Source organism: Schistocerca serialis, chromosome 6 (assembly GCF_023864345.2).
Source record: "Schistocerca serialis cubense isolate TAMUIC-IGC-003099 chromosome 6, iqSchSeri2.2, whole genome shotgun sequence".
Lineage (NCBI taxonomy): Eukaryota > Metazoa > Arthropoda > Insecta > Orthoptera > Acrididae > Schistocerca > Schistocerca serialis.
Window position 1 is genome coordinate 39,661,524 of NC_064643.1, and position 70,845 is coordinate 39,732,368.

Sequence of the window (70,845 nt, forward strand, 5' to 3'; positions counted from 1 at the left end):
AATACTTGAACATGGGACATTTTTTAGACGAACCAGTCGCAACGCGTGATATACTCCGAGCGTTGAAGGCCAAATTGCCTTTCAACATTAAGGAAAAACTTCTACATATCCCGGATGACGATTCAGATTATTTTTTAACAGCTTTAGATTCGGTTGACATGTTACTTGAAGATCAGCGCTTCGCGCGGCAAAACAGCAGCCACAATGTTTACACTAGTGGTATGCAAAACATGCAGGCTTGCCAACACAATTCTGGCGCGCCCACAGTTGGATACGCGGTACAGCAAAAACAGCAAACTCACATGCCGTCTCAATACGGAAATCAAAATCAACACGCGTATTCCAATACAAACAACAATTACAACAGTAATAACACTTCATGCGGCAATCCATACAAAAGGCGCCGCGGTAATAACAACAACGGTAACAACGGATACAAATGTAACAACAAAAACACAAACAGAAATAGAAATAATAATAACTACGAGCCAAGACAGCATCAAGGCTGGACTCGTAGCGATCAATACTTTCATTCAAACACTGTTTTACCACAGCAGCCACCAGGACAAAATTGGAGCATACCTTACGACCGACAGGTAAGTTATAATGCGCAACAGCAACAACAACCGCAAAAGTTTGGAGATCATAATAGGCAATATCCGAATGTGAATATAATAGAAATGACACCTGATGCACAACCCCAATCTGTGTCAGTACCTAGTACAAATGATAATCCAACAAACTAGAAACAGTCACTACTTTGCCCCAGGTCGTGGCTGAAGAATTCTTGGGGGGCGACTTCAATGTTAATCAGTTATTTGACACCACAATTGAACAACAAAATATTGATGTGCCTAATAATTCTAAACAAAAGCTACCTGTTTTATTTATAAGATACAACCACAATGACAATATATCAGATGAACTTTTACAAGACAGTACACAATATCGTTTAAACACAAATGAAATTGTTTCAGCATCTACTACTGGTGTAGTAGGTGGGATTCCAACTACTATTATCTTAGATACAGGTGCAGCTGTGAGCGTTTTGTCTTTTAATTTCTATAAAAAGATGTGTGAATTGGAACCTGTGCCTGAGTTTCCTGCCCAAAACTGTAAAGTAACTACCGCTCTAGGTAATAAGTCATGTAGGGTTACAAAGCAAGTTTTTGTAAACGTTAAAATAGGTAATGGAACCGTACAATGGCCATTCCTGGTTGTACAAAACCTTGTGACAAATTGCATATTAGGAATAGATATTATGAGCGAGAAGGACTGCATTATAGACTTCTCCAAAGGTAAATGTATTTTAAATGATAAAAGCAGGGTAATTATTATTGATTTGGACAGGAGAACTCTAAAGCATGACAAACACTGTACAGGGTACAAGGTTCAGTTAGTACTTGACATTCAAGACATGCAAACACACTCATCTGACACAGAGCTAATGGACTTGAAAACATTGCTTGATCATAAGATAAGTGAAGCTACAGCTCTCAGTGTACATGAACGTATAAAACTACAGGAAGTGTTATCCAAATATTTACAAGTTTTTACCAAACGATTAGGTGTTATCAACATGTATGTGTACAAGATTGAAGTTAAGCCTCACAAGATCTTCTACCATAAGACATATAACGTACCGTTATCTCAACGACCTGCTGTGTGGCAAGAACTAAAACAAATTACAACATAGATTATAAGTAGTATAGAAATTTTCATTTCAGCGGTTCCAGTGACGCAGTTGAAGACAGAAGAACTTTTCTTTCAACGCCACGGCTCCACTGAGAAGACTGAATATTAAAGTAAAATTTATGATTACGTAGCAGTGAATGATATATAAATTTTTCACGGAACATTTGTGACTGTAGGTACCACTGACTTGGTATGACACCTGACGAACCGACAGACGTCATCTGTGAAGCGATCTTTTACTTCGAGAAATAGATTAGACGCACATCTCTCAGCAAGAAAAGCATCTATCAGTAGTCAAGGCCACACAGACACTCTACACACACGCACAAAACGCGAGGAATCGAACATTTTCTCTCTCTTACTATTTTGAATATTTATTGAGTAGTGAAAACGCCTGGTCTTGCCTACTGATGTAATGAATGTTGTGTCTAACCTATCTTAATTTCAGATGACATCACAAAAAACATCGATAATATCCCAGCAAAACCGCTAAAGAGGATGTAAATATCTGCAATTCATGTAATCAAATGTGACACAATGTAATAACCTATAGCGATGTAAGGATGATGTAAACATGTTTATGTGCAACTGTATTATGTTTATGCTAAGAAAATATGTGACGTGTGTATGTATAATTACTTATTTTCTTTTTAACTGATGTATCATGTAAAAATTTGAACAAAACGAGTGCCAAAAAGACATTGCATAGTGAACCTCTGTTCACGGACATTAACGAACATTACTAACTCTGCAACTACGCAGAAACCTATGTGAAGGAAACGGTTAATGCCATTCATTATGCATCGTACCTATGTAAACGCGATGAACGATTTCCTTGATTAATAACTACGAATATTTAGGTGAGCTATATTCAGCAAAAAACTGAAAATGTGAAGTGAATAATTCGTGCATCGTCTAGTGACATTACTACAGTACCCAACTTCAAGATGTTAACTGGATTAAATGGACACAAAGTGCCTGTCCAGAAAACAACACGACGGGTGGAAGAATTCTGGTTGGAACTTCAGGGAATGAAATGTTCTCGAAATGTGACGGACACTCTTACCTGGACTGTCCAAGGATCGACGCCAGCTATGTGCCGTCCGAGGTTCTGCAACCAAGCTTCCACGGAATATCGAAAACGAACTGCATATGGACTAATTACTCGACGGGTCACGTCTGATCTGTAATAAACAATGCTTTTTGTCACAACGAACTGCATCACAACGACTATAATGGAAATAGGAAATGGACATGCTTATGTGTCAATCACGTTGTTATACAGCGATGTTACTGTGATCAAAAAACTTTACCACGACGACACTAACCTGTGAAACAGTACTGTGCAGTAGATGAATATAAACTGTAATAACGACACGATGTGTATAGGTCAACGCACCTGAAACAACAGAACATTTTTCGTTGAAGCATTTCATTGCAATGCTATGTAACTAAGAACATTCAACAATCTAAAGTTGTATTGTATTATAACAAATATTGTAATTTTAAAACTAAGTTACCTGTCATAGAATGTAGTCTTCATATGTAATCTTGGTGGAATATTTTCTTTGTGCAACGACTAAGAAATGCGCGCGCACACGAACAATATGAACTGCAATACTGTGCCGCGTGATCTAAATTTACGAAATAACGGCAGTGCCGCAGTTACACAGACGCTTCTGCGCATGCGCGCACTCTATCTGCCAACATAAGAACTTTTACAGCGCACCCGCGTCATTCAAATTTTGTATATAATGCGTATAATGTGTAATGTAAGTCATGTAAATAGTTGTAGATAACTTAGATTTTCTTGTGCCTTTAGGTGAATTGCTCGCCTGCAGGTGTGTCCTTTCGCCTCGCAATTCAGGGGGCAATATAAAGGCACATTTGCATGCCGTGCGTGAGTTTCCTCGGAAACGCGAGATATTAATTAAATAAATAATCAGTGACAAATAAATAAAGCCTATGGCACACAACTGCAGCGCTGTGTCGCTGATAAAACAAAAGCAGAATTACGTTACTTGTATGTTTGATTTAGGTGTGGTCTTGGATAAGTGGTGCGGGAAGCACGTATATTTTATTGTCTGGCACACCGCCATATTTCATGTTATAGAAAATTACTGCGAGTTGCAATCATACTAGGCACTCGATTCTGAAAAGAATTTATATTTATAAAAGTAAGTAGGATTATGAACTGTAGGCTTATTCATTGAATATATCTGATTTAACTAACTGTGTAATTTTTATGTTTAGTAGACAGTCACCTCTGTACGACGTATTGACATGGCTGGCAAATTATTCTAATATTGAGATTTAGATTTGAGTCCGCACCTACCGCAGCAGTCTTTGGAAACGATGTAAATACGAAGTCCGATTATTTGAGTCTTATTTCACGGTCAACTACGAATAACATTACATTTACGAAAAAGCCATTGTCAAGCGTCTGATACCGAATAATTAAACGTCACGCAAATATTAAGTACAACCAATCACTATCATACAATAATACATACTTAATATTTTATTTTATTTTATTAATTTTATACAAGATGGATTGGTTTCCAGTAGGATTGATTTTTTAATTCTTTTTCCCATTCCTTAATGACTTTATCCAGGACTATATTAAACAGAAGTGGAGATAGCCCGTCACCTTGACGTACTCCAGTTTTTATGAGAAAAGGTTCAGAGATTTCTCCCCTGAATTTAACTTTAGATACAGTGTCTGTCAGTGATTCTTTGATAAGCCTTAGTGTTTTGGAGTCAAGTCCAAGTTCCTCTAAAATGTTAAACAAAGATTGCCGGTCAATTGAGTCATAGGCTTTCTTAAAATCTACAAATGTACAAATTATGGGGGCATTTCTAATTGCTTTGTGTTTTAATATTGTCTTTAAATTAAATATTTGTCTATGCATGAGCGACCGGGGCGGAAGCCTGCTTGATAATCACCAATTTGGCGTTCCAGCTGCTCTTGTGTTCTTTTCAGCAGACATGTTGAGAGAATTTTGTAGGTGACTTGTAAAAGTGAGATTCCCCTGTAGTTATTGACATTTGTTCTGTCTCCTTTTTTATGTAACGGGTGAATAAGGGCACATTTCCAATCCTCTGGTAATTTTTCTGTTTCCCATATTTTTGTTATTATTTTTGTGAGCTCTTGCAACGTCTTTGGTCCTAGGTTTTTTAATAGCTCTGCAACAATGCCATCTTCGCCAGATGTTCTATTATTTTTTAAGTTTTTAATGTGACATTTGATTTCTTCCTGTGTTGGTGGTAATGAATCCGGTTGAGCGTTGGCACTGATTTCTTTGGGAAACCTTAAACAAGGTTCTGGGCAATTTAGTAGGTTAGAAAAATATTGAGCCAATACTTGACAGTTTTCCTGGTTTGTTAGGGCTAATTTACCATCTGGTTTTCTGAAACATAAATTTTGAGGGATATATCCTCGTATTTTATCTGCGAAAGTTCTATAGAAGTCTCTTGTATTATAGTTTTGGAAAGTTTCTTCTGTGGCATCCAGTTGTGCCTTTGTGTACTTCCTTTTTGCTTGCCTAATAGATTTTGAAACCTGTTTTCTAACCTCGTTAAATAAATGTAGACTTTCTCGTGATTTTTTACTGTTATATTCTTGAAATGCCTTTTTTCTCCTTTCCAATGCATTTTCACAGTCTGAATCCCACCAAGGGTGTTTGAATATCTTTTTCAAGGGAATAGTTTCCTTAGCTATTCGCGTGATTTTAGAATGAAATTCTTCCCATGTGTTTGCCTTTTCCTTCTCCCATTCTTCTTTTACTTTAGATTCTTTAATCTTCTTGGTGTCATATTTCTGTATTTCTGTTTTCTTCTGATGACTTCTTCGTGCTGTAAACTTGATTTTAATTCTAGTTAGGTAATGGTCTGAATCAATGTTTGCTCCTCTGCGTACTTGGACGTCGTAAATTTCTTTTTGTACTGGGTATGAAATCGCCACACGATCTATTTGAAACTCGCCAATTTGTTGTATAGGAGATCTCCATGTCTTTTGTTTTCTTGGACATTTTCTTAGAGATGTTGACATTATCTTCAGGTTATTCTGCTTACATAGTTCGACGAGCCTTGTACCATTTTTATTGGTAAATTTATGTGCAGGATATGTGCCTACGGTTTTTTGGTGGATTTTCTCTCTACCAATTTGGGCATTAAAATCGCCGAGTAGAACTTTTGTATCATCTTTTGGAATCTTGGCCATTATATTCTCCAAATTTTCCCAGAACTTTTCTGTTTCTATGGGGTTTTTCTTGTTGTCTCCGTTTGTGGGAGCATGAACATTAACCATTGTGTATGTTTTGTTGGCACATTGTAAGCGCATCGTCATTATCCTATTATTTACGGGAGTAACTTCCTTGATGGAGCTGAGCACGCTCTTGTGTATGATAAACGCCATCCCGAGATGGGGGGCTCCTCTTCCGATTCGTTTATCCGTCTTGCTCTTAAAGATGCGATAGTTGCCATAATCTGATGTTTCTTCATCTGTAAAACGTGTCTCCTGTAAAGCTAGTATTACTATCTTTTGCTTTTCAAGTTCTGTTGTAAGGTTTAGAAGTTTTCCTGACTGGAAAATGTATTTATGTTAAAGGTTCCAATGTATGTAGGTGTTTTAAGTGGAAGTTTGCCAGAGAGCTCCGACTTTCTCTGATGTAATCGTGTAAGTCCAGGTTCCCCAGAATCCCAATTCCTGGTTGCCATCTGTTGATGGGTGGATTGGTTACCACCTGGGGTAATGTTGTTATTACTTGCACGAGTCATACTTGCTTGTAATCAAGTTGGTCCAGTGTTTCCACTGGGTGTTTAGAACCAGGGATTGTTAGTTCCTGGCGCATTATGACCAGCCGCACATTGTGTGAACAGACGCTGACCAGGATGCCAATGGTTCCCACTTCAGACGCGTCCTGGATTTGGGTGTTGACAGTGCTTATTGTAATGGCGGCACTTACTCGCCATGACACAGCAACGTCTTCGGGTTCTGTGGTTTTTGAATGAGTGTGACCCTTGCCAAAAGTCACCCTCCCACACCCTCGTGATGCTGCCGCCTCGGTCCGGGACTGCTTATTTGGGTTTCCCCTTATTCGCAGCTGTCCACCATATCTGATGGATCGTTCGCTATCCGCCACCTGCGACCCGCCCTGTACCTGAGGCTCGGCTAGGGGTTCATATATATATATATATATATATATATATATATATAACAAAGATGCTGTAACTTACCAAACGAGGAAGTGCTGGTATGTTGAATAAAATGTTCTCGGGTTTCCAACCGCGTCAATTGGTTAAAACTACCCGAGCTTTTGGCCAAGCACTCCTTGGCCATCGTCAAGTGTTATGACTGCCAGTGGGCTGTTGGTGCGCCCTTATATACGCTAGCTGCCGGCTATGACGTCACTGGTGCCCGTGACATTGCCATATATGGGCATGTTTTGAGTCGGCGTTCGATGTGCCCTCTTCAACCGCGCGATCGCTGGATCCTACGCAGTGCTGAGATGCAAGTCACCGTCTCTATTCAGGGTGTTTGTGGTAATTTTTATTTCAATAGCTTCCTGTATTAAACTGTCCCAGAAGCCGTTAGTGCGAGCCACGACAGAGGTATCGTCAAATTTTATGTGGTGACCGTTTTCTAACGCATGCTCAGCTAACGCAGATTCCTCTGGATAGCGTAGGCGATAATACCTCTCATGTTCTTTCCTGCGTTGTTCCACAGTGCGCACTGTTTGTCCGATGTACTTCTGACCACACTCACAAGGTATTTCGTAAACTCCAGGTGTTCTGAGACCTACAGCGTCTTTAACTGGTCTCAGTAATTGACGGATTTTCGTTGGAGGCCTGAAGATCGATTTGATCTTGTGTCTTTTCAACAAGCAGCTTATCTTGCCCGACACAGAGCCACAGAATGGCAGCAAAGCAAGTTTCTTTTCCTGCTCTTCGTCGCTGGTCTTATTCTGATATTTCCCAGAAATCACTTCTTTGACTTGACGGGCGCTGTAGCCGTTATTCCTGAAAACCTTGTGTAGGTGGCTCAGTTCGTGGGGCAGGTTGTCGTCGTCTGATATTACTCTTGCACGGTGCACCAATGTTTGCAATACTGTGCGCTTCTGTGCTGGATGATGATGGCTGGTGGCGTGCAGGTAAAGGTCTGTGTGGGTGGGTTTTCTGTAGACGCTGTGGGCAAGGCACCCATTTCGTTTACGGTGGACAAGGACGTCGAGGAAGTTCAATGCATTATCTTTTTCCACCTCCATGGTGAACTGGATATTACTGTTGATGCCATTGAGGTGTTCCAAAAACTCGTCTAATTTCTCGCGTCCGTGTAGCCAAATGACGAGCGTGTCGTCAACGTATCGAAAGAAACACTTAGGCATCAATGGCGCAGTATCTATGGCAATATCCTCACAATTCTCCATGAAGAGGTTTGCAACAGCTGCAGCCAACGGGCTGCCCATTGCTACGCCGTCTGTCTGATCGTAGTACAGGCCGTTGTGTGGCCAAGGAGTGCTTGGCCGAAAGCTGGTATAGTTTTAACCAATTGATGCGGTTGGAAACCCGAGAACATTTTATTCAATGTTATCGCCGCGAGACTCTGCTGGTATGTTGATAGACAAAATAAAACATACAATGTATGAATGCACACACACACACACACACACACACACACACACACAAATATTCAAGCTTTCGCAACCCAAGGTTGCTTCATCAGGAAAGAGGGAAAGAGAGGGAAAGAGGAAAGGATGTGGGTTTTAAGGGAGAGGCAGGCAGACATATGTAAATGCATATGTTCCCCTTAAGGTAAGTCTTTCTGCGCCCGGGATTGAAATGACTCCTTACGCTCTCCCTTAAAACGCACATCCTTTCGTCTTTCCCTCTCCTTCCCTCTTTCCTGATGAAGCAACCTTGGGTTGCGAAAGCTTGAATATTTGTGTGTGTTTGTGTGTTTTTTATTGTGTCTATTAACATACCAGCACTTTCTCATTTGGAAAGTTACAGCATCTTTGTTTTGTATAAATATTTTTCCCACGTTGAATGTTTCCCTCTATTATTTATACATATTGTTACTGCTAACATTGTCCGTGGCTCGTGGTCTTGCAGTAGCATTCTCGCTTCCCATGCACGGGGTCCCGGGTCCGATTCCCGGGCGGGTCAGGGGTTTTCTCTGCCTCGGGATGACTGAGGATGAAATGATGATGAGAGACACAACACCCATTCACTCGCAAGTCGCCGTAGTGGCGTTAAAGAATTTGTGCAGCGGCGGCCGAACCACCCCGTGAGGGGTCTTTCAGCCACCAATGCCATACGCTCATTATTACACTCCTGGAAATGGAAAAAAGAACACATTGACACCGGTGTGTCAGACCCACCATACTTGCTCCGGACACTGCGAGAGGGCTGTACAAGCAATGATCACACGCACGGCACAGCAGACACACCAGGAACCGCGGTGTTGGCCGTCGAATGGCGCTAGCTGCGCAGCATTTGTGCACCGCCGCCGTCAGTGTCAGCCAGTTTGCCGTGGCATACGGAGCTCCATCGCAGTCTTTAACACTGGTAGCATGCCGCGACAGCGTGGACGTGAACCGTATGTGTAGTTGACGGACTTTGAACGAGGGCGTATAGTGGGCATGCGGGAGGCCAGGTGGACGTACCGCCGAATTGCTCAACACGTGGGGCGTGAGGTCTCCACAGTACATCGATGTTGTCGCCAGTGGCCGGCGGAAGGTGCACGTGCCCGTCGACCTGGGACCGGACCGCAGCGACGCACGGATGCACGCCAAGACCGTAGGATCCTACGCAGTGCCGTAGGGGACCGCACCGCCACTTCCCAGCAAATTAGGGACACTGTTGCTCCTGGGGCATCGGCGAGGACCATTCGCAACCGTCTCCATGAAGCTGGGCTACGGTCCCGCACACCGTTAGGCCGTCTTCCGCTCACGCCCCAACATCGTGCAGCCCGCCTCCAGTGGTGTCGCGACAGGCGTGAATGGAGGGACGAATGGAGACGTGTCGTCTTCAGCGATGAGAGTCGTTTCTGCCTTGGTGCCAATGATGGTCGTATGCGTGTTTGGCGCCGTGCAGGTGAGCGCCACAATCAGGACTGCATACGACCGAGGCACACAGGGCCAACACCCGGCATCATGGTGTGGGGAGCGATCTCCTACACTGGCCGTACACCACAGGTGATCGTCGAGGGGACACTGAATAGTGCACGGTACATCCAAACCGTCATCGAACCCATCGTTCTACCATTCCTAGGCCCGCAAGGGAACTTGCTGTTCCAACAGGACAATGCACGTCCGCATGTATCCCGTGCCACCCAACGTGCTCTAGAAGATGTAAGTCAACTACCCTGGCCAGCAAGATCTCCGGGTCTGTCCCCCATTGAGCACGTTTGGGACTGGATGAAGCGTCGTCTCACGCGGTCTGCACGTCCAGCACGAACGCTGGTCCAACTGAGGCGCCAGGTGGAAATGGCATGGCAAGCCGTTCCACAGGACTACATCCAGCATCTCTACGATCGTCTCCATGGGAGAATAGCAGCCTGCATTGCTGCGAAAGGTGGATATACACTGTACTAGTGCCGACATTGTGCATGCTCTGTTGCCTGTGTCTATGTGCCTGTGGTTCTGTCAGTGTGATCATGTGATGTATCTGACCCCAGGAATGTGTCAATAAAGTTTCCCCTTCCTGGGACAATGAATTCACGGTGTTCTTATTTCAATTTCCAGGAGTGTATTATTGCTAACACTGAAAATTGCTGCACCACACAATGGTAGGCTGGAAAAATGTTCTTCTGTGTGCTGCAAAGAATGTCAGATGGATTTTCAGCAATTAAAGGATGCATCGTTAAGTTGTCAATGTTTGATTCATTTTGACCCAGCAAAGTCCATTGTGTTAGCTGTTGATGCATCTTCTTATGGACTGGAGTTCTGCTCTCCCGTAAAATTGGTTCTTCTGGTAGACGTATTGATTTTGCCTCGAAAACTGTTAACAGAGTGCAGTGTAACTACAGTCGGCTAGAAAAAGAGGCACTTGCCATTATCTACGGTGTTATAAAATACCACCGATATTTGTACAATCAGAAGTTCTATTTGCTGACAGATCGTCATTGTTCGATGGCCTCGTTCGACAGTGCCACGCTCGTCCCACCCCGGACAGCGCAGAAACTGCTGAGTTGGGCTCTGAGATTGTGTAATTATCAGCATGAGTTGTTGTACAGGCCAACTGTTCGATAAATGAGACAAGAAGTCAGCATTTGAGTGTCGGTCAGCTCTTCAGGTTGTTTCGCAATATGTGCACCATTTGTGATCATGTAGCTTGAAAGAAATTCCCCACCCAGTGGCGTATCCTACTTTTCAAGTCGTCACATAGTATCTGTGCTACTGGATGTTCTGCTGTCACCTACAGAGAATGACAAAGTGTGTGCGACGATTCCTCACTCCCTTCGGCAGGAAATTTTGTCTGTATAGCATCGAGGTCATTGGGGTGTAGTTCACAGAAAGAAACTATCCAGACTTCATTGTACTCACCAGAGAACAGGTGAAAAGGTTGCGCAAATGACAGCTCGTTGCGAGTCTTATGCAGAGCATCAGTCAGCTCCACCACGACACCTTTCTGGCAGTGCATTTGTATTGATCTCGTGGGCCTGTTCTGGAGCAAGCAATGGTTATTAGTGGTAGATACTTAGAGTAAGTTTCCTTTTGTTATCATAGTACATCCACCACTACTGAAAGCATTGTATCGGTTTTGTCTTCCAGTTTTTGTCTTAAAGGTCTTCCAGAGGTCATTACCTCGGAAAAGGACCACAATTCACATCAGCTGATTTCTGAAAATTTTGTGCTGCCAATACGACTACTACTACTACTACTACTACTACTACTACGTGATCAGGCCCAGTGGACCACATGCATCTACAAGTTTCCTCTTCCACTGTATTCTGTCCATTGCTGCTATTCGCAATCCGTTCACATCTATTGACACTTGGTTTAAATCTTCATGGAGGCCATCCCTCCAGCGCTTCTCGGGTCTCCCTGGTGGTGTCTTTCCTGTAGGTGTGAAATCCAGGAGCTTCCGAGGCCATCTGTGATCCTCCATCTGGGACACATGGCCGGCCCACTGCATTCGTTTGGCTTTGACAGTTCCTGCTATGTTGGGCTGCCGGTATAGTTCCTCGAGCTCTCGGTTGCATGTGATCCTCCATTCCACTGTATCTGCATCCAGAACCGGACCGAAGATCTTCCGAAGCACTTTTCTCTCAAAAACGAGGAGCTTATGGAAGTCCTGTTTTCGGATAGTCCATATCTCACAGCCATATAGAACAACAGGCTGGATCAGGATTTTGTACAGTCGAATCTTGAACTATCTGGAGAGATATTTGGACCGAAGCAGTTGTGCTAGGCTGTGGTACGATCGGTTTCCTGCTTGTATTCTGGCATTGATCTCTGCTTCCCATGACGAGTTCTCAGTGAAAAGTGCGACTAGGTATTTGAATTCTTGCACTCTCTTGTAGGAGTGGTCCCCAACCTGCAGTGATTGTAGATGATGAGCAGTCTGACAATGACCACGCGTCATAACGAGGTACTCTGTCTTGGCTTCCTTTATGTTTAGCCCAAATTTGCTGGCAGCCTCCTTTAGTGCTTTGGCCATTTGCTCCAATTCCTCTTCCGACCTAGAGAGTAAACAGATGTCATCTGCAGAGGCTAAGTATGCCAGTCTCTTTCCTTCGATTTCAATCCCTTCGTTCTCTCGGAAAGTCCTGCGTACAATCTCCTCGAGGGCAAAGTTGAACAGGATAGGTGACATATGCTATGTGACAACTGCACCTTTTAACCCTCAGTCTAACAGTGAGCAGAGCGGTTTGTTTAAACATTTAAAAGCTACACAAAGAAGCTGCATTCCTCTCGCACATGGGAGCAAGCTTCACGGGTTTTTTTGTCTTTCTAGCATTCCTTGCCACAAGATGGGACTTCACTGACAGAATTGTTATACGGTCATAGACCACTATTGCATCTAGCGTGGCGAATTTGTTTCACCAACAACAACAACAATTTCTTCCACCAAGCAAGACAAAGTTTCAGCCACAAGATGAACTCTTCTACAGAGTTTCTGTAAGGAAACAGCTCCGGGAGCATGGAGCCATTACAAAAGCTGTCAACATTTTTCTTAAATCGTCCGAGGTTCTGACGGCCTGTAGCAGCAAAGCCAACAAAATAAGCTCTGTTGTGCATACGAGTGAGTCAGTGATTCTGCTGCAGAATGCTTGAAGGTCTCTCGGGCATGCAGCCGGGTTGACTGGTCGTTGTAGAACGAATTTTCGACGGCGTAACGTGCCATCATCATCAGGTTACTCCTGTTGACAAACGTCCTAGGCCGGTGGGTGGTGTGGTATACAGGGTGTTACAAAAAGGTACATGGAAAGTAAGCGTTTCCGGACACATGCCACATAACATATTTTTTTTCTTTGTGTGTGAGGAATGTTTCCTGAAAGTTTGGCCGTACCCTTTTGTAACACCCTGTATATACCTGTCGTCTCTCCCCTCCACTGACTCCTCGTACGGACCGAGTGATGTGCAGGCCGTGGTGGTGGGGGTAGCTCGCATTGACGAGATGACTGATGGGCGCCAGTACGCATGCCGCCTTCGGCGGGTGTGGTGCCCCGTTTCCGCTGCTCCTGCAGAACTTTTATTGCTGGATTCCACGCTTGGCTGAGTTGAAACCTGTTGTCCTTGTTAATAAGGTTCTCGTGCAGCCGGATTTCAATTGCTTTCTTCTATACACAGTCCCAAAAGCGGGATGTGTTGTACTTTTGTGTTCTCGTATTTCGTACAATGATTTGTCTCGGCGCAATGTTCTGCGATTCCAGATTTTGTAGGCTGTCGGAGATCGGTGTGCCGTTTGTGTTCAGTACACCTTTCCTCGATGGTTTGCTCCACATATGCTTTCCCACACTCGCATGGTATGAAGTAAACTCCAGATTTCTGTAGTCCTAAATCGTCCTTCACTGTCCCTACAAGGGACTCGATCTTTGGCGGTGGGCGGTAGACGCTTTTGATGTTATGACTTCCTACAATCCTGCCTATTTTTCCAGATACGTTGCCCGCGTACACTATGTAGGCTGTCGCTTTCAGTGGATCATCATCAGGTGTCGGCTGTGGTGTGGTCTTCTGCTTGAAGGCGCGTCGAATTTGGCAGTCACTGTAGCCGTTCTTGTGGAACACATCCTCGAGGTGGTCTAGTTCCGGTTTTAAGCTTTCTTCGTCGGAGATCACGCGAGCTCTGTGAATCAATGTGTTTAGTACTCCTTCCCTTTGTGACGGGTGATGACAGGTGGAGGTGTAAAGGTACAGATCCGTTTGGGTTGTCTTCCGGTAGATGCTGTATCGCAGTGTTCCATCGGGCTTTTTCAGTATCAGAACATCTGAGAACGGTAGCTGCCCGTTTTTCTCCACCTCCGCGGTGTACTGAATTTGGGGGTGGATAGAGTACAGATGTTGTAAGAACAGCTGGAGCTTCTCTTCCCCATGAGGCCAAATGACGAATGCTCAACCCATTCCCAAGTGACGGGAGAGAGCAGGGGCGCCAATCCTAGATGTAGGGTAAAAAATTGCGACCTATGGAGTCGAGCTGGCAGCGTGTGTGTCTGATACGTTCACGCATTAGGGCCAGGCTAGCTCTTCTGGTAATTCGGTTCGCCGCAGGTGTTTGGATATGACGTACGAATGTTCATTCACTGATGCAGCGTACTGCTTCAGTCCACACAGCTGTCTCTCTCTGCCCATTGCAGCCAACGCCACACACTGTGGCACACACGGATGTCGACGCCCCACCACTGCCGCAATCACCACCTCCGATGTCATCTCTGTCGGCGCCTTTCCGGTATCCCGAACCGATGTCCGTAGATGTCCTGCACCCGGAAGGTCGTCACACCACTCCAGAAGATCACTTTGCCGCTCAACTGACCACAGTGTTTTCAGCTCCGGACGCAGTTGTGCACGGTGTGACTGTGGGTGACTGCGAACACTGGCCGAAAAACCAAAGTGGATACGGGGGTGCAGGCAGGGATCTGTCATCGGCCGCCGTTCCACTCCCCGTCTCCACATTCGGTCCTCGCGAGCCCTCACCTGCCCCCCAGTTGTCACGTCCCACCGCCCTACATGGCGACGGTGTGGATGTTTGGGGGGGAAGGAATGTGATCTCACCTGAAGCACGGGGTGTCGGAACGCGTTTGGCAGCTCACTACGAAACCACAGAAAACGACAGTCACTGCGTGCCAGACTAACGAACAGGACGCGCCGGTGCAGCCACGTGTTGCACAGCTCCGCCACGCCACTGCGTTCACTGGTCTACTTGTGTCCGAGCAGAGAAACACTCGGCTGTGTCCGCAGTCACCACTCAGAGGGACAGCATTATCTGAGTTAGGATGCCAGTGTATGAAATGTCTTACAAGGGGAGGCCACGACGTTTGACACGCGGATTTACCGCAAACTTCGTACACTCGTAGGACAACAAAATGTGTAAGCAGTACCGCGTACTTCTCAAGCGTTATTGAGAAAATCGCAAGATAATTTCGGTCGTCGAATAATATATTATATCTGTGCGTGGCCATTTTATCCATGAAGAGGCTGCAGCCAAGTGGTGACGGCACGGTAGCTCAGCGTGTTCGGTCACAGCGTGAGCTCCCTCTGTAATAAAAAAACTCAGTTAATCGATCAACGACGAACTTAAACGGATGTCTTACGACGTCCGCCCCGAGCAGATGCAACGAACCAAATCGAACAAAATGAGTACGAAAAAAAAAGAAAAAAAATTGTGTTCGGTCAGAGCGTTAGCTACCCTTTACAATAAAAAAAAAAAACTGAGCGAACGGATCATCGACAAACTGAATAGGTGACATCGGACGTCCGCCCTGAACAAATTCAACGAACAAATTGTAAAAAAAAGAAAGTGTTTGGCTTTCAAGCCTCTGGATCGAGTTCCGTTCGTCAGTTTTTTTTTATTTTTAACACAGTCATTTTCTTTATTATTTATATTACAATTGATATAATGGGGAAAATACGTGTAATCGGATGAACTTTTATTAAATTTACAATGTTATTTGGCAGTCTACTAATTTTTGTTATCACAAATAATGTAATATTCATGACTATCCACTAGTAGACGACCAAACGCATAAAGTGATACTAACAATGTACGGTTGTCCGTGATTTGAGAAATCCCTTATACCTAGAAGGAGCCGGAAACGACTTTGTTACCTCTGAGTTTTGACCGGCACAGACGGCTTTCGAAAGATGTACAGCTAATCGTCGCTTTCGACATTACGAGCACAAGTTGCAGGATGGTATTTTTCGTAAAAACATGGAAAACATAAAGTTAAACTGCACCAGCTCCATTGAATAAATGCTGTGTTTCCGCATACGCAAGGTCTTTTAACGTTTTCCTTGGAAAAACAAACCTCGTCAGCATTTTCAAAAACCTCTCTTTCAGACGATAGTTTGGAAGTAAACCACGCATAACGCAGTATTTCCTTAAAAATCGGCGCTGATAATCGGTCATGCAGTATCGAGTGTATTTTAATAGCGTCTTCCGAGAAGCAATTTCTCGCTCTCTTTCGATTAAATACGAACAGTTTTGAAGACACGGACAAGCATACATTTTCAGTATCACTTTATGCGTTTGGTCGTTTACTAGTCGATAGCTATGAATATTATATTATTTGTGACAATAAAAATTAGTAGACTGCCAAATAACATTGTAAAAAAAAAAAACAGTTTGTTCTACATTGTTCGCTGAATTAGTTCAGGGTGGACGTCCGATGATAGCCGTTCAGTTTGTTAATTCGCCCGTTCGCTCTGTTTTATATATATATATATATATATATATATATATATATATATATATATATATATATATATATATAAAGGGAAGCTCAGGCTCTGACCGAACACGCTGAGCTACCGTGCCGTCACCACTCGGCTGCAGCCGCTTCGTGGTTAAAATGGCCACGCACAGATATATATATTCGACGACCGAAATTATGTTGCGATTTTCTGAGTAACGCTTGAGAAGTACGCGCTACTGCTTACACATGTTGTTGTCCTCATGGAGTACTACGAGTGTACGAAGTCTGCAGTAGATCCACGTTCCAAACGTCGCGGCCTCCACTTGTTAGTTCGAGTGAAGTCTCGTTACATTGAATATTTAAGTATCACTCGATACAGGCAGAGACAGTTGTAAATACTCACAACATTCCTCTCCAAATGGACTGTACACAGCTAAGTAAATCTTCATATCCGTATTGTAATACAGTGAACTAATGTTTTACGTTTTATAGCATCACTCGATATCCTTCCGGAGAAAACCACAGAACCGACCGTTGCACGTGCATTTTCACCAAGCACACACAACAGCAACTCTGATACTTAATTACACACTGATTCTACAGTTGTGTTATGGTCACAAAGAATACTGTAATCTAGTTTGTAATTACGTTTCATAGTATCTGTTTTAGTATCATAGTTAAATATTAATAGTGTATTCATTTTATTGTGGCAATATTATTATAATCTTGACACCGACTGCGTCTGGCTAGGGAATGACATAAAACTGGTAATAAATGAATTGGTAATAATAAATGGAAAGTTTCCGAGCATGCTCTAAATTCTGCAGCATGGCACGAGGGACACGAGTGCCTGCTACCTTTACACCTACAGGCTGCTTCAGTTCTCCCACCCAATACCGATTTCTGCGCCCTCCAGAGATGAGAACTTGTCCTACACTTCCTCACAGCCTGATCCGCTCTGGGATGTGTCTCCAGTAACACATCTCCAACGTATCTTCCCCTCTCTTTTTTCAACAAAGTTTTTATTTGGCAGAGCGCTTATAAATGTTCCACCGCTAATGGTTCTGATCCTTTCCTCCTTCACCTCTGTCTCCCCTCACAGTCACTACGGATAGGTCTCTCTCGTCTCGGGGGTCGGAGTAACCTACCCTTCCCTTTGGACCTACCCCCTAACTATTCCTCTTCCCTCCCAGACGAAGGACCTGAAAGCTAGGTGATGTGTCCCATTTAGTTCGATAACTGTCTATTGGCAGAACCACACATTCGGCCTCCTGAAGTTAAGCACTGCCCAGCAATGGTGTGTCTGCTATTTTCTGCTTGCTCGTGTCCACAGTCTTGCAATATTTTATGAAGGACCACAATTTCTGCTAAGATGTTCTTAAATTTTATTCACCACAATCACAATTTCATCTTACTGTACCACCTCAAATGGACAGCTCACTATAAAACGCTTGATAGCATTGCTCCTTTTAAGAGAATACTGTCCTTGGGTCAAATATGTTTACATATACTGCCTGTACAGTAAGACCAGAATTTTTATAATTTATGTGGAAGAATTTAGCTGCCAAGTGTCACATCTCAAGGATGTAGAGTAATATGTTACCCCAGCCAAAATGCAACCCCACTGTGAATGCTATTCTTGGACATGCGACAAGTCAGTTGGCATTAGTAAGGAGTTGGAAATACCACTCACTACTGTCAAATGATTGGCAGCTGCAGCAAGTTGGTGTGCCGGGAGACCTCCCGAGAGTCGTGTACCTGTGACACCGGTACCAGAGGTACATCTAGTACCATCCTGTCTCTCCTGCACAAAGTACAGGATCTGCCACTACTCGTCCACTTGTGAGTGGTGTGTCAGTGGTAGATCTCGGTGCCACGCACGGAGTGGACTCGAGGCGTCGTACAGATCCCCCCGACCGACGAGTTCGAGGTGTTGCCTTTCACTGAAACTGAGCCAGTGGGAGTCACTAGATTTGTCGTGGGGAAACATCATTTGTCCAGTGTCAGGAGTTTAATGTACGGCGGGTGGTGGTACCCCTTACGGAAATGGCAGCAAGGGACAGGACGGGACACCAGGTGCTCTCAGTGTGAATGACTGGGGACCTCATTCGGCACATCGAAGAGGCTGTTCTGGCAGGGCAGCCACTGAGGGAACACGGTGCAATCAACTGCAGAGGGGTGTGGCACACATTGGAACAAATGACGCCCGACGTCTCAGCTCCGAGGCCATACTTGTGTCACTCCAGCAACTGGCAGATTAGGTTGAGAAGACTAGCCTTGCGCATGGAGTTTCAGTGAAACCCAGAATTAGCAGCATTGGTTCAGTCCTTCCACTTGAATTCTGGGGACAGAGACTTGTGAAAGTTCTGTGATAAGCTAGGCTGTAACTTCCTGGACTTGTGTAATAGGAATGAGAACTGTAGGATTCCACTAAATTGGTCATGTGTGCACTACACAACAGAGACTGCTACTCAGGTAGCTGACTGTGTGTGGGATGCACACAAGGTTTTTTTTTTTTTTTAGGTGACTCTTCATCCAGTCCAGATAACAATAGCTGTAGGAAACCCAGAAGTATCAGTGCAAGATCGAAACAAATTCGTCCCACACGCAAGGGTATTAAAATCCTAATGGTAAAATTTCATAGCATTCGCAGCCGATTCTCAGTTTCCCAACTGGAAGTGCTCGTGAAAAGCAGCGAAGCTCACACAATATTAGGTACATAAAGCTGGTTGAAACCTGAAATCTATAGCAGTGAGATTTTTGAGGAAAATTTAGTGTATCGGGTGATCAAAAAGTCAATATAAATTTGAAAACTTAATAAACCACGGAATAATGTAGATAGAGAGTTAAAAATTGACACACATGCTTGCAATGACATGGGGTTTTATTAGAACCAAAAAAATACAAAAGTTCAAAAAATGTCCGACAGATGGCGCTGGATAGCAAAACGTCAGTGACTCCGCATGACAATCGTGCATAAAAGGAGCTGTAATGAGAGAGAGAATCAGATGCGCCAGCAGTCGCAGCATGTTGACGTTACCTGAAAAGGCGCTTTTAGTGAAGCTGTATTATCAGAATGGGGAATGTGCTAGTTCAGCGTTACGATCTTATCGCCATAGGAAGGGGATTCGAACGGGTAAAGGTCCGTTGACAAATGCAGCTGTGGCGAGAATGATTTCGAAGTTCGAAGCCACGGATTGTTTAGACGATAGACCCCGTATTGGCCGACCGAGCACAAGGCGTAATGCTGCTGAGACAGTTCAGTCTATGCACGGGGAAGTCAGCGCTCGTGCAGTCGCACGTCGCACCGGCATTCCATACATTACTGTTTGGTTGGCACTTAGGCGTACCCTCCGATGCTATCCGTACAAAATCCATCGGCATTATGAACTGTTACCTGGCGATTTAGTGAAACGGAGGGCATTTGCGGTGTGGGCGTTTCAAAAGATGGCGGAAGATGACGATTGGTTGAGTAACGTGTTGTGGACCGACGAAGCTCATTGCCCGCTCCGAGGGTCTGTCAACGCCCACAACTCCAGAATTTGGGCTACCGAAAATTCTAGAACTGTCATGGCAACGCCATTGCACGACGAGAAAGTCACGGTATGGGTTGGATTTACCACATCTTCCGTTATCGGACCGTTTTTCTTCGAGGAAATGCGTGACTCTGGTTTTGTAACTGCTACCGTGACGGGTGGGAGGTACGCCTATATGTTACAGAATCGCATCATCCCCAGCCTGGCTGATAAACACCTGCTGGAACGTACGATGTTTATGCAGGATGACGCTCAACCCCATATTGCTAGACGCATGAAAGATCTCTTGCGCGCGTCGTTTTGTGGTGATCGTGTGCTCAGCCGCCACTTTCGTCATACTTGGCCTCCCAGGTCCCCAAACCTCAGTCCGTGCGATTATTTGCTTTGGGGTTACCTGAAGTCGCAAGTGTATCGTGATCGACCGACATCTCTAGGGATGCTGAAAGACAACATCCAATGCCAAAGCCTCACCATAACTCCGGACATGCTTTACAGTGCTGTTCACAACATCATTCCTCAACAATAACTGTAGTCGAGGAATAATGGTGGACATATTGAGCATTTCCTGTAGAGATCATCTTTGCTTTGTCTTACTGTGTTATGCTAATTATTGCTATTCTGATCAGATGAAGCACCATATGTCGGGCATTTTTCGAACTTTTGTATTTTTTTGGTTCTAATAAAACCTCATGTCATTCCAAGCATGTGAGTCAATTTGTACCTCTCTATCTAAATTTGAAACAATAAATCACGGAATAATGTATACCGAGTTTTTCATCAGCCAGTATATCGAAAGGATAGGCAAATAGCAAATGGAGGTGGTGTATTTGTTGCAGTAGACAAGAAACTCAAATCCACCAAGACAGAAGTCGAAGCTGCATGTGAGACTATTCTGGAGAGACTCGGTATCAGGGGTGGGCGTAAAAAGATAACTGTATCCTTCTGTCGGCCACCACACTCATCTCTTGACGTAACCAAAAATTTTAGAGAAAACCTCAGTTCACTTGTATGTAAGCTCCCAAATCTTACTAAAATCGTCAGCGGAGACTTTAATTGTCTGACAGATAATTGGAAAAATTACAGTTTTCTTAGTGGTGGGCATGATAACACATCCTCTGAAACATTACTACATGCTTTCTCTGAATATGGCCCAGAACAGATATTTAGGAACGCCATTGATTATGGAAATATATTTGATCTAATGGCAACAAATAGACCTGACCTCTTTGAGGATGTCCACATTGAAACTGGTAACCAGTGACTATGACATGCCTGTGGCAACAATGATTACCAAAGTACAACTACAACTACAGCCTCAGTGAGGAACTTGAAACTTTCAGCACAGGTCACGAGCGTGTAGAGGAACTATGGCTCAATTTAAAAGAATAATTGACCATGCACTGGATAGATATGTTCCCAGTAGAACAGTTCATAATGGGAGGAAACCTCAATGGTATACAGTCATTGTGAAGGAAATGGAGATCACTGCACTACAGGTGTAAAACAAATTATAGGGCTACAGATAAAGAGATTCTGAATGAAAAGCATTTGGCTGCCGAGAGAGCAATGACTACCGCAGCAGAATATAGTCAAGCGATCTTTCACAGAATCCAAAGAAATTCTGGTCATATGTAAATACTGGACACTAACTTTGGTGCCACTAACAGTCACTAGCGAAGGAGACAGGACCTGAAATCGAGGGTAGCAATGCAAAAGTTGAAAAGCTTAACTCCATTTTCAAATGTTCCTTTACAAAGGAAAACTTGAGAGCATTGCCCCAGTATAATCCTTGTACCACTGGAAATTCAGCATTAGTGTCAGTAGGGTTGACCAACAGCTGAAGTCATTAAAACTGAACAAAGCTGCGGGGCCCAATAGTGTCTCCGTCAGATTCTATATTGAATTTGAGGCTAAGTCAGTCCCTCTTCTAACTATAATCTATCGTAGATCCCTCAAACACAAAACTGTGTGCAGTTCTTGGGAAAAAGCACAGGTTACACCCGTGTACCAAAAGGGTAATCCAATAGCCTCGAAAACGGTTTGTTGTAGAATTGTAGAACATATTCTGATCTCGAACATAATGAGGTATCTCGAATAGAATGACCACCACAATACCAACAGGCACAATTCCAGAAACATTGATCACGTGAAACCCAACTCGTACTTTTCTCTTGTGACATACTGAAAGCTTTGGATCAAGGCAAGCAGCTAGATGCAGTATGTCTTGATTTCTGAAAAAACATTTAACTCACTACCAATCTTGCACTTATTCACAAAAGTATGATCATATGGTGTATCAAGTGAAATTTTTGACTGGATTGAAGTCATTTTGGTAGGGAAGACACAGCATCTTATCGTGGTGGAGAACCGTCGACTGATGTAGAAGTAACTTCCAGTGTACCGCAGGGACCTGTGCTGTTTGTGTTGTATATTAATGGCCTTGCAGATAATATTAATAGTGAAATCAGGCTTCTTGTATATGATGCAGTTGTCTATACCATCTGAGAGAAGCTGCATAAATATTCAGTCACATCTTGAAAAGATTTTAAAGTGGTGTAAATATTGGTAACTTGCTTTAAATGTTCAGAAATGTAAAACTGTACATTCAAAAAACAAAAACATGTATCCTATGACTATAATATCAATGAGTCATTGTTGGAATCCGCCAACTCTTACAAATACCTGGGTGTAACGCTTTTTAGGGATATGAAATGGAATGATCATACGGGTTCAGTCTTGGGTAAAGCAGGTGGTAGCTTTTGGTTTATTGGTAGAACACTGGAGAAATGCAATCTATCTACAAAGGGGATCGCTTACAAATCACTCGTGTGACTGGTTCTAGAATATTTCACAAGTGTGTGGGAACTGAACCAAATAGGACTAATAGGGTATGTGAAGGTATACAGAGAAGGGCAGCACAAATGGTTAGAGCTTTGTTTGGTCGATGGGAGAGTGTCACAGAGATACTGAAGAAACTGAACTGGCTCTTGAAGACAGTAGTAAACAATCCTGAGGAAGTCTGCTGACACAGTTTCAAGAACCAGATTCAAATGGTGATTCTAGGAACATAATGAGACACCCTACGTATCATTCACATGGAGATCAGGAGTCTAAGATAGAATAGTTACTGCACACACAGAGGCATTCAAGCAGTCATTCTTCCTGTGCTCCAGACGTGAACAGAATGGGAAGAAACCACAGTAACTGGTGCAGTGGGACATACCCTCTGTCACGCACCTGACGGTGGTTTGCCGAGTACACGTGTAGATGTAGAATTAAGATAACAAATCCACTACAATTATGGACAATCTGTAGTAGTCGGCGGTTCTGCTTCTATAACAAAACCTTTTTTACAAACCACAGGAAATTATCTATGAGCATTGTGGTTTGCCAATGACAGCCAACTCACGATTTGTCGTATTCATTTCCCATTGTTCAACGTGTGAGTTGTTACTGATATCGACATGTAACACGACAGCCACTGACGTCATACGTGTACTTTTTCCAAGTGTCACATTACGGACTCATTACTGTCAATATGCAAATGGTCGACGTACGCCTAATGTTGTTTGTCACAAATAAACTCGTGACTACAAGTTGTAAATAGTTAGGTAATTTGTTTGATAATGGAGTTACAATTTCTGTCATTAAAAAGAGTGCACTACTTTTGGGACACCCTATATAAACACGGTTTACACGAGGACAATATCCTCTCAAAAGAAACAATGCAGTTACTCAGGGTGGGGTGTTACCACATACAGCAGCAGTACAGGTCTGACAATGGCGGGGCACGTTGTGAATGATGTCACGAATCTCTTGCTGAGGGAATAACTGCCATTTTTCCCATGCTTCCTGCAGAGCTGCTAGCATGTCTTCGAGAGTGGTTGGTGGATGCTGACTCGATGCGAGTCGCCTTTCTAGTGCAGCCCAGACATGCTCTATGGGATTCAAATTAGAAGAGTGTGCAGGCCACACCATCTGTGCAGTATCTTCTGTTCCAAGAAAACTTCAAGCACCTGTACTCTATGAGATTGAGCATTATCATCCGTCAGCACAAAGTCTTGCCCCGCAATACCTAGCAGCAACTGCACGTGAAGTCCCGAGATCTTGTCACAATAACTGACAGCTGTTAAACCTTGCCAATTCACCAGTACAATTTCAAGAAGAAATGTTTGAGTGGTCAACATAATGCCTGCCAAAATAATTAGGAATCCTCTTCAACACTGATTTCTTTCCACAATGTTTGGATCCCGCTATCGTGTTCCACGTTCCCTCCAGATGATAATCTGTCGAAAGTAACTCTCCAGACGAAATCGGGTCTTGTCTGCGAAAATAACATTGGACCACTGTTCCACCATCCGAGTGGCACATTAAGGACTCCACTCTAACGCGTCTTCACAGAAGGAGACATTTAGAGTTACACATACAGTATGTCTTCGACAATAAAGGCCCTTCTGCCGAAGCCTTCTGTACACCGTTTGCCACAATACGACACGTCCAGTGAATGTTACGAGGTCAGATGCCAGTAGTCGTGCAGTACTAAGGGGGTACTGTCGTGTCCTTACAGCCAAATAACGGAACCGTCTTTCTGACGTCACATGTGGTTGGCCCTGCACTGCTCTTTGGGATACAGTTTTGGTCTCTCTGAACTGTTGCCACACCTGAGAAACAACAGAATGATTCACATAAGCCAGCAAGCCACATTAGTTTGTGAATGTCCCGCTTTCATTCTTCCTAGGTCCTCGTCGAATGCAGAGAGTCGTGTGGGCGTCTTCTCCGTGCCACGCTGCACCATCTGTGGCTGTGTATACAGCGACTGTGGATTTGGGACTACCCGGTGAATGCTACTCCATTTGATAGGTCCTCTAATGTCATCACTGGAATGGTTGTCCATTCCCCCATAATGCCATGTTCCATGCAGAACATGATTGTACAGATGTCTTTGACAGTTTGTATGAGTCTATCACGAATGAGGACAGGGAAATAAAATCTTGTTGCTTTAATTTTGGATACCAGTGTATTAATGTATACATGTATCCTCCTCTGTTTTTCTTCTTACTTACATTTGATAATAGTAATAACTAAAGACTTCACCTAAATTTAAAGAAAAGAATTTTACGCCACTCGTAAGGTGATGTGAAATAAACTATTTACCTTGTACTCCAATTAAAGTAAGAGGGAGCACTTGAAAGAACATTAGGCAGGTGGACGACTGAACATTATGTACAGAAGGTAGCGAGTTGCATAGAGCAGGAAAACAGAAACTTTCTCGATTATTCTAGAAGGACATTCAAGTAGGTAGACATTTCTGCCAGCTTAAAAATGCACAGAACAGCTCTGCCAGAGGGGAATCCCTGTACTGCTCTGCTATGCGACAGATTGAGATATCGCACAAAGACATAAAATAGTCCCAGGAGCTATTAACCCTCGAGGTTAAGAACTATTTATTTTAACTGTTATCAGAAGAAGGTAATTTGGGAGATACGTAGTGGATGACAATCCTCTCTTTCAGTTCAAATGTTTTCACTCGTTTTTAAAAGTGAATACATCTACTGTGTGTGGTATCGATAGCTACGATGCCGTGGTGTAGGTTGGCACTACGACACCAACACCGACGACAGCGCCCTCTAGCAGGTGCTGTGCAGATCTACGAGTTCCGCTCCAGATTCTCCCCTTTGATCAGGAGCAGACGGCTGGGACACTTCGCACTTCATTGCAAAGTTATGTATTCTTCTTGCTAGAGTAAAGGTGCTTTAACTGTATTTGCAGTACCGACGTGTTTACCTTTTCCTGCTCCTACTCACTTCCTACATTTGGCCAACCTTTCAGTTTCCAGGAGCAGACCCACGCGCCGTCTTCCAGGCAGGATACAAAACTGTGATTGACGAGTGCGTTCAGTGGAGCAGGGCACCAGCTAATCCACTGGCACAATCAGGAGATGAAGTCACTAGTGGGCTGCCAGAGAGGCATGTCACACAGATGAATGGTCGGGAAAAATTTTCATTTTATGATGTAATATGTTACTTTTTGGTACTATTGCTTTTTGGAGACTGCTCCGAGTGTCTGAAACGGCATCTGAATAGTAACAGATTATTCTGCAAAAAGTATATGCAGTAATATGCAGGAGAAGGAAGTAGCTTTGAATGTGTCTACAAGTATCATTTCCAACTATGATGATTATTACAACAATGGTAGGATCACACTCTCAAGTCATTGTCCTGTTTCAACATTACAAGTAAAAGATTTTAGCGCACGGTTCAGTGTTTGCGAGATTTCTGATGGTCGTGAATTTAACCACACGTATGGCCAGTTGGTTGTGTAATGGAAGTATTAAACAATCACTCTTTTATTCTCTTTATTATGTGCAAATGTGCAAGAATATAGTTTAGAATCATTATTGAAAGGTCTGCATGACCGTGTAAAGCTGATTAATGCAAATGAAAGTTTCTTTACATATTATTTTTCCATGTTGTAACTGTGTAAGTACAGAGAGTGTGACATAAATTTATGAGGTCCTAGAAATGACTAATGTGAGATAAATTCTCTCTGTAGCGAGTTCTCGCCGACCACTGTGGCTGAGCGGTTCTAGGCGCATCAGTCCAGAACTGCGATGCTGCTACGGTTGCAGGTTCGAATCCTGCCTCGGGCACGGATGTGTGTGATGTCCTTAGGTTAGTTAGGTTTACGTAGTTATGTAGTTCTAAGTCTAGGGGACTGATGACCTCAGATGTTAAGTCCCATAGTGCTTAGAGCCATTTAAACCATTTTGTAGCTCAAAAATGGCTCTGAGCACTATGGGACACAACATCTTAGATCATAAGTCCCCTAGAACTTAGAACTACTTAAACCTAACTAACCTAAGGACATCACACACACCCATGCCCGAGGCAGGATTCGAACCTGCGACTGTAGCAGTCCCGCGGTTCCGGACTGCAGTGCCAGAACCGCACGGCCACCGCGGCCAGCCCATTTTGTAGCGAGTTCTCGATTAGCAAGAAGAATCGTGTTCAACACTACTGATGGAAGTATCATATAAGGCACATAAAGGAAGACGTTTGCCCGATACTGCTGTCTCTCGTGTGCTCTCGTCTTGAACGACAGTTACAATAGCGAGGGATCGATAATTACAGTCGAGTTTGGCAACTGTCGTTTACTAGAGGACAAAGTGCTTCTCAATTACATTTGAATGTTATTGCAGTTCTGTTACTTTTATTTGTGGCTAACCAACCTTACTTCCCAGGCTACCTCACATAAGTACAATTTGGGTAATGACAGTGCGTATCTACGAGAGTCGGATTAGCACGGATCTCTTACTGGCGAGACGGTGAAATATCGGGGTTCGTGGCGCTCGCACCATTTCAGAAAAAGTGAGATGGCTCTCGTCATGCTGCCCACCATGGTAAATGAAGTGGATGACATGTGTGCACTCGACTAAGTTTTGACTGACATCCAACCGATATGTTTACGTTCTACCAGTTACCGAGATAGGAGGCACAATGGAGGATTATAAAATATATTATTCATTCCCCCCTGACTAAGTTCCAACTGGGATGAGAAATATCCCTTCCCCCATCTGGGACTGAACCCAGGACTTTCAGGGCTGGAGCCATGTGCTCTGCCAGCCAGATCACCATGGCAACTAGACTGTGACGTATCTCAGTAAATGATGCAACAGTGTACAGGTGAGGGAGAAGTGGTGTGTCTGCTGCCACTGAAGCAGAGAGAATTACACTGAAGAGGTCATGCGTGCTAATGTCAAAACAAATTACGGTTTAATTACAAAGATCTCAGTGCTAGAAATCAATCCCTTTCAGAGATGAAAGGGAAAGCTGGAAAGCTGAAGGCACTGTCATCTAACTTCAGGTGTGTCTCAGGGAAGGGTGATATTCATGTTGAATATTCAACGGTTTGGCCGACAGCATTCATAGTAACCTCAGACCTTTTGCAGATGACGCATTTATCTATTATGAAGCACTGCCTCAAGAAAGCTGCACAGAGTCACATATTTGTACAATTTTGATTTCTAAGTGGCACAGAGACTGGCAACTTGCTTTAAATGTACAGAAATGTGAAATACTGCACTTCACAAAACAAAATAAAGTACTAGTCCTATGACCACAATACCAATAACTCACAATTAGAATCAAATCACTTCGCACAGATACCTGGGTGTAACAATATGCAGGGTCATAAAATAGAATGATCACAAAGGCTCGGTCATCCAAAGTGGCTGGCAGGCTTTGGTTCGTCGGAAGAATGGTATGGAAATGTAATCTCATACCAAATAGGACTAACAGGGGATACTGGATGTATGCAAAGAAAAAAAAAGAGTACAATGAAAAGTCACAAGTTTGTTTGACCCACAGGATAGCATCACAGAAATACTAAAAAGACAGAAGTGGCAGACACCTGTAGATAACGGAAGCTATCCCGAGAGAGCCTACTATCATTAAGTGAGGGGAGTAGAAATATACTACAAACCTCCTATACATCATTCTTATAGGAATTTGCACAAGATTAAACTTATTAAACTGTGTACAGGAACCGTACTTTCTGCACTCCACATTTGAATGGAATAGGAAAAGTGGTACAGTGGGTCTGTGGTAAGTACCCTGTGTCATGCAGTTCATTGTGGTTTGTGGAGTAAGGATGTAAGTGTAGGCTCATTGTTTTGGATAGTTAGACAGACGATAAAATGCTGAAGTACAAAATATATGATTGCCTGGACAAACACAATGTCCTCAACTCTTTAACTACAAAAATTTAGATGCTCTATGATACTTGTGTGTTGAGATTACAAAAGAAAAATGGAAATTAAAGTCGTTTAGAATAAAGAAAGGTGCACAACAGGCAAGTTCCCTTTCCCACTTACTCTTCACCACAGTCAGGTTCTGTACTGAAGGAAGAAATCTAAATGCTTTCATATTTGCAGGTGTGTCGCCATTTGGGGTTAAGCCAACACAGAGGTACAAGGAAACTGAATGTGTCAAATACTAAATTCGAGAAGTTGGGCTAACTGGTAAATGGAAACAGAAACAAGACAGTGGCAATTCAGTAGTCTGCCGTGACAAGAGTGCCATTTCCATGTTCTGAACAGGCTACGCAAGGACTACAATCCTTCAGTAATGTAAAAAGACTTACTTCCTCTGAGATCTAAACCTACTGTGTTCACGACTTTCCTTCTGCCCTTCGTATCCTACAGTTTTGAGAGCTGTGTCCTAATCGAAAGCTATAAAAATTAATCACAAGTTTATGAAATGAAATACCATAGGCCTGCTCCACAAAAGGCAAGGACACAGATCAGCAATGGGCGCAATATGCAGGACCTGCAGGTCAGAGCACCCACAGAAGATAGGCCGAGTGCAGCGAGACCGAAATGTCGGTGTCGTGTGAATAGGATGCGGGCTAACCCGACTGTCAGTTATTACACAGAAAGGGATGTGCCAGGATGAAGAGTACCAACTGTATTTGTTTAATCACAACTGCTGTGAAAGATTGTGCCTAGTGCTTCAAAAACATAAATGCCTGACTTCAATTACGAATCTTCCTGGCTTTGTGTGCTAGACTGGGACTCAAACCTGGAGCGAGTGCCTTTCACTGGCAAGTTCTCTACTGACTGAGCAATAGAATGACAAGATATGCAGAACAACTACTGTGAAGTTCGGGAGGTAGTCGCAGAAGTAAAGCTACAAGGGCAGGTCACGAGTTGTGTTCAGACAACTCAGTTAGCAGAGCACTGCTGTGAAAGGCAAGGTGTATGTGCTGGTCAGGCACACAGAGTTTTAGTCTGCCAGAAACTTTCAAACTAGCACACACACTGCTTCTGATTGATCCGTGTGCAAACACAGAATGAACTTTCAAATAGTTTGAGAGACAGAGAGGGAGGGAGGGACTGGGGGAAAGAGGGAGGGAGGGAGAGAGAGAGGGGGGTTGGCGGGAGAGAGAGAGAGAGAGAGAGAGAGAGAGAGAGAGAGAGAGAGTGGGGTGGGTGGGGGAGGGTGGGAGGAGACAGGAATAATAACTAACCAACAAGCTCACAGTGAGCTTCAGTAACATTTCACCTTAGTGTGCCCTGACATAACATTACAAAAGGGTCACCACGTGGGTGTCAACTAGGTACTGCAGGACAACAGTGGCTAATATAATAATTTTACATGGCTCAACAGTTTGGTGCAACTCTTTCAATTGGATACCACTTTAGCGGCATGCGAGTCCCTAATCTACTCCAGTTGTCCAATCGGGGAAAGGGAACCTACAATTTAACGTGGAATCTTAACCGTGTCTCACGCCTTCCCGTCAGGGTGAGGTTAGGGCTGGGGTAAAGGCAGACTGAAATACCTCTGTGTTTCAACCAGGATTTGATACCGAGAGCTCTCAGTTTCTGAGCACGTGCTTTAGCATTATACGAGGACTATTCAAAATGTATCCAATCTTATTTTTTATGTCGACACCAATAGTGGCTTTGGGACACACATCCCCTCTATGTTGGTAAGCGTACATAGTGCAAACGTGTGATTTTTTTTCACAATAGCAGAAACAACCAGTCACTGCCTAGTTGTTGCCAGGTGAACACTTATAAGAGATAGTTATCGGATTTGGTCGTGTGGACAAAATGACAGAAAAAGTGGGACAACATTATTGCATCAAATTTGTTTTAAGCTAGGCAATTCTCAGGTCGATAGAATCGACAAGATTTGAGAAGTGTTTGGGGACGAAGTGACGGGTACCACATATATAAAGGAGTGGCACGACCACTTCAAAGATGGCCACGCATCAGTGAAGAGTGAAGCACATTCAGGTAGGTCCTCACCATCCAGAGAGCTGATAACGTAAGGACACTGGTGATGCAGGGTAGATTAAACATGAGCAGAGAACTTGCACACAAGGTTAAAATTAGTGTTGAACCCATTCATGCCATCTCAGGAGAATTTATGCCAAAGTTTCTAACAACTGACCATAAGCAACTTCATTTGGAGATCAGACAGGACGTGCTGGATACTGTCCGTAGTAATCCGAACTTTTGTAACGCAGTAATCACTGGTGATGAGTCCTGAGTTTACATGTACAACAGAGAAACAAAGTTCCTCTCATTGCAATGGAAGTATCTGTCATCCCTGAGACCCAAAAGAGTGAGGCAGGTCCGCATCAATGTGTAAGTCATGCTGACCATCTTTCCTGACTCCAATGGTGCAGTCTGTCACGAGTACGCCCCAGAAGGTCCTAATGTCAACGAGGAGTACGACCGAAAGGTTACCTGCGTGAATCGGTGAGATACAAACAGCTGGACTCGCAGGCAGTGGGCACCCTTCACTGTGACAATATGCGTCCTCTCATCGTTCTCCATTAATTCGGAGTTTTTTTTGGAAAACAAAAAAAGACTGTGGTTTGTCAGCTTCCTGTTCCCCTGACCTAGCACTGAGTGACTTCTGGCTTTTCCGTACACAGGAAAAGGCTCTGAAAGGGATCAGATTTCAGAACAGGGAAGACAACGTGCAGAATTCGACGGAGCAGTTGAACGCCCTACCGAAAGAGGCTTTCTGGTGATGCTTCCAGCAGTGGCAGCAGTGTTGGGAGAGGTGTGTAGAAGCTGATGGGCACTGCTTTGAAGCTGAAACTATTGTATCTGAATAAAGATTGATTTTGTAGCTAAAAGTCAGATACTTTTTGAATGGACCAAGCCTGAAAATGAGGACTACACATTTTAGAATATCTGTATAGTAGATATCTGTATAGTAGACAAAACACTAGGCTTGTTCCAAGTGTGCCAGGTGTTTACTTTGGAAGATAAAAGTACTAGATTAGTTACATCAGGAGTTATACCAAAAATGGAGCCTTTTGTGATTTGATTAATTACTGCAACTGTGAAATGCACAGTTAAATATGACTATTGAAAGACATTCTTTGTTTATTTACATGGTACTTGTATAATGTATGTAACCTTGATGAAAAATTATTTATAAGACACTGTATACAATTACTGTATGCACTTGATAAATATTTGTCCTCCTTTGGTACAGATGGTCTGAGCACCACCAGAGTGTGACCAAAGAGGGTGCACGATGACCACCCCTGCCCCCTCCACTCCCCTATGATGGATTAACTACGAGGGCAGTTCAATAAGTAATGCAACACATTTTTTTTCTCGGCCAATTTTGGTTGAAAAAACCGGAAATTTCTTGTGGAATATTTTCAAACATTCCCGCTTCGTCTCGTACAGTTTCATTGACTTCCAACAGGTGGCAGCGCTGTACGGAGCTGTTAAAATGGCGTCTGTAACGGATGTGCGTTGCAAACAACGGGCAGTGATCGAGTTTCTTTTGGCGGAAAACCAGGGCATCTCAGATATTCATAGGCGCTTGCAGAATGTCTACGGTGATCTGGCAGTGGACAAAAGCACGGTGAGTCGTTGGGCAAAGCGTGTGTCATCATCGCCGCAAGGTCAAGCGAGACTGTCTGATCTCCCGCGTGCGGGCCGGCCGTGCACAGCTGTGACTCCTGCAATGGCGGAGCGTGCGAACACACTCGTTCGAGATGATCGACGGATCACCGTCGAACAACTCAGTGCTCAACTTGACATCTCTGTTGGTAGTGCTGTCACAATTGTTCACCAGTTGGGATATTCAAAGGTTTGTTCCCGCTGGGTCCCTCGTTGTCTAACCGAACACCATAAAGAGCAAAGGAGAACCATCTGTGCGGAATTGCTTGCTCGTCATGTGGCTGAGGGTGACAACTTCTTGTCAAAGATTGTTACAGGCGATGAAACATGGGTTCATCACTTCGAACCTGAAACAAAACGGCAATCGATGGAGTGGCGCCACACCCACTCCCCTACCGAGAAAAAGTTTAAAGCCACACCCTCAGCCGGTAAAGTCATGCTTACAGTCTTCTGGGACGCTGAAGAGGTTATTCTGTTCGATGTCCTTCCCCGTGGTCAAACGATCAACTCTGAAGTGTATTGTGCTACTCTTCAGAAATTGAAGAAACGACTTCAGTGTGTTCGTAGGCACAAAAATCTGAACGAACTTCTCCTTCTTCGTGACAACGCAAGACCTCACACAAGTCTTCGCACCCGAGAGGAGCTCACAAAACTTCAGTGGACTGTTCTTCCTCATGCACCCTACAGCCCCGATCTCGCACCGTCGGATTTCCATATGTTTGGCCCAATGAAGGACGCAATCCGTGGGAGGCACTATGCGGATGATGAAGAAGTTATTGATGCAGTACGACGTTGGCTCCGACATCGACCAGTGGAATGGTACCGTGCAGGCATACAGGCCCTCATTTCAAGGTGGCGTAAGGCCGTAGCATTGAATGGAGATTACGTTGAAAAATAGTGTTGTGTAGCTAAAAGATTGGGGAATAACCTGGTGTATTTCCATGCTGAATAAAACAACCCCTGTTTCAGAAAAAAAATGTGTTGCATTACTTATTGAACTGCCCTCGTACTGTGCTGGATCTCAGGTGCAGACGTAAATCCACTCTAATAGTAGGTGCAGGAGATCATAGCACATGGTGGATAGATTACACAACATGTAAGGTGTCCTTACCCAGAAAACCCATACTTCTTTGAAATTTAGAAAAGTGTACAACAAACCCTAAGAAGATCCATGTATAATTAAGCAAAAAGGTTGATGGAAAGGTCGTCTCAATAACAGTTGATTCACCAACGTAAAACCTTTGCTAGGTATAAGACACCTTTTATTTGCCTTTTACAACAGAAAATGAGTTACTGCAGATTTATTCTAGCCCCCAACATCATAGGCATTCTGGCAGATGACTAAGTTCAATTTCAAAATAACTGAAAAAGTTATTTCTAGCCAGCTCTGAACCCAATGTGTATTGCTCCTAGGACTTGCCTGTGTCATGGGCATATTCCGTAAGATACACTACAAGCTTACAACAACATTTCGTTGCCAATAACCTTCAATTATTACTAGTCACAAGTTTACACAGTCATTTTACATTCTTATTTAAAGATTTCTTATACAATTGGTTAAATATACATATAATGCATAATATAAACAAACACAGGCACAAAAGTTTTATAACTGAGTAAGTCTCTTAACCAGTTCATAGGTCTTGATATTACCAAATGCAGTTCACTGAGATCACCAGGAAAGTTTACAATAAATGTTCTTCGATCATATGTTGACAAGTCACTTTCACACAGTACATGGACTACACCACAGGATTAACAAATTAGAATAATAATTCTAAAGTTTGTACTGCTCAAAATGGAGATACCTTTAAATTTTCATATCTTCACGGCTGCTGATATGTCGGACACTTCCATTTTATGTAACTCACATTTTATTAGTGCTAAATGCCTAGCTGCAGTAAATGACAGTTCTGGGGTCAGATGAGGAACTCGAGTAACCAACGAAGTGGTCCACACTCCCAAGAATGGCATGTACTGTTCATAGAACTGTTCCTCTAATGATGGAAGTCTGCAGACACCTACAGCGTACAGTCAGCCTCTACATTAACAAATCCCCGCGACACTTGCCTGAGTAAGCGCACACCGTGAGGGGCCTGCGATCGCAGTGCCGCCGACAGTGGCTCGTCGGACAAGTCGGTCAGACTCGGACTGTAGAGCTGAGAGCTTTTTCGTGTAGCTTCTGAAAATAAAAACATTTAGTTTAGAGAGTGTACAGTGCCTTCAAACATGCAATTTGGTATAGTAGGAAAGGGAAGAGAAGGAAAAATAGTAGAAAAACATGGACAGGGAAAGGTATGAAAAAGAAATGTGCCTGATAAACCAGATGTTAGCAGTGATTTTATGTCCTGTGCAAAATTTTAAGATTTACTGAGAGGGTATCAGTTCTTTCGGACATGTCCGAAAGAACAGATACCATCGGTGACCGTGCAGCTCATTAGAATGAAATTACAATGAAATGAACACCCTTAGCTGCTTACAGGCGTTGACATACATCAACGGGAACAGATGAAAATGTGTGCCCCGACGAATGTAGTGCGGGACAATACGTAGAGAATGTGGGTTTCGCGGGAGGCATGCCAGAGATAAATCCCTGCAGTCGCGCTATCCTCTGTGTCCTCGGTGACTCAGATGGATAGAGCGTCTGCCATGTAAGCAGGAGATCCCGGGTTCAGGTCCCGGTCAGGGCACACATTTTCATCTGTCCCCGTTGACGTATGTCAATGCCTGTAAGCAGCTAAGGGTGTTCATTTCATTGTAATCTGGTTTAAGAATCGTCTAAGAAGGTTGTATATGTGCAAGAGACCTGGAGACAACGGCAAGTTTCAGATTGATTGTACAGGGTGATCCATCTAAGACGTCATAAGAGTATTGCATTATATTTATTAAGTTAGTGAATAAATCTCCAAGCGATTTTCTGCAAAGTACATGAAAATGGGGCGAGTTAACAATGAATGACCATGCTTTGTGAGGCAAGCTGTCAGCACCTAGTTCACAGTGCAAACAGCAGATGTCAGAAGCACATTGTACAACCTACAGAGGTGACAACAGTCAACACACGCTGAGTGTGCTACCTTGTAAGTGAAAATGGTTGTTACAAAGCAACAACGTAGTCAATGTGGCATGTGGCCTAAAAAATTTTCGAGTGTTGTAGAGACCCAGGGAGTTTTCAGGTGTCGGTGCAGTGTTATCAGCCCATTCTTTCTTGTGGAGGAGACTGTTTGTGCTCTCAATTACCTGGAAATAATTGACCAGTATGTCATTTATCAATTACAGAAAGATGGGATACTGGACATCGATGTCTATCAACATGATGGTGCTCCAGCACACTTGGATGTCATTGTGTGAGGACAATTAAACCAGATATTCAGATATTCAACGATCGCCAGTGTGGGTTTGGTAGACCCCTCCCACAGCCTTTAATATTCCGGCCTAACATCAACATTATTTCCATAAAAACCGCAGAATCTGACTGACCTACAGAGTCATGTTACAGTAGCCTTTTATCAAATCACTCCAGGAATGCTGCACACCCCCGAGGCACAATATGTGCCCCATTTGCAGTGACCGACATGTTGAGAGCTAATGTGCTGTGTGACAAATTTCAGACACAAAGTCCAGCCTCCCCTCCACATGTATGTGCTGCTAATAAGCAACAAGTTTGCACACTTTCTTGTATATAGTGCTTTACTTTTCCAACATCTCAAATGTGTCACCTAACATAATGGTAAGACACGAGATTTTGGAACCACATTTATACTGTAAGACATTTCCAGGGACAGATGTGGGCTCTGACCACAATTTATTTTTTATGAACTGTAGATTAAAACTCAATAAATCACAAAATGATAGGAAATTATGGAGATGGAACCTGGATAAGTTGAAAGAACCGAAGATTACTGAGAGTTTCAAAGGGAGAATTAGGCAACCTTTGACTGAAACAGCAGAAAATGAATGGGTAGCTTTGACAGATGAAATAGTCAAGGCAGCAGGGGATCAAATAGGCAAACAACGAAGGGCTAATAGGATCCTTGGATAACACAGCAGACACTGAATTTAAATGATGAAAGGAGAAAACATAAAATGCAGCAAATGAACTGGGTGCAATGGAATACAGATGTCTAAAGAATGAGATTGACAGAAAGTGCTAAATGACTAAGCAGGAATGGCTAGAGGATAATGCAAGCCGTTATAAGCCTGCATAACTGAGGGAAAGATAGATGCCACCTACAGGAAAATTAAAGAGACCTTTGGCAAAAAGAGAAGCAGCTCTCTGAATATCGAGAGCTCAGAAGGAAAAGCAGTACTAAACAAAGAAAGGAAAGCTGAAAGGTGGAGCCAATATATAGATGAGTTCTACAAAGGAAATGAACATGAATACAGTATTGTAGAAAGGGAAGGGGATGCTGATGAAGATGGGGTGGGAGACATTATACTGCGGGAAGACTGACAGAGCACTGAAAGAACTAAGGCGAAACAAGGCCCCTGGAGTAGACAACATTCTGTCAGAACCGCTGATAGCTTTGGGAGACCCAGCCACAACAAAACTATTCCATCTGGCATGCATGATGTGTGAGACAGGCGAAATACCCTCAGACTTCATGAAGAATGTAATAATTCCAATTGTGAATAAAGCAGGTGCTGACAGGTGTGGATGTTACCAAACTATCACGCTACTAAGTCATAGTTGCAAAATACTAACAAAAATTATTTACAGAAGAATGGAAAACTGGTAGATGCCTACCTTGGGGAAAATCAATTTGATTTCCAGAAAAATGTAGGGACAGGCAAGGCAATACTGACCCTGTGACTTATCTTAAAAGACTGCATAAGGAAAGGCAAACTTACACTTATATGATTTGTAAACCTACAGAAAGTTTTTGACATTGCTGACTGGAATACACTCTTTTAAATTCTGAAAGAAGCAAGGGTAAAATACAGGAAGTGAAATGCTATTCAGAATTTCTACAGGAACCAAATGGCAGTTATAAGAGTCATGGAGCACAAAAGGGAACCACTGGTTGGGAAGGGAGTGAGACAGGGTTGTGGTCTATACCCTATCATTTGGACTGTATGATGAACATGCAGTACAGGAAACCAAAGAAAAATTTTCTGAACAAATTAAAGTTTCGGGAAAAGAAATAAAAATTTTGAGGTTTGGTGATAAGAACTTAAAAAATAAAAATAAAATAAGGTGATTTACTGTTTAATTGTGTTCTAGAAAAAACTGTAAGGATCTGAAATTCGGAGCTAAACAAATCACAAAATTGAACCAATGAATCTGGGAAGGAAAACAAATGGAATTAAGGTAAACTGCTTGGCTTTTGTGGATGATTTTGCAATACTTTCAGAAAACCTGACAAAAGCTGTTCTTCAGATAAACCTTCTGGAATAAATAGCAAACAGAACTGGTTTCAAAATTTCAGCTGGAAAAAAACAAAATTCATGACAAGTATAAAAAATGTGCCAAAATTCACAGCAAAACAAATAGGTAAAATAGAGCGAGTAAATAAATATACATATCTTGGGAGACTATTCAACAGAATGGACTACAAAAATCTGCAATAGATGTAAGGATTAACAAAATGGAAAGAGCATAGGGTTTGACCAAAAATATTTACAACAAGAAATGTATATCTAGAAAAACAAAACTAAAACCCCACACCACACTGGTTCGACCAGAATGTTTATATGGATCTTAATGCCTAAAAATGAACTATAAGATGAACAGATTAGAGGTTCTCAAAAGAAGGATTATTAGAAAAATAACAACTGCAATAAAAACTGCAGATGGTTGGAATATAAGAAGTAATGAGGAGATCTACAAAAATATAAAGAAAATATATGAAGTAATGGCCACACAAAGATTAACCTTTTTTGGACACCTCTACCGAATGGATGGAAATAAACTAACAAAGCAAATACTGCTATATTTCTGAAAGAAGAAATCGACAATAGCATGGATTACAGTAGTAAGGAAAGATCTAGAAAGAAACAACATTAAAGAACCAGAAACAGCAGAAAGAAACTGTTTTAAAAATAAAATACTAAATTTGGGAGGCATTCAAAACAGAAGAAATAAAATATGGGGAACAACATGGACAGAAGAAATGAAGAGACTTTATGGAGAGAAAATGAGGGAATACTGGAAAAATAGAAAATAACAAAGGAAGATGAGGAACTGAAGTTGTTAACATGATCCTAGTTGGTCAATACGATTAAAAAAAGTTTCAGTGCACAAAATAGCTATGGTCATAAGCGCCCATTTGTGACTTAGTGAAGGATAAAACAGGAATTGAAATCAGCATCAATGGGAGCGAAACTTAATGAGGAGGAAAACTAAAAAAACAGAAGGAAATCTTAGAAAAGTGCTATTGAAGAGGGGGTTGTTTTCCCCAAAAAGAGTTTCAAATGACCAATGTCATCTCACTCACACTTATAAACTCAAGGACACGATCAGCTGAGCACGAGTCATCTGCTAAAATGGAAGATATATCGGGAAACAGCTGTAAACGGGCACAAAGTGGTTTAAAATAGGGGCACTGAAGTAACAGGTGTCTCACCATCCACGACTGAGAGCAGTGGGGACAAAGCAGAGGAGGAGCGCCACTTAAAAGATCTCAATGGCTAAAAAGACAATGCCCAATCCAGAGTCAAGTTAAAGTTACCTCCTCCCAACAACAGGGCCAGACGGAAGAGGTCTAAGCACAGTGAAGAGGTTTTATGACCCACAATTTATTATCCTGAAGTGCAGACCAATGAGTGTGCCATAAAAGAGTAACACAACAATATAAAATGCTCTGTAGACCAGCAAACGGAACCGTGCAAACGGCGGGCTGAGGAATACAGAGAGCAACCTTCGCCACTATATGGGCTGCCTCTTTCCACATATACCAACATGCCCTGGGATCCAGAGAAATGCCACAGAGATTCCCCCCAAGTGGAGCATATGGAGGCAGGCCTGAATCTGGTGGACCAGAGGGTGGACAGGATAAAGAGCTTGGAGATTGAGAAGAGAGCTCAGCGAATACTAGCATATAATATACTGTATCCGCTGACGGCAACAGATGTATTGGACAGCACGGAGAACAGCAGTAAAAACTGAACACTGGTCAGGAAACTGAAATTTAATAGGGGTGTCGTCAATAATATAGGCTTTCCTGACACCAAAGGTGGTCTTGGAGCCGTCAGTATAAATAAATGTGGCATCCTCCATTTGTGTGCATAGAGCAGCTAATGCCCAACGATAAACTAGGGGGAGGGGTACTATCCTTGGGAAGCTGACAAAGGTCACAGAGAAGGCATGTCCAGGGGTGGGGCCAAGGTGGCAGCATACTCCTATTTGTCAGAAAGGTTTTAGGAAATTGGAAGGAAAGTGAATGTAGCAGTTGACAGAAGTGGACTCCTGGTGGCAGCAGAGAGGAAGGGTTGCCTGCATACCCTAAATTCAAGGAGGCGTCGGGGGGGGGGGGGGGGGGGGGGGAAACACGGGTCAGATTAGCAGGCATGGAAGACAGATGACTATCAAAATGACTCAGACAGCTCACTGATCGGACAGCGGAGGTTCAGCAGTTTCAGCGTAAAGGCTCTCCATGGGGCTGGTGTAAAAAGCTCCAGATGCTAAATGCAATCCACGGTGGTGGACAGAGTCGAGACACTGAAGAATAGACGGCTGTGCAGAGGAGTAAACTATGCTTCCATGGTCCAATTTTGAGCACAGTAAGGCGCAGCATAGGCGGAGGAGGATCACTCTGTCCGTTGCCCAGGAGCAGAGCACAGAGGGTGTTGAGGGATCGCAGACAGCGAGCCGAAAGATATGAAATGTGGGAAGACCAGCACAGTTTTCTGTCAAACATAAGTCCCAAAAAATTGGCGACATCTGTGAATGGAAGGTCAACAGGGCCTAGATGTAAAGATGGCAGATAAAACTCCATACCACGCCAAAAATTTACACAGACAGTCTTACTGGGAGAAAATTGGAAACTGGTTTTGATGCTCCACGAATGGAGGCAATCGAGGCATCCTTGATGACGTCATTCAAGAAGGCTGGTCTGTTGAGAGGTGTAGTAGACTGCACAGTCATCGAGAAAGAGGAAGCCCGAGACATCGGAAAGTAGACAATCCATAATTGGATTTGTGGTGATGGCAAACAGTACAACGCTTAGCACGGAGCCCAGGGGCACCCCTTTTTCTTGAGAGAAAGTACGGGATAGAGTAGTGTTCACCTGCACCTCAAATGTGTGCTCTGTCATAAATTCACGGATGAAACGGAGTAGCCGACCTTGAAAGCCCCAAGAGAACAGCGTGCAGAGGATGCCTGTCCTCCAACAGGTGTCGTATGCCCTCTCCGTATCAAAAAATATAGCTATCGTTTGGTGTTTGCTGAGAAAATTGTTCATGATATAAGTGGACAGAGCAACAAGATGGTCAACTGTCGAACGATGCTTTCAGAAACCGCATCGGGCTGTTGTTAAAAGGTTTTGGGACCACAGCCACCAGCCTAAATGGCTATTTACCATATGCTCCAAAACCTTACAAACACTACTCGTGAAAGAGATTGGGCGATAGTTGGAGGGGAGATGTTTGTCCTTTCCAGGTTTCGGAACAGGTATGACAATAGCTTCCCGCTATTTTCTGGGAAAGGTACTGTCAACACAAAAGTTGATTATGAAGGCGAAGGAGGTTGCACAGACAAGTGTATGATAGATGCAGCAACATGTGGACGTGGATACCATCTGCTCCCAGAGCAGAAGAGCGAGAGGAGGAGAATGCATGTCTGAGTTCCCGCATAGAAAGAACGGCATTATACCTTTCACGATATTGAGAGGAAAAAGCAAGAGGTCGCTGGTCGCTCTTCCGCAACCCATTTCTTCAGGAGAAAGACTGGTGGGTAATTCAAAGAGCTCAAAATTTCAGCAAAGTGTTGACCCAATGATTTAGAGATTGCGACTGGGTACACTAAGGTATCCTGCATGACAGTTAGCCCAGAGGTTGGGGGAAAACTGGAAGTGACGGATATCTGTCAGATTGACTCCAAACAATTGATGAGGGAGTGAAGGTATTAAATGAGCTGCGAAAGAAATTCCAGCTTGCCTTCTTGCAGTCGTATATGATGTGAAGGCATCGCGCACGTAACTGCTTATAGCAGATACAGTTGGCCAACGTAGGATGATGGCGGCAAACACGAAGAGCACGTCTCCACTCGCGTATCGCGTCATGGCACACCTCGTTCCACCGAGGAACTGGGGGGCACTGGGGCAAAGGGGAACTACGAGGTATCGAACATTCTGTGGCTGTAAGAAAAACTTCTGTAACACGAGTGACCTGATAATCGATGCTAGGAAATTGACGGTCATCAAATGTTGCTAGATAGGAGAAAAGCGTCCAATCGGCTTAAGAAAACTTCCAGTGTCTTGGGCGCATAGATGGCAATTGTGGCTGTAATCGAAGGACACATGGAAAATGGTCACTCGAGTATTTATTGGCAAGAGGGAACCATTCAAAGTGCCAAGCTAGCTGAACAGTACTGACCGAAAGGTCCAAATGAGTAGGTTGATATGGAGGCACACAAAAATGTAGGTTCCCCAGCATTGAGGCAAACAACATCCACTTGGTGGAAGAGGTCAATCAACAGGGAGACTCTCGGACAAGGACGCAGAGGTCCACAAAGTAGGTGGTGGGGTTGAAGTCCCCAACCAGCAAATAGGGGGGCGGAAGCTGACGAAGAAGATGAGGGAGATCAGCTCTTGCCATTGGTGTGGACGATGGAATGTATACAGCACAAAGAGAGAAGGTGTATCCAGAAAGGGAAAGATGGACAGCAACAGTTTGGAAGGAACATGGAGAAGAGTCACGAGTCCTCCATATGCTGGAGTGCCATCAACAGAGGGGAGATCAAATCAGATTCACTTAAAATAAGGAAAAACAATGTGATCGCGGGGACGCAGCTTTGTTTCCTGATGACAGAAGATGACCGGCGAGTAGGATCGTAAGAGGATTGACAATTCATCCCAACTGGCTCGAATGCCACGGATATTCCAATGGATAATGGACATCGGGTGGACAGAAAAGGGAAGAATGTGACCAAGGTTGCCGTCAACTCAACGACTGCTCAGAGCCAGTGACCGACAGCGTGGAACAGCATTCAGCCGAAGGCAGAAGATCCCGATCCATAGGTTGTTTGGCAGCAGCTGCTGCCACCAGCAATCGGCCGGTTGATCGGCCGCCAGCAGTGCGCCTGGGCCACACAGAAGATGGCCAATCGCGGTGACCGCCAGGTGGTGCTGTAGATGAGACACGCCGTGGCGGAGAAGGAGAGGAACTGGGTTTCTAATTAGCCTTCTTGGAAACAGGACGTTGAGATGAGGGAGGGATCGACGGTTGTGAAGTCGGGGTACGTAAAAAATCTTCACGAGTAGGCTCTTTTTTGGAAGTCTGGCTGTCTGATTTTGGGGCTTGTGATTTAGCAGAGCCCGATGAAGGGTGAGCCATAGAGTGGGGAAGTTGAAGGGGTGATCTTTGCACTGGCCGATCTGACGACCGTGGCACTAAAGGTGAGATCACAAGTCTGCGTGGCCGCCTCCTTTGTTGGCCGAGGAGAGGCAAGGACAGTGCTGTATTTACCTGCGTGAGGCACAGTGGGCTTTCGACTGGCGAATAACTTTCGAGCAGCAAAGATCGACACCTTTTCCTTCACTCTGATTTCCTGAAATAACCGTTTGTCTTTGAAAATGGGGCAATCTATAGAGGAAGCAGCATGGTCGCCCATACAGTTGATGCAACAAGGGGATGGAGGTGGACAAGCACCCTCATGGGCATCCCTGCCACAGGTTACACGTTTGGCCATATTGGAACATGACTGGCTGGTGTGATTAAACCTCTGACACCGATAGCAATGCATAGGGTCGGGGATGGTAAACATGAACTGAAAATATCCTGCTTTTATGTTCAATGGAAGTTGAACTCTGTCAAACATCAAAAAGAGAGTGCGGATTGGCACCAATTCCTTCTCAACCCTTTTCGTGACTCATTGTACGGCCATTACTCCCTGATCAGACAGGTAATTTTTAATGTTCTCATTTGATAATCCGTTGTGTGATCTTGTATAAACCACACCACGTGATGGGCTTAAAGTACGGTGTGCTCCCGCCTGGATAGGGGAGGTGTGTAGCAGCGTAGTTTGAAGCAATTTATGTGCCTGGAGGGCACTATCTGCTTCTAGCAACAAAGTGCCATTTCGTATCCAGGAACATGACTTTACAGGACCTGCAATTGCATTGACACCTTTCTGAATAATGAAAGGGTCGACTGTCGAGAAGTCTCGACCTTCGTCAGACTGAGAAATGACTAGGAACTTTGGCACTGACAGAAGAATTGTCCGTGGCTGAGACTCGTCTAGCTTTCTCTTGTGGGCAGAAGTTTTAGAATTAGAAGAAACCATTGCAAAAGTATCCACCATGATTACTGGCGTCTCTGATGGCGTTCTCCTTCCTAGTGGGAGCCCTCTCTGAGGGCACTCCCGCCTTAGGTGATTGTGTACACCTCAGGCCACACCTCCCGAGAAACGGACGGAAGGACCGATCGGCACGTTCGGAAAGTACCAACTCGGGTAACCGCCCCTCCTCGGGCCTGGCCTTTACCAGGGGATACGTACGTGTCCTACTTGTCTATCTGGGGTGGGGAATTACCCGTTACCCCGTCACCGGCTACGTGTGGGTTGGTCTTCAGACAGGCACAGGGAGGAAAGAAAGAAAAGGAAAGTAGAGAAGAATTCTCAAGCGCTGCAGCTGAGAAGAAGGGAAAGAGAAGAATCGAGAAAAGAGAAGGGCAAAGTAAGGGCAGATATGTTACATTGTAGAGATAAAAGAAGAGAAATCACTTCATTCGTTCACAAGTGTCCATCTCTGGATGTAGGCGCAAAACAGACTCCCAAAGAGAAGGAGAAGGGGAAGGGGAAGGGGAAGGGGCAGGGAAAAGGGGGGAGGGGGGGAGGAGGAGGGTCGGGGACAGGAAGGGATGTGGAAAGGGAAGGCACGCAGCCCAGAAAGGAAAGAGAGTTGCACGAGCTCGGGGTCACGTGCCCACCATGCACAAAAGAGTTGTGGACGACAAGAAATTTGTGGCACAGTGTAACGAAAGGAATGGATCAGTTGATAGGACACATCCAGAGGCATTGTGGCAAATACAATTTGTTAATGGAGGGAAGTGGGGGGGGGGAGTAAAAATTGTACAGGTGGTGCATGTCACGAACACAGTAAGCAGGTTCAAATTGATGTAGCTGCAGTATTTATACATAGATTAAGAGGTCTGCACATGATTGGCTAGTATCAAACCAGCTACATCAAACCATCCTTTGGACTGAAGGCCACAAAGTATGCCTACATTTAAAATACAACATAATAAAGAGTCACAAAAAAAGAAATGAATGTAAGTCTCACAAAAGGGCACCAGGTAACAGATTTTTCATTACAGATTCCAGTGCATACAGTGGTTAAATAGCAAAAGAGGCAACCTACAACTTCAATGTTCTGCATCGTTTGGTAAAAGCAACCACCCAATTCTGAAGTTTTCCTCTGGCAAATGAAGAATGTAAATTTTAAGTGTGCATTGTATCTGACTTCTTTTACTCTTGGTCTTTAGAAGTGTGTTGCCTTGACAACACATTTATGTACAATTCTCCAATACTGTTATTTTCGCAGTTAAGAATGTCAACGGAGAGTGCGTGGAATAAAAATTAACATTCACTGGTAGCAAATATATTTCCCTTATAATGCAACAGGACTTTAATGTTAAAGGTTCAAGCAACTAACTGTGGCTCCTCGTTTGTGCATTTCAAACAAAACCGATAAGATAAAAACACAAATTACTTTTTGATACTGAGTAGCACATTAGCCATCTATTAAGAAACTACACCTCAATCTAAATAACTACACAATGTGGACAATCTGTATACAGTAGGCCTACATGGTTCTTTAATGTGTTGTTAGCACAGTTATGTGCTCCTTAACAGCTCCATTGCTAAACAGAGATATACAATCTGCCAACAGCAGCATGCAACTCAAGAGCCTGAAGTATACTGTAAGTGCACTTTAGGCCAACAGTTCAAATGTAGGTAGCATTACACATTATATGAACTACTCACCATCATCCTCAATTTATGACTTCAACTTCAGTCACTGCACAAGCATCCATTTTCATTTTCACTCTTTTCCAACTTAACCTTTTTTGCGGTAACTTTCATCTGACATCTGTGATCCTGCCCCTTCAGCCTTTATTTCTTTCTGTTATTTGAAGATGTCTCCATTTTCCACAATTTTGTCTTGGAATCCACCAGTTTCTTACATTTCAGGGGAGGTAATGCTGACAGGCTCGGGTTTCTTTTCCGTCCTCTCAAAAGGTTCTTCTGCCATTCTGTTTACAGCTGTCGCTAAATGCCTTATCGTGCAAAAATACAAACAACGGTAACACCAAAAATTCTGAAAACCAGTTTACTTACATACACATCTCAACACTACCTTTGATGATGAAGCCCTTCACTATCTGTGTCAGTTCCAAACACTAACATTTAGTCCAGTCAATGAAGGAAAATTAGGGGAAAAGTCACGTAGTCACAAAGTTTTACACAGTTCTAGGATATATTGTCACAAACATTGTACTAAAAACCCTGACCTGTGGAGTGTGAGCATTGGTGTGGGGGTAGGTTTAAAGGTAATTTTTTATTTTTGTTCTTGAATGACTCAAAAACAACGGATCCTGGGGAAATTCTTCCCCAATACAAAATTAACCTGCATTCACTTCCCTGCCAAAAAAGGTTCTAGTCACTTTTTCTCTAGGACTAATAGTTTGCAGAGGATGAAAAAAATTGCAAATTATGGCACTAAAAATATTGTTCCAATGGTAAAAAATTAATGTACTTCCCTCCTTCCTAGGTAAGCAAACTGAAGGTTAAGCAGGTGATCCCCCTCGCTACATCACAAGAAGCAACTACAGGGTACATCACAAAGTTCTCCGTCCACAATACGCCACACGAATCGCTGGTGACACAGCGTGCAGATGTCCACGGGGAGGGTTTATTTTGCACAAAATGAGTTAACACTACACAGAATGCAGATACAAGTTACTAACAACACTAATGCAGGGAATGTACATGAACTGGACGTATGTAAATCTCTGCACAATGTTCTACACTGCAAGAGGAGAAACTGATTCTTAGTGATCCGTTACGGGAAAGGCAGCTTCCCCCACCACAGGTGCTGCTCCCCAGCATTTCCTGTCCATTTGTATTATGCAAATGGACAGAATAGCTTCACTGAACTCATGTTTACACAGTGGAGTTATTTTCAGTTTACTGGGTACTTATTTGCAGTTGTTGAGTGCGCTACTCATATCATGTAAAAAAGTTCAACAGCTGGAACTGTCAATTGTCTACCACGCTGAAGAGACTCTTCCAAATAGGACACACTGTCAATATGTACAGGACATCATAGATTTCATTGTCACAAGCTGGAATACTTTTCACAGCACGAGGGTTATCAAATGCATCACCCTGCCTCAGTTCTCCAAAAATACGATGAGGCTCAGAGGCTTAATCCACTGCAACAAAAGTAGGTCACCAAGACTATAACAGTTGTTCAGATATTTCAACATAAGTCAAGCAATGCGTTACAGCAGATAACTGTTATAGACTTCAATATTAACAGTCACATTCCATCAGACATAGCCACACCTATCTCGGAAGATGTACTGTGGATGTGCGTTAAGTGGTTCCACTCGGTGCAGCCCACTCTGCAAATGCAGCAATTCATGAATTATGAATGGAAAATATTTATGCAGTCTACCTGTAACACAATTAATGGGAGAGAAGTGCAGTAACATTTTTAGTCATCCATTAATTCACCACCAAGTGCCTAAAACACAATTACACAGTTTTACAATACACAGCAGCAGGGTGCCACTTTTTACAGTCCAGTCCCTTTCCCACCAACACCACATAAGTAACTGACAACATAATAGCTCACTTAACACCTTCAAATAAATAGGCCTACTCCCTTTCCAAACAGGAAATAACTTCACTATATAAACACAAGTTCTGGTTATCACTGTTAGCATTCAACCGCGATTCTTATACATATATTTTAACAACGCGTTTCAAGAGACAATGCTCTCATCATCATATCTTGAAACGCGCTGTTAAAATATATGTATAAGAATCGCGGTTGAATGTTAACAGTGATAACCAGTATAACGAAAACTGCTACCTCGACTCCATAATGGATTATATTAAACACAAGTTCATCAAAGCTATTTTGTCTATCAGCAAAAGATAAGTGGACACGAAACACAGGGCAGTTACAGCCTGTCTGTAAACAGAGAAGTGAGCAGTACTCACAATGGTGGAAGTGATCTTTCTTAGAAGAACACTACGTCTTCTGAACAGAACCATAAAGAACCAATTTCTCCTGTAGCAGTGTAGCACAGTATGCAGAGATTAAAGTAGATTCTGTTCATATTCATTACCTGTATTAGTGTTATTAGTACCTTATATTCGCATTCCATGTAGTGTTAATGCACGTTGTGCAAACTAAACCCTCCTCGAGCGTGTCTGTGCACTGTGTCGGCAGTGATTCATATAGTGCACTACAGAGGGGCCATATAAGTTTGTGATATACTCTGTAGTTGCTTCTTGTGACGCAGTGGACGAGATAGAGTGGAGAATCACCAGCTCCACCTTCAGATTTGTAGACCTATGGAGGTGGGAAGTGCACAAACACAGTGCAGTGAGCTACCTTCACTCACACTCTACTCCACACACCTCCCACAGCCCAGCCTGTTTCACCCCTGGAACACAATTTATCCATTAGTATGCCTCTACTGCAGTTAGATATGGTACACAATTTAATAGTTGTTTTTAACCCGTTCCAAATTATTGGTCCAAGAGGAAGAAAAGTACAGTCCCTTTTTGTAGGAAATTGAATGTAGTGTAATTTTGCACTGGAGAACAATTTCACCAGAAGCCGAGGTTTTCGATTCGTTGGAGAAAAAATAACACACAGGTAACGAATATGAAGGAAGGTGATCCGGAAATCTAAAAGTATGTATCTAAAAAAAGGAAATTGACAAATCAAATAACAAAATGAAAACCATATGGAAATATGTTAAAAGCGAGACAGGGAAAAGCCTGTCTGTCTGCCAAAGAAGTGATTAGCTTAAGAACTGGGAGCCTTTCGGTGGATGCTCCCGAAATGCTGGCTAATATCTTTAACAATCATTTCCTAACAGTCACCAACCAAATGGGATGCCAGGGTTCTGTAAAGAATGCTACAGAATACTTGCATAACACCTTAACTAACAAAATAGATGAGAAGCATCTTCGAAAAACTACAGTGATAGAATTAGAAAAAATGATTGTCTTTAAAATGTAAAAATTCTGCTGGAGTTGACAACACTTCCAGCAAGTTACTGAAATATTGTTGTAAAGAAATAAGTACAGTCCTCTGCCATATTAGTAATACATCATTGGAAGAAGGTGTTTTTCCCAACAGGCTAAAATATGGGCTTATAAGACCAATTTATAAAAAGGGAGAAAAGACTGAGGCTACAAACTATCAACCAATCTCATTACTCTCAGTTTTCTCCAAGGTACTAGAGAAATTGATGCATAGCAGAATGGTTGAGCATCTTAGTAAATATAATATCCTCAGCAGTAGCCAGTTTGGCTTTTGGAAAGGGGTATCAACCGTGGATGCAATACATGCCTTTGTTGACAATGTTATGGAAGCCATAAATAATAATATGATGACGGTTGGAATATTTTGTGACCTGTCAAAAGCTTTTGACAGTTTAAGTCACCATATTCTCTTGAGTAAAGCCAAGACCCTAGGAATGGGTGGAACCGTAGGCACGTGGCTTGAATCCTATCTGTGTGGTAGAAAGCAGAAAGTAATCGTGGAAGGACTGCATGGTGGCCAGGTATCTTCAGAATGGGGCTCCATTACTGCAGGAGTACCTCAAGGCTCAGTGCTGGGCCCACTGCTCGTTCTAATATTTATAAATAACTTAGCACTATGTACAGAATATGGGAAAATACTCATGTTTGCTGACGACACCATGTTATCAGTTAATAATCTCTCAGGGAATATGTCAAATGAGGCTGCAAATAAAGCTTTTGCAGATTTGACAAACTGGTTTGAAACCAGTGGCCTTACAGTCAACCTAAAAATGACAAATTACATTCACTTCTCTTCTAACACAAATGTTACTAATGAAATGAACCTAAAAATGGGTGAGCATGAGATTTTGAAGGTTGAGTCCTCCAAATTCTTGGATCTGCATATAGATAGCAAAGTGGCACCACCATATTCAAGATCTGTGCAAAAGGCTAAGCTCAGCAACATTTGCCTTAAAAATAATTTCAGACACTAGGGAAATGAGCACAATAAAAACTGCATATTTTAGCTATTTTCACCAACTTATGGCCTATGGTATAATATTTTGGGAAAATCAACCAATAGCAAAAAAATGTTCCATGCACAGAAGCGAGCAATCAGAATTATGTGTGGAGTACACCCTAGGCACTCGTGCAGGGATCTGTTTAGAGCTCTACAAATCCTTACAACACCTGCCCAATATATTTTTTCCCTGATGTGCTTTGTTTCAAAAAATAGCATCTTATTCAAAATCATACCACAGTTATAACACCCAAAGAAAACTGGATATCCATTATGAGCTAAAAAAGAAAAACATGGTCCAGAAGGGGGTTTTATACAGTGGCACCAAGATTTTTAATGCCCTCCCACCGCTCATTAAAGAACTGGTTGGAAACATGCCAACGTTTAAAGAAAATCTGAAGCAGTTCCTTTTAGATGAGTCTAGTTACAGTATTAATGAATTTCTTAGCAAAATCTCTTGTTTGTGCTTAAAACTTACTGGGGGACCTTTACAATTGATTAATCATACTCCGTAAGTACAGTGTAACTTAATACAATACCCAAATTTATGTATGTCTGTATATGACCCCCATGAACCATGGACCTTGCCGTTGGTGGGGAGGCTTGCGTGCCTCAGCGATACAGATAGCCGTACCGTAGGTGCAACCACAACGGAGGGGTATCTGTTGAGAGGCCAGACAAACGTGTGGTTCCTGAAGAGGGGCAGCAGCCTTTTCAGTAGTTGCAGGGCAACAGTCTGGATGATTGACTGATCTGGCCTTGTAACAATAACCAAAACGGCCTTGCTGTGCTGGTACTGCGAACGGCTGAAAGCAAGGGGAAACTACAGCCGTAATTTTTCCCGAGGGCATGCAGCTTTACTGTATGATTACATGATGATGGCGTCCTCTTGGGTAAAATATTCCGGAGGTAAAATAGTCCCCCATTCGGATCTCCGGGCGGGGACTACTCAAGAGGATGTCGTTATCAGGAGAAAGAAAACTGGTGTTCTACGGATCGGAGCGTGGAATGTCAGATCCCTTAATCGGGCAGGTAGGTTAGAAAATTTAAAAAGGGAAATGGATAGGTTGAAGTTAGATATAGTGGGAATTAGTGAAGTTCGGTGGCAGGAGGAACAAGACTTCTGGTCAGGTGACTACAGGGTTATAAACACAAAATCAAATAGGGGGAATGCAGGAGTAGGTTTAATAACGAATAGGAAAATAGGAATGCAGGTAAGCTACTACAAACAGCATAGTGAACGCATTATTGTGGCCAAGATAGATACGAAGCCCACACCTACTACAGTAGTGCAAGTTTATATGCCAACTAGCTCTGCAGATGACGAAGAAATTGAAGAAATGTATGATGAAATAAAAGAAATTATTCAGATTGTGAAGGGAGACGAAAATTTAATAGTCATGGGTGACTGGAATTCGAGTGTAGGAAAAGGGAGAGAAGGAAACATAGTAGGTGAATATGGATTGGGGGACAGAAATGGAAGAGGAAGCCGCCTGGTAGAATTTTGCACAGAGCACAACATAATCATAACCAACACTTGGTTTAAGAATCATGAAAGAAGGTTGTATACATGGAAGAACCCTGGAGATACTAAAAGGTACCAGATAGATTATATAATGGTAAGACAGAGATTTAGGAACCAGGTTTTAAATTGCAAGACATTTCCAGGGGCAGATGTCGACTCTGACCACAATCTATTGGTTATGACCTGTAGATTAAAACTGAAGAAACTGCAAAAAGGTGGGAAATTAAGGAGATGGGACCTGGATAAACTAAAAGAACCAGAGGTTGTACAGAGATTCAGGGAGAGCATAAGGGAGCAATTGACAGGAATGGGGGAAATAAATACAGTAGAAGAAGAATGGGTAGATTTGAGGGATGAAGTAGTGAAGGCAGCAGAGGATCAAGTAGGTAAAAAGACGAGGGCTAGTAGAAATCCTTGGGTAACAGAAGAAATATTGAATTTAATTGATGAAAGGAGAAAATATAAAAATGCAGTAAGTGAAACAGGCAAAAAGGAATACAAACGTCTCAAAAATGAGATCGACAGGAAGTGCAAAATGGCTAAGCAGGGATGGCTAGAGGACAAATGTAAGGATGTAGAGGCCTATCTCACGAGGGGTAAGATAGATACCGCCTACAGGAAAATTAAAGAGACCTTTGGAGATAAGAGAACGACTTGTATGAATATCAAGAGCTCAGATGGAAACCCAGTTCTAAGCAAAGAAGGGAAAGCAGAAAGGTGGAAGGAGTATATAGAGGGTCTATACAAGGGCGATGTACTTGAGGACAATATTATGGAAATGGAAGAGGATGTAGATGAAGATGAAATGGGAGATACGATACTGCGTGAAGAGTTTGACAGAGCACTGAAAGACCTGAGTCGAAACAAGGCCCCCGGAGTACACAATATTCCATTAGAACTACTGACGGCCGTGGGAGAGCCAGTCCTGACAAAACTCTACCATCTGGTGAGCAAGATGTATGAGACAGGCGAAATACCCTCAGACTTCAAGAAGAATATAATAATTCCAATCCCAAAGAAAGCAGGTGTTGACATATGTGAAAATTACCGAACTATCAGTTTAATAAGTCACAGCTGCAAAATACTAACACGAATTCTTTACAGACGAATGGAAAAACTAGTAGAAGCCAACCTCGGGGAAGATCAGTTTGGATTCCGTAGAAACACTGGAACACGTGAGGCAATACTGACCTTACGACTTATCTTAGAAGAAAGATTAAGGAAAGGCAAACCTACGTTTCTAGCATTTGTAGACTTAGAGAAAGCTTTTGACAATGTTGACTGGAATACTCTCTTTCAAATTCTAAAGGTGGCAGGGGTAAAATACAGGGAGCGAAAGGCTATTTACAATTTGTACAGAAACCAGATGGCAGTTACAAGAGTCGAGGGACATGAAAGGGAAGCAGTGGTTGGGAAGGGAGTAAGACAGGGTTGTAGCCTCTCTCCGATGTTGTTCAATCTGTATATTGAGCAAGCAGTAAAGGAAACAAAAGAAAAATTCGGAGTAGGTATTAAAATTCATGGAGAAGAAATAAAAACTTTGAGGTTTGCCGATGATATTGTAATTCTGTCAGAGACAGCAAAGGACTTGGAAGAGCAGTTGAATGGAATGGACAGTGTCTTGAAAGGAGGATATAAGATGATCATCAACAAAAGCAAAACAAGGATAATGGAATGTAGTCTAATTAAGTCGGGTGATGCTGAGGGAATTAGATTAGGAAATGAGGCACTTAAAGTAGTAAAGGAGTTTTGCTATTTGGGGAGCAAAATAACTGATGATGGTCGAAGTAGAGAGGATATAAAATGTAGGCTGGCAATGGCAAGGAGAGCGTTTCTGAAGAAGAGAAATTTGTTGACATCCAGTATTGATTTAAGTGGCAGGAAGTCATTTCTGAAAGTATTCGTATGGAGTGTAGCCATGTATGGAAGTGAAACATGGACGATAAATAGTTTGGACAAGAAGAGAATAGAAGCTTTCGAAATGTGGTGCTACAGAAGAATGCTGAAGATTAGATGGGTAGATCACGTAACTAATGAGGAAGTATTGAATAGGATTGGGGAGAAGAGAAGTTTGTGGCACAGCTTGACCAGAAGAAGGCATCGGTTGGTAGGACATGTTCTGAGGCATCAAGGGATCACCAATTTAGTATTGGAGGGCAGCGTAGAGGGTAAAAATCGTAGAGGGAGACCAAGAGATGAATACACTAAGCAGATTCAGAAGGATGTAGGTTGCAGTAGGTACTGGGAGATGAAAAAGCTTGCACAGGATAGAGTAGCATGGAGAGCTGCATCAAACCAGTCTCAGGACTGAAGACCACAACAACAACAACTGTATATGACGCCTGTATAACTTAAGAACAATACCCAAATTTATGTATGACTGTATATTCTTTCAGATGTCTTGTATCTTAACTAATATTAAGGGTATATGGTAAACTTCACAGTTTCTTTAATCTAATGATAAGATCAATGTATATGTGCACAAAACAATAATCTGTAAAAACCTTGACTCGTTCTATATCCAGGGATATGTTCCCATATGGATCTATGGAACACGAAATAAATAAATAAATCCACATCCACCCCAATGCTCACACCGCACCGGCCACGATTTTTTGTGTTCAACACACTACCTCCTAGCACTGTGCAACAATATGCGAATGCAAGATTTTTTGCCTTCACTTTGCTTGTGGATGGCTTAACGACGGGCGACAGTTAAAGGAACGCGATGTCATCACTAGCCCTGTGCAGGAGGGGGAATAACTGCCAGTAAGCGGAAATAAAAATGAGTAGACTGGCTGATTCACTCTGCAGTACATGATTGATAGCTTTTCAGGTGAGAATACTTCCGAACATATTACTTCTTGTTATGCATGGTTAAGGTCAATATATGGTCTGTAACTAAATTTAAGAATTACTAATATATTTTATGTAAAGGGTATGTAACATGATAATGCTCACAATGGCAGTTATCCGCTGATATCGGATGTTACAAACTTCAGTGATAAGGCCTCATTTGTAATAATCGGCAAAGTCCGAAACTACCTTCTGCTAGAGTGAAAATTGAGAAATTTCAAATGCTTTCAGTGGTATTGTCCTGACAACGGAGTGTGAGAAAACATTTGAATACTAGCATTGCCAACATGATAAATGAACACACATGATGTATGTACTATACGATAGTTCTATATAAATTGCTTAACAACTCATGTTTGAATACCGATTAATTGAATTATTGTGTGCGTAGTTGACATGCTTTACAGAACTTTTTTCAAAAAGAAAGGTTTGCAAAGCGGTGTTTCACTTTCTAACTCTCGCTCTGTTTCTCCGATAATATTGTATATACTATTCGTTACTGTCAAGCTGTGTTTACTAACTACCAAGGCAACTCACAGTTGCGGGATGTGGTGTGCATAACAAATTATCTTGTACGTTATTTGTTGAACCTCGCTATTTCTGCAACTATAACAAATATAGTACTCGCTCAAATTGCGGTGCTGCTGATGTACTGAAAATGGCCAACAACATGTTCCTGTAACATGCATAACTTTGTAACTGTAATAACGAAAACGATTCTCGTAGCAGGAGATTATTTCTTCCTTACAAACAAAAATATTTGGGAAGTTTTAAATTTTTGAGTTTTTAAAGCGTGTTGCCAATCCTTGCACCACTTCGAAATCTTATTAAGATGTGACAGAACATGGGATTATTTTTCAGATAGTAGACCTATTTCATAATTATTTATTCACCCATGGATTATTTAGTACAATAGTATAGAACCTGTCGAAAACATAACAGAAATAATATACTCTACATAAGGCATTAACAAAATACGATACTGCATAAAGTCGGCCAGGACCTGATCAAAGGAAGCATCCCAGCATTCATGTTAGCAACAAGGGGAAAGATGAAAACACAAGTCAGTATGGCCCGATGAGAAACAAATCCCAATGTTTTGAATGTCAGTCCGGTACAATAAGGGTAATCATAAAATACATCGCGTATATTGTGACTGCAACAGCTACAAAAAGTGAATCAATGAACACGAAATGTTGAAAATAAAAACACCGTCGAAAAATTGAAAATAAATGACCAAATTATATGAAAGAATGACGTATTGTGTATTTTGCATTTTTCTGCAATCAATGATGTAGGTAAATCATTAAACTTCTATTCAAAACAATGCTCAAAAAATTGAGCACATTATGTAACACTGCTAAAAGATTTAATGCATGAACACTCGAAAACCTGCCATTATAATCATCACAATTAGGTTAGTACCATATCTCTCCTCAGCAGAGGTGTATTACACAGCATCTGAAACAGAAAACCAACAGCAGAAACATCCTTGCAAAGAAAAACACAATATAGATGGTATATCATTAACACGATCAAAAGAACCCAACAATGAATGAGGGCCTAGGAATCCTATACACTAACATATTCATTTACAATGTAGAAACACTTCTCAGCAAGAAATAATTTTAACTCTGATCTAAAAGCAGTTTCTGTCTCCAATCTCTTGGTAGGGCATTATGAAGAGTAGCACCCAAGTGGTTCACATATCTTTGAGTGTTCAGCCATGTGTATTGTGCAAGACTCTAACATTTTCAGGCTTGGGTGTGAAAAACAATATGGCATTTCATTGTCATGCCAGGTATGGCCCTTGCTCAGATATGAAGATGGTAAGAGCTATGTTTCAATGTTTCCAATTAGATGTTACTTGCACAAATAATTTCAATCCCTTCGATGTGAATATTTTCACAGGGTCTATCTTAGGGCAAATATTTCTGAAAGACAGAGATACCAAATAACGACAGACACAGTTGTAACAATCACTAGGAAAAGAACTGCAGCTTGGACAGCAGAAATGGTGGCTACCATAATAAATTTGGAATTTTACATTAAAATATAAGACACACGTTAGATATAAAAGATGTGCTGCTCCTACCAGTACAGTAAAGATATTTCTACAGATGTGCTATGCATAATGAACACCATGTGGAACTCGCAGAGCATGAACAGAGGTCTCTAAATTGATAGTTTAGTTTGTTATCAACCTTTGCAGAACTTACATGATAAAGGAATTACCGTAATACGATATATTGTATATGCACAGCCCAATTTTACAAACTAATATAATAAATATAAAATTAACATTTTACAATCCATTAAAAAATGTGATACAGTGAACTAATGCATTGGTCTTCTAGATGCTTTCTGAATAAGTAAATAATGCTTCCAGAATGACATTTTCACTTTGCAGCGGAGTGTGCGCTGATATGAAACTCCCTCGCAGATTAAAACTGTGCGCCAGACCGAGACTCGAACTCGGGACCTTTGCCTTTCCGAGGCAAGTGCTCTACCCAATGAGCTACCCAAGCTTGTGGGTAGAACACTTGCCTCGGAAAGGCAAAGGTCCCGAGTTCGAGTCTCGGTCTGGCGCACAGTTTTAATCTGCGAGGGAGTTTCAAGTAAATAATGGTTTGAAATGCATGCAGTACACTTTGAGAAACACATTTATCACACCATTTGAAATTAAAAGAGTATAAAAACAAAGTATAAAATTTACAATGAGAACAGAATGATTCATATGACAATGAAGAAGATACAAGTATTTGCCAGTAATTTAGGGTTAAACACATTTATTTAAAAGGCAATTTTTGAATTCACTTTTAAATTTTCTGTCATCTTCCATTCCCTTGATGCAAACTGGAGGAGCATTGTCTTTCTACAAGCAGATTCTTACTGATATGTGTATTGTAATTATGAAAATCAGAATTTGTATGTAAACTACTCATATGTGTTCTTGTAAACAGTACACTTTTGAATATGTAAAAACATGGTACTGTAGGTACTTTTAACTACTGGTTTCTCAATTTGGACCAGCAGTGTTTGTGGAGAGCTGCGTGTAATAATTCAAATGGCTCTTTTCTGTAATTTAAAAATGTTTTACAGATGAGATTTTGTTACACCCCAGAACATTATTCCACAAGATACAATAGAATGGAAATGAGCAAAATATACCGATCTTACACACTCCGTGCTACAGACTGCACAAATTATTCTCAATGCAAAACTTCCAGAATGGAATTTTTGAGGTGTGTATATGACATGGTCTTTCCAGCTCAAGTAATTATCAATGCACATGCCCAAAAATTTTGTAGACATTACTTTCTCTGTCTCTTGGTCGCTCAATAATAAACAGAGGTCATCCTTCTCTTTTATTTCACTGTACTGTATGCAGATTGTTTTATTTAAATGAAGTGTTAACTTGTTAGCACGAAACCACTGCTGCACACACTTCAGAACATTTTCAGCTGTAGTGGATAAGGATTGCCTATCATTACTTATAATTATGCTTGTATCATTATCAAATAGTATAATTTTGGTCGAAGTGTTGGGGCTTTTAATGTTATTTATATAGATCGAGAATAATAGGGGGCCAAGTGAACTGTTGGGGCTTTCAATGTCATCTGTATGGATCAAGAATGATAGGAGGCCAAGAACGCTACCCTGGACTCCTGCTTCCACTTTCTTAGCATGTGAGATGCACTTTATTTTGTGCCTGTTTTGAGATGAGAGGAGTTCCACAACCTGACTTCTGCCTGGAGACGGGATTAAATCAATTTCCTCCCAGTTCATCTGATGTGTATTGTCTCCAGTTTGTCAAGGATAATTTGGTGGTTTACTTTATCAAAGGCCTTAGAAAGATGTAGGGTAATTCCTGCCACCCTTTTGTTATTGCCCAAATTTCTAACAAGTTAGTATCACTTTACTGTAGGTGTAATATGAGGAAAGGAGGAATGGCCATATACACGAAAAGTGGAATATACTCCCAGGCCAGTGAACTCACTAAGTACTGCACTGAACAGCTGTTTGAAAGCTGTGCTTAACCTTGGAAACATACAAGATACCAGTCCTGGCTGTATATGTAGTGGCCCCCCAACAGCAAATGTTTTAAACTTCATTAAACAATTAGAGGGGCTGCTAAAGATAGTATTAATAACAGGGAAATGATAGTATGTGGGGACTTCAATATCAGTTTCATCACATATATTTTGTACTGAGGACACACAGAATTAATGATGTCCAGCTTTGCTTTGACACCCTCAGTAATATTCCCAACAAGAACAGACGGACATAGTGTGATAGCATTGATAATTTATTTCTTAAGGCAACTGTATTTTGTGAAATATATATAAGCCTCATTATTTACTTATTCCCCCGTCAACCACTTAGTGCAATAGTATCAGACATGTCAGAAACATTACAGAAATAATATACAGGGTGATTCTTATTAACATTTGAAAACTTCTGAAGCGACGTAGATGACACTGAGACAATTCATTTGATATAAGACGCACAGAGTTGCAAATGTCGGGAGATACCCCAAAAGTGGATGGCAGCCATGTGATGTGTCCAGGTAACATAACTAACCACTTGTGCAGTCATTGGGCTTGTTGGTTCTACACTTGTTGGTCCAATGGCTCTGTTACACACTACTCCGCTAGTGTACTCTGTATTCATTCTCACATTACCAATGTGACACAGTAGTACTTGCAGTAGTGGTAATCCAATATGATAATTAATCATTTTACATTTACAAAAACAGAGTAGTCTGGCGGAGTGATGTATAGCAATGCCCCCTATGGGCGAGGGTGTGTCGTCTGGTGATGTCACATGTTCAACATTTGCCATTCCAATTTTGGAGTATTTCTCAACGTTTGCGAGGACACACGTGTTGTATCAAATTACTTGTCTCTGTGTCATCTACGTCACTTTGAGGGTTTTAAAATGTTAATAATAATCACCCTGTATACAGATAAAATATTAACAAAATAGGATAATATAAAATGAGAATATGGCAGGAAGTGGTTTATCTGGTAACCTTAATCAAATAGCAGCAATAAAGCATTAGTCCAGTTTGAATAAAAAGGGAAAAGTAAAATTTCATAGATATGTATGTAAATGTCAACTCACAGTACTAATAGAGAATTCGTGTGATGAGAAATGGGGAGAAGTTTACTATGAACACACATTATATGAGAAATTTGTTTTCTAGAAATATGCCTACATCTTTATGAATCCAATAATCGTGTACACTGAGTTGGGGAAACATACGTTTGAAGCCCAGAGAAAAGCGGGCCTACATTTGGGATCAAAATATCCTCCAGTATGAAGATATAGCTTTATTTAATGCAAAGGACTAGCTCTAATAAAGACTTTAAAATGTATTACAAGAAGTATTGAAAAATTCTTCACTTTATCATGTTGTTGTTGTTGTTGTTGTTGTTGTTGTTGTGGTCTTCAGCCCTGAGACTGGTTTGATGCAGCTCTCCATGCTACTCTATCCTGTGCAAGCTTGTTCATCTCCCAGTACCTACTGCAGCCTACATCCTTCTGAATCTGCTTAGTGTATTCATCTCTTGGTCTCTCTCTACGATTTTTACCCTCCACTCTGCCCTCCAATGCTAAATTTGTGATCCCTTGATGCCTCAGAACATGTCCTACCAACTGGTCCCATCTTCTTGTCAAGTTGTGCCACAAACTCCTCTTCTCCCCAATTCTATTCAATTCCTCCTCGTTAGTTATGTGATCTACCCATCTGATCTTCAGCATTCTTCTGTAGCACCACATTTTGAAAGCTTCTATTCTCTTCCTGTGCAAACTATTTATCGTCCATGTTTCACTTCCATACATGACTACACTCCATACAAATACTTTCAGAAACGACTTCCTGACACTTAAATCTATACTCGATGTTAACAAATTTCACTTCTTCAGAAACGCATTTCTTGCCATTGCCAGTCTACATTTTAAATCCTCTCTACTTCGACCATCATCAGTTATTTTGCTCCCCAAATAGCAAAACTGCTTTACTACTTTAAGTGTCTCATTTCCTAATCTAATTCCCTCAGCATCACCCGACTTCATTTGACTACATTCCATTATCCTCGTTTTGCTTTTGTTGATGTTCATCTTATACCCTCCTTTCAAGACACTGTCCATTCCGTTCAACTGCTCTTCCAAGTCCTTTGCTGTCTCTGACAGAATTACAATGTATTTGGCAAACCTCCAAGTTTTTATTTCTTCTCCATGGATTTTAATACCTACTCCGAACTTCTCTTTTGTTTCCTTTATTGCTTGCTCAACATACAGATTGAATAACATCGGAGATAGGCTACAACCCTGTCTCACTCCCTTCCCAACCACTGCTTCCCTTTCATACCCCTCGACTCTTATAACTACCATAACTACTAATGAATCATTCAGGGAAACATTAAATATAGTGTGCCACAAGGATCAGTGCTCGAACCCTTTCTATTCTCGATCCACGCAAATGATTTATGCGGGATACTGTAGGACTCTTCAAAAACTTTAGTGTCTCGTGATGACACAAGCATATTGATAAAGTACCAGACACAGCAAAGAGAATAACTGTTTCACAGCCAACAGTACAAAAACTGATATTACACTGTTCCATTATAAAACTGACTTACAGGGACTGTGAGTATAGATCAGTGGCTGTACACTGGTTGAAGGTGGAAGTGTGAGGTGTGAAATTCCAAGGAATCGAGATGGATAACAACAGAGGTGGATTTGCTAACTGAAAAGCCCGCTGCTACCTGGATTATTCTGAGAATGACTTACATATCTACATCTATAATCCGCAAATCACCATGAGGTGCATAGCAGGGGTACGTCCCATTCTACCAGTTCTTAGGGTATCTTCCTGTTCCATTCACGTACGGAGCACGGGAAGAGTGCCTCTGTGTGTGTGTGCAGTAATTGTTCTTATCATACCCTCAGGCCACCTCTGTGAGCAATACATAGGGTGTTGTAGTATATTCCTATAATAATTATCTAAAGCTAGCTCTTGAAACATTGTTAATAGACTTTCTCGGGATAGTTTACATCTATCTTAAAGAGTCTTCCGGTTCAGTTACTTCAGTATCTCTGTGACACTCTCCCCCGGATTAAACACACCTGTGATTGTTCATGCTGCCCTTCTCTGTATATGATCAATATCCCCTGTTAGTCCTATTTGATATGAGTCCCGCGCACTTGTGCAATATTCTAGAAGTGGTCGCACAAGCAATTTGTAAGGTATCTTCTTCAGAGACTAATGGCGCTTCCCCAGTATTCTAGCAATAAACCAAAGTTTACCCTCTGCTATACCCACAGCTGAACCTATGTGATCATTCCCAGGTATTTGTATGAGTTGTCTGATTCCAACAGTGACTCATTGATGTTATAGTCATAGGATACTATACCTTTTTGTTTAGTGAAGTGCACAATTTTACATTTCTGAACATTTAGAACAAGTTCCCAATCTGTGCACTACATTGAAATCTTATCAAGATCTGACTCAGTATTTATGCAACTTTTCTCAGATAGTGCTTTGTTATAGATAACTGCATCAACTGTGAAAAGACTGATTTTACTGTTAATATTATCTGCAAGGTCACTAATATACACTGTGAACAGCAAGTGTCCCAACACACTTCCCTGGGTCACACCCAAAGTTGAAGTTACTTCTACATCTGACAATGACTCTCCATCCAAGATAACATGCTGCATTCTCCCTACCAAAATGCCCTCTGTCCAGATAAAAATTTCACTCGATATCCTATTTGACCGTACTTTTGACAATAAGCCTGGGTGTGGTACTGATCAAATGTTTTTGAGAAATCAAGAATAATGCATCTACCTGATTGCTTGATACAAAGCTTTTACTACATCATGTGAGAAAAGTGTGAGTTTGGTTTCACATGATTGATGTTTTCATGCTTTTTGGCATTGAGGAGGTCATAATGTTTGAGCTCAGAATATGTTGTACGTTTCTACAAAAATCGATGTCACGGATATTGGACAGTAGTTTTGTGGATCACTTCTACTACCCTTCTTGTTACATGGGTGTGACCTATGCCTTTTTCCAAGAACTGGGCATGGTTTTTTGGTCAAGGGATCTACAATAGATTGCAGTTAGAAGAGGGGCTAACTCAGCTGCCAATTCAGTATAGAATCTACAGGGACTCCATTGGGCCCTGGAGCTGTGTTCAGTTTTAACAATTTCAGCTGTGTGTCAACACCACTGTCACTAATACTTATTTCACTGACTCTTCTCAATGGCTTGAGGATTAAATTGGAGCAATTCTCCTTGGTTTTCCTTTGTAAAGGAACGTTTGGAAATGGAGTTAGTCTTTTCAACTTTTGCTTTGCTACCCTCAATTTCAGTCCCTGTCTCATTTGCATAACACCGGAATTTCTTTGGGTTGTGTAAAAGATCATTTGAAAGTATTCTGTGACAGGAGTCATTGAAGGCGTCACACATTGCTGTCTCAAGAGCCAAATGCGTCTCTCTAGCTATAGCACTATGCTTCACTTTACATCTGTTTTGCATTGGTCTTGTACTTTCAATATGGTTTTATGATATGATCTTCTGGGACAAGGCACCTAATGTCTAATGTGAAAAAGTACTTATTCTGCAAAAGCATGCATTGATAAACATTGTTTGCACAGGAAGTAAGTCAGCAGTCAGCCACAATTCAGTCTGTACATTCTTGCAGATCTAGACTTCAGCTGCAGTGTAGCTTTCATCAGTGTATATGATATGAGTCAAGTAGACAAACTTTGAAATTTTGTTATTGTAGTTTGAGTGCATTCTCTATGAAAATATATTTGCAATCTATGTTTTCTCTGTTTTCCATTAGTATTGCTTTCTTTATACACAGTCTACTGACGTTAATCTGACCACTACCCACATTCGACATTGACACGCAATAAGCACTCGAGGACGGCACGTTGTGGTGTGCGTACTGTAAGACCTTCAGTACACACACCATCAGATTATTTGGCTTGTCGCTCTAACGAAGTAGGCGAGTGTCAGCAATATGTCTCGTGGTCTTATCGTGGTGTGTTTATCTTCTGCCGTTAGGTCAGACGATAGAAATGCCACTTGCACGCTTAGAGTAGCAGATTGACGGTGACCAACTTTAAACAGAACTTGATTAATTTTCACACACATTTATTAAAATAAGAACAAACATAAACATTATGTAACTTGATTCTGGATGCTATTTACAATTGACAATCTGAAGTTCCTTTGGTCTGAGTACGTTAATCTTATTCTCACATATCTCTGATACTTGACAAAGTGTCTATACATTTATATTCATGGCTATGTACAGGCGCAGACTGAAACTTGACTATAGACTGGTATAGACTAATGTAGACTGGTACAGACAGGTGCAGATAAATGCAGACTGACTAATTGGAGGTCTGTACACTCGTTATAATACCTCACGCATTCAGGTAATCACTGTGCGAGTGTGATCCGCGAGGAGAAAAGGTTCTACGTTAGCAGCAATCTCACTGGCTGCGTTACATATTAATACGCGGATCGGCGGAAGCAGAATTTGGTCCGTCTCTAAGGCAGCGCAATCTCGTAGTGCGGAGACAGACGAGCGCTGCGCCTGCGCTGTTGTGCTTAGCGGGGAGCGCTCTAGTGGGAAAGCTGTGTACGCGCTGACTACGCGGAACTATGTACACACACATAAAATGTTGGGGTGATACGAAAAATTGTGTATTCATTGTCGTAATGCGGAAATGGAGTGATCTATCTGGCATCCAGAAGTGCACGATCATAGGCTTTTGAGCCGAGGGTGGAAGCATTTTTGAAACAGATAAGTGTGTAAACTGTTTGTATGCTACCGCGATTAAAGTATACCATGTGCGGCAAAATGGCACTAACCAGAAGTGGCGCCAAGGCAACTGTGTTGCACCACAGGTTGCCGTAGGTGACAGGGGTGAAAAATAGCTGCGGAGATGTGTACAGGTGAATAAACATGCAAGTGTCGAGCAAATGACCACCCGGATGAACCCACGGGCTACCACCGGTGTCTCCTTGGCGATCGTTCAGCAAAAGTTGGTGTGTATGGGGCTCCACAGCAGGTGCCTGGTTCGTGCATCTATGCTGACTGCTGTTCATTGGATGAAGGCTGGAATTTGCACACCAATACCGCAACTGGATGTTCACCGGGTGACGTCAGGTGGCCTTCGTGTACAGTTTTATAAGTGTGAAAGCAAACGAGGAGAAAGCATTACGGTCTTGTGGAATGTTTTTGCGTCATTCCCAGGGCGGTATTGTCGTGGAAGCCACAGTGAATCGACAGAATTGTGCACCTATCCTTGGGCCCGTGTTTAACCGTATATACAGCTCATTTACTCTGGTAGATACGATACTGCGTGAAGAGTTTGACAGAGCACTGAAGGACCTGAGTCGAAACAAGGCCCCCGAAGTAGACAACATTCCATTAGAACTACTGATGGCCTTGGGAGAGCCAGTCCTGACAAAACTCAACCATCTGGTGAGCAAGATGTGTGAGACAGGCAAAATACCCTCAGACTTCAAGAAGGATATAATAATTCCAATCACAAAGAAAGCAGGTGTTGACAGATGTGAAAATTACCGAACTATCAGTTTAATAAGCCACAGCTGCAAAATACTAACATGAACTCTTTACAGACGAATGGAAAAACTGGCAGAAGCTGACCTCAGGGAAGATCAGTTTGGATCCCGTAGAAATGTTGGAACATGTGAGGCAATGCTGACCCTATGACTTGTCTTAGAAGCTAGATTAAGGAAAGGCAAACCTACATTTCTAGCATTTGTAGACTTAGAGAAAGCTTTTGACAATGTTGATTGGAATACTCTGTTTCAAATTCTAAAGGTGGCAGGGGTAAAATACAGGGAGCGAAAGGGTATTTACAATTTGTACAGAAACCAGATGGCAATTATAACAGTCGAGGGGCATGAGAGGGAAGCAGCGGTTGGGAAGGGAGGGAGACAGGGTTATAGCCTCTCCCCGATGTTATTCAATCTGCATATTGAGCAAGTAGTGAAGGAAACAAAAGAAAAATTTGGAGTAGGAATTAAAATCCATGGAGAAGAAATAAAAACTTTGAGGTTTTGCGATGACATTGTAATTCTGTCAGACAGCAAATGACCTGGAAGAGCAGCTGAACGGAATGGACAGTGTCTTGAAAGGAGGGTATAAGATGAACATCAACAAAAGCAAAACGAGGATAATGGAATGTAGTCGAATTAAGTCGGGTGATGCTGAGGGAATTAGATTAGGAAATGAGACACTTAAGGTAGTAAAGCAGTTTTGCTATTTGGGGAGCAAGATAACTGATGATGGTCGAAGTAGAGAGGATATAAAATGTAGACTGGCAATGGCAAGGAAAGCGTTTCTGAAGAAGAGAAATTTATTAACATTGAGTATAGATTTAAGTGTCAGGAAGTTGTTTCTGAAGGTATTTGTAGGGAGTGTAGTCATGTATGGAAGTGAAACATGGACGATAAATAGTTTAGACAAGAAGAGAATAGAAGCTTTCGAAATGTGGTGCTACAGAAGAATGCTGAAGATTAGATGCGTAGATCACATAGCTAATGAGGAGGTATTGAATAGGATTGGGGAGAAGAGAAATTTGTGGCACAACTTGACTAGAAGAAGGGATCGGTTAGTAGGACATGTTCTGAGGCATCGATGGATCACCAATTTAGTATTGGAGGGCAGCTTGGAGGGTAAAAATCGTAGAGGGAGACCAAGAGATGAATACACTAAGCAGATTCAGAAGGATGTAGGTTGCAGTAGGTACTGGGAGATGAAGAGGCTTGCACAGGATAGAGTAGCATGGAGAGCTGCATCAAACCAGTCTCAGGACTGAAGACCACAACAACAATATTCTGGGCACAATGACAACTACCGGCAGGACAATGCGACATCTCACTGTGGTTCGAAGAGCCCCAGGACGAATTTGCCGTACTCGGTTGACTGCCGTACTACCCGAATTTAAACCCGATCGAGAATCTGTGGGACCACGTCAGTCGGGTTATTCCTGCTGAGAAACCCAGCGTAGCTGACCACAGCACGTGAATCGGCACAGTTCCACACCCCCATCGGTACCGTCAGAAACCTTACTGACTCTCTTTCTGCACATCTCACAGTGATTTGTGTCATAAAAGATGGTTACTCAGGTGTCAGACAGGTGGTCACATTAATGTATCTCTAACATAGTGTATAATAATGTCCTGTGTTTGACCATACAGTTAACAGAATAACTACTAGTTTCTGCACAACTGGATAGTGCTGCTGCTCTGAAAATGTGGACTGAATTCACAAGTAACTGCTCCAGTTGCTAAAAAGTACTTACGTTTACTTCACGACCAACTTTGGCTCTTAGCCACACGGGATTAGCCGAGCGGTCTAGGGCGCTGCAGTCATTTTTTTTTTTGGCTCTTACATTGAAACAATTTTCTAGTAGAATCTGAAAACTGTATTGTGGTGAAGTAAAATCAAGTTTGAAAATTGCGCTACATTGAAGCAAACTCAAAATCGTATGACTTCCCTTCAACGTAGCACAATTTTCTGGTTCCATTACAAAATGAGTTCAGTATAAACCCAAAACCAGTCCTCGAGTAAAATGTAGAACTTTTTATCAACTGGAGTGATTACTCGTCAGTCAGAAATAATTGCTGCTAATGAGAAATTTGTGATCAGGCAGAGTAGAAAATTTTTGTTTCAGCAGCCGGAAGCAGTCGCCGCTGACAGGTGGCGACACACCACTGCGGCTGCAGAGACGGAGCAGAGGTTCGCGCCGGCCACGTGGCACGGCGAGGCTGCAGACCGACCGCATTACCGGAGGCTGCTGCGGCGAGTCGGAGAGAGACTGCCGGTCCGATACACGCCGCTGTGCCGGAGCTCACCTTCGACAGTAGTAGGACAGCTCTGAGAATGGTTGCAGGAGATGGTCAGGGGAAGAATATTGATGGTCTCCCAGATGAAATAATACTACATGTATTTTCATTCTTCAGGTTTAATGAGCTTATAGACATCTTGCAAAATGTGTGTGTGCGATGGAAGAGATTGGCACACGACCCGGTGCTCTGGCGTGACAAAGAGTATATCGTCAGAGGAAGGTAAGCAGTTATTGTTAATGTTCTGTTGTTGCTGATAGAGTCATCAGTCCAAAGAGTGGCTTCAGGTAGCTCAGTTGCTAACCTATCCTGTGCTTAACTCCATTTTCAAATGTTCCTTTACAAAGGAAAACAGAGGAGGATTGCCACAGTTTAATCCTCATACCGCTGAAAATGTGAATGAAATATTATTGGTGTCAGTGATGTTGAGAAACAACTGCAATTGCCAAAATTAATCAAAGCTCCAGGGTCCGATGAAATCGCTGTCAGATTCTATACTGATTTTGCAGCTGAGTTAGCCCCTCTTTTAACTGTAATCTATCGTAGATCCCTCGAAAGTGAGGTATCTTGAACGGAATGACATCCTCGATGCCAGCTAGCACAGATTTCGACACACTGATCGTGAGAAACGCAACTCGCACTTTTCTCACGTGACATACTGAAAACTTTGGATCGAGGCAACCAGGTAGGTGCAGTATTTCTCAGTTTCCACAATGCATTTGACTCGTACCACACCTACACTTATTGCCAAAAGGATGATCGTATGGGGTATCGAGTGAAATTTGTGAATGGATTGAGGACTTTTTGGTAGGTAGCACACAACATGTTATTTTAGACGGAGAGGCTTCATCAGATGTAGAAGTAACTTCAGGTCTGCCCAGGGAAGTGTGTTGGGACCCTTGCTCTTGATGCTCTACATTAATGACCTTGCAGATAATATTAATAGTAAAAATCAGGCTTTTTGAAGATGATGCAGTTATCTGTAATGAAGTACTATCCGATAAAAGCTACATAAATATTCAATCAGATCTCGATAAGATTTCAGTGTGGTGCAGAGACTGGGAACTTGCTCTAAATATTCAGATATGTAAAATTGTGCACTTCACTAAACGAAAAATGTAGTATGCTATGACTATAATATCAGTAAGTCACTGTCGGAATTGGCCAACTCGTAAAAATACCTGAGTGTAACACTTTGTAGCGATACGAAATGGAATGGTGACATAGCTTCAGTGATGGGTAAAGCAGTTGATAGAATTGTGGTTTATTAGTTTCATAACATACATAACCATTTGATCCAGGTACAGGAGACACATCAAAAGTTGGGTAAAATTTACTGTAAACATAGAAAGCTGATCTTTACATACAGAATCATAATAATAATACAATTTTGTTTTATATGCACAAAAGGCAGAGATAATAATGACAACAGTAATAAAAATAGTATCTAAAAATGTAACACTAAATTGCCCAAACTCAAATTATCATGTCATCCTCTAAAAATCCTTCTATCGAGTCACAGTAGCATTTCTCTCCCAGAATCTGATATAGCATTATTTTTAGGATCTCTGGCTTAACATTAAATATATTTTTGCCCATTAACTTATTATATATTGTCATCCTCATATACTGTGGAGCATGTTCATATTATTTCAATTTGTGTTTAGGGAGCATAAAATTATTTTTATTTGTTGTGTTGTATGTGCGGTTAAAATGATTTTCCTCAAATAATTTGTGCCTGCTGTGTAGAAAGATAATAATTTCATAAATGTATATGGAGGGTAGAGTTAGGATTTGCAGTTGTCGAAATAATGGGTGACAAGATTCTGTTTTCTGTGTGGTACACATGTATCTGATATTCTTTTTCTGAAGTTTCAGTATATGAGAAATATTAAAAATAAATTATACCATACCTAATGACAGATTCAAAATAACTACTGTATGCTATTTTTCGTGTAGACGTGTCAGTAGAATTTGCAAGTATCTGCACTGCAAATGCAAAACTGCTTAGTTTATTTGATAAGGAGTCAATATGTGTGTTCCAGTTCAAGTTCTTGTCCACATTTAGTCCTTGGAATTTGACAGTGTCAACTTCTTCGTAAGTTGATTATTGTGTGTTATTTTAAGCTCTGTGCATTTTAAGTGTTTGGTTTGGAAATGTACCATATGGGTTTTTGCAATGTTCAGTTTCAACCCATTTAACTGGAACCAGTTTTCTACAGTATCCAGTGTGCTCACAGTGAGGCTTGGAATTTTTTCTGCATCGCCATCTTCGATTAAAACAGAAGTATTGTCTGCAAACAGAAGTGATGGGGAATTGATATTTGTGGAGAAGTCATTTACATAGAATAGGAACAAGATTGGCCCCAAAATGGAGCCTTGAGGCACACCTTGTGATACAGTGTTCCACTTCGGAAAATAACTCACCACATTTGAAGTGACAGTTACCCTTTGTTTTCTGTTCTGCAGGTAAAATGTAAGCCATTTGAGAATATTGCCCGTAATTCCATATTTATCTAATTTATAGATGTGCAAGGGATGTTTTACAGAGTCGAAAGTTTTAGTAAGATCACAGAAAATACCAGCAACTTTACTCCTCTGGTCCAGTGCTTTGCATATCTTTTCAGTAAAGTTATTTATTGCATCCAGGGTGTTTTTTCCTGGTTGGAATCCAAATTGATTATTTATAATAATATCATTTTTTACAATAAAATTTTGCATCTGATTTGCAACTACTTTCTCAAACACTTTCAATAAGATTGGAAGAATAGAAATAGGACAATAGTTTCCCATTTCTTCCCTCGACCCTTTCTCGAACAGAGGTGTGACTTCAGCATACTTCAACACATCAGGAAAGCATCCCTGTTCAAAATATTGCTTAATTATTTTAGTTAGTGGAGATGCTATTATGTGATACACTGCTTTTATCACTTTAGTCGGTATCCCATCCCACCCAACTGAATATTTTTAATGACAGTATAATATTTTCCACATGCTTTATTGAGACTTTTTTAAAATCTGTGAGATACTCAGCTCTTTGCTGGAGTCCAAAGGGGTTTACTTTGCTCTGATACTCTACTGTATCAACATCTGACTTTGCCATACTTATGAAGAATTCATTTAAACACTCCGATATTTGAGCTGGGCTTACAATAAGGCTATCATTTACTTTAATCCTAGATATTCCATTTCTATTAATTCTAACACGTAACTCTGATTTGACAACAGGCTACACTACCTTTGTTTCACTTTAATGTTGTGAAATGAACTTATTGTTTGCCATTTGTTTGGCTGCTTTCACAACTTTTTCGAACGTAGCTTTATAATGTTATACATATTCAGTAAAATACCTGTTTTTATTATATCTCATTTCATTGCCTCTTCCTAACACTAGAAATTTTTATACCCAGAGTTATCCATTTAACTTTACCAGTGATTTTGTTACATGTGGTTCTAAGTGCGAACCATGGATGAAGGGTATCAGACGGATGCCATATTCCTTGACTTCCGGAAAGCGTTTGACTCGCTGCCCCACTGCAGACTCCTAACTAAAGGACGAGCGTATTGGATTGGTTCCCAAATA

At 42.1% G+C, this 70,845-nt stretch overlaps 1 long non-coding RNA gene across 1 annotated transcript; it reads right to left on the reverse strand.

Moving 5' to 3' along the window:
• Positions 1-34,278: 34,278 nt before the first annotated feature.
• LOC126484160 (uncharacterized) lies at positions 34,279-54,563 on the reverse strand. Its single transcript, XR_007587820.1, has 3 exons — positions 54,458-54,563; positions 45,666-45,958; positions 34,279-34,706 (listed from the first exon to the last, which is right to left on the reverse strand). It is a non-coding gene; the product is annotated as an uncharacterized LOC126484160 (long non-coding RNA).
• Positions 54,564-70,845: the final 16,282 nt, after the last annotated feature.